The 72,089-nt window shown below is 41.5% G+C and overlaps 2 protein-coding genes across 5 annotated transcripts; one reads left to right on the top strand and one right to left on the bottom strand.

The window, feature by feature from the left end:
* Positions 1 to 15,706: 15,706 nt before the first annotated feature.
* MFSD1 (major facilitator superfamily domain containing 1) lies at positions 15,707 to 69,007 on the bottom strand. Of its 4 annotated transcripts, XR_012469310.1 has the most exons (18): positions 68,907 to 69,006; positions 68,741 to 68,793; positions 65,556 to 65,668; positions 64,576 to 64,618; positions 64,123 to 64,190; positions 60,905 to 61,013; positions 55,240 to 55,342; positions 54,111 to 54,209; positions 53,347 to 53,458; positions 52,245 to 52,301; positions 51,767 to 51,923; positions 49,112 to 49,209; positions 46,186 to 46,298; positions 45,496 to 45,543; positions 43,474 to 43,534; positions 41,600 to 41,715; positions 34,763 to 34,833; positions 15,707 to 18,661 (listed from the first exon to the last, which is right to left on the bottom strand). XR_012469310.1 is itself a non-coding variant. In XM_074190827.1 (16 exons), exons 1-16 carry the CDS (start codon positions 68,923 to 68,925, stop codon positions 41,712 to 41,714), a joined length of 1,257 nt encoding a protein of 418 aa, XP_074046928.1. In that variant the 5' UTR covers positions 68,926 to 69,006; the 3' UTR covers positions 37,612 to 41,711. The 4 variants fall into 4 exon arrangements, 2 of the variants coding, with proteins under 2 accessions (XP_074046928.1, XP_074046929.1); XR_012469311.1 differs by lacking the exons at positions 15,707 to 18,661; positions 34,763 to 34,833 and adding an exon at positions 34,848 to 37,604; XM_074190827.1 differs by lacking the exons at positions 15,707 to 18,661; positions 34,763 to 34,833 and having other exon boundaries at positions 37,612 to 41,715.
* On the top strand, positions 36,701 to 37,657 carry LOC141492089 (P2Y purinoceptor 3-like). The gene has a single exon (XM_074192718.1). It carries the CDS (start codon positions 36,701 to 36,703, stop codon positions 37,655 to 37,657), a length of 957 nt encoding a protein of 318 aa, XP_074048819.1.
* Positions 69,008 to 72,089: the final 3,082 nt, after the last annotated feature.

Raw genomic sequence — 72,089 nt, 5'->3', positions numbered from 1 at the left:
GGGGAAAAAAAGAAAAAAATGATCCTCAATTCTATAACATAACAAGTATTTCATAATCCTATGACATAGTAAAGTTTACTAAGTGATGTCCTCCTGAAAATCCTACATTATACCCATTTTACAGATAGAATAAGAGAGGTTTTGATCTCACAATCCCAAAATGGAAGCACTGGAGCAGAGACTCAAACCTAGCTCTTTTGCCTATAGGTCTTTTGCTCTCTGTACTTCACTATTTCTCAAGAAAAAAAAAGAAATCAAGTTATATCAAGATGCTGATTTCTTTAAATATTATTCTCATTCATTCAACAAATGTTAATCAGTGCTAACCACAGATGAGTCTTTTATTAAAATAGCTGAACATAAACACTATTTAAGAGTTCTTTTTAATTATTAAATAAAAGCGATAATTGAGTAAGGAAGCATACTATTCTCTCCATTAACAACAATTAAGGGAAAAACCTAGCTCTTCAGACCATTAATGGCCATAACCAAGAAACCACCAGTCACCTGGTGGCAGGATCACCTAATTGGAGGCAAAGTACCTATGAGCACAAAACAGCCTCTTAAGTGGTGAGTTTGCAAAATTAGAGCTCTGAAGTCATAATAAATATCAACTACAGCAAAGCCATTATCACCCATTAACAATTTAGCCCAGATTAGTTTTTTAAGCTAGCAGGAAATAGAACATGAAACAAGTTTTGATTGGGGTTGTGGGCAGAAAGGTCCAGAGCATGTGGTGTTTGCTTGAGAGCAGAGAAAATTGCAATGGAGACTCAAGTCAAAGTGAACTCTGAGCACTTGGGAAGATGAGGGAGAGATGCCATCAAAAATGGGGATGAGGGTCAGTCAAGATAATAAAGATCAGAAATAAACTCCATGCATACAGTGTGTTATGCTTCTAAATAACAGAAGACAATCCAACACATGTTATTAAGTTCCAGCCAACTTATATTATTATGCTTATTATATGTCAATGTATTATTCTAGATGCAGAAGTTACTAATACAAAATCCTCAGACAATCCCTGCCCTCAGGGATTTTGCATTCTATCCAGGAGATGATATGTACATATGTAAGCCTATGAAGAATAAGTATGAAAGAAAATGTAGATCATTCAATACAAAAAGTCCCTTCAGTCACTGAAGCCAATAGCAGCAGTAGCAGAAAGTAATGAGGAGTCAAGCTCACTTGACTCATCCCAGTAGTAACACGACCCAGAAGGTTAGACTTCTTGTCCTACAAATATTGCAGCGACTCATCCAGTTGGAAGGATGGAAAAAGATTTGGGAGAGAAGGTGGTTTTTGAGAAGAATTTGAAGGAAAACAGAAATTCTATAAAATAAGAATGAATGAATTTCAACATGCCTGATTACCAAGATGACCCCATACAAAGACTTGAAGATGGGAGATCCAAAGAGAGAAAAATAAAATTTGGCCAGATTGTAGAATTGCTTAATAAAATTGGAGAAGTTCATTGAAAGAAAGTTAAATCTTAGATTTATTGCTAATCTACAACTTGAAAGAAGGCAAACCTCTCAAGGGGACCTCATTGTCCTCCACTGGTTCAAGAGGAAGAACAGAGAGGACTCAAAGCCCTAAGAGTCATGTTGGCTATGAGAAGCGGCCTAAAGCTAATTAGATAATGTACAATCTCCTGATATCTGCAGTTCTAAGATGTCTGACAATTCTCCTGAAGGGAATTGTTTACCACCAAGTAACACCTTTACCAAAGAATAACACTTTTTCTCACTGATCTTTCCAGGGTGGCTCTTAGTTAAAAGAGTTTGCCACTGCTCTATTAACTCAAGAGCAGAAAAGTAATAATAATGCCTTGTGGAAAAGTAATGGGTTCAAGAAGGGTTAAAAGCAGAGAACTGACTTCATATAATGCAGACTATCCCTATAGGGACCAAGAACACCAATGTCTTCAGTTCAGACCAGACACCTGGGTTTCTCCACTTGTGGGTCTCCCTACTAGGTTTCTTTATGAATAAGCCCACTCTAGCCCATGTAAAGACAAGTATTGGTTAAATGATGGAATCCAGTTTTATGCATGGTCTGTGATGCAGAAAAGGAACTGGTCAATAAAGACTCCCATCTTGAAACATGAAAAGAGTACTCTGCCTACTCCCATATACAGATGGAGATTTCATAGCTTGTTTCCAGAAATGTATAATAACATAGAATGAAGGGTCCTTGCCATACTCTCCTCTCAGAATATGTATAGGTATTTTCTGACTTTTTTTTGGCTTGCTACATGGTGATGAAATATCCTTTTAATTGGTTGCTGAGACAGAACTGAACTGGCATGCAAAAGGCTGAACAGAAACCACTCTTTCTCCCCCTCCTCCCTTCTTACCTTCTCCCCATCCATATAGATAACATATGTAATATTCATAGTTAATATGTAATATACATATATCAGTAAAAGCTCTTTAGAAAAATTCATTGATTTCAATTGGTTAGTTGATACTGAGAAGAGATCAATATTTATTGAACAATTGGACACTAAAAAATGGTCAGATGATATTGGAGGGATATTAATATGGTAAATGATATTGGAGAACATAATAGATGGGGCTCAAAAGTAATAGAAATAAAGACTCCCAAGTCTTCAAAGTCACATCTAGAACTTTGAGGTGGAGAATAAGTAGCCTTGGTCTGAATACCTGGTCTGAAAATGGATTGAGGGTTGAAAGAATGAGCCCAGAGCATATTTATGGGCTATAGTGATGCTTTGATTATTTCTGCTTTTGTCTTCTATTAAATAAAGGCTACCATTACTTCTGACTTTGGTTTCTAATGACTAAATGTTATGATTATTCTTACTTTTACTTTATCATTAAGTAAATGTTTCGTGTTTAAGTGTTAGGGATATGTTCTTCCCTGGCAGCTTTCCAGTGAGAAAAAAAAAAGGAATCTAAATACTCTGAGCCTTCGAGTAGAAGGAGAGGCAGGATCAGTAGTAGCAGCAGCAATGACTTGGGGTGACTACTTTTATCCTCCCCCATGCTTCTATATAAGTATGAATGCTTGTCATCTCTGGTTTTTTCAGCTGTTTTATTCTTTTATGTTCTGAGTGAATGAAAATCAGAAACTAAATAGACCAGGTTTTAACTTTATGAGGTTTAAAAGGTTGGAAAAGCCATGAAAGTCCCTTCAGTCACTGAAGCCAGTAGCAGCAGTAGCAGAAACTAATGAGTCAGCTTGCTTGACCCATCCCAGCAGTAATTCGACCTAGAAGGTTAGACCTCCTGCCCTACAAATATTGGAGGGACTCATTCATCTCATACCAAAATCAAAAATGAACTCAGTCTGGGGATAGTTTTATAGCAACCTCTTAATTTTGAGTTCACTCTGCCTGAGGACAAAGTTAGTCTGGAGAAGGGTAAGTATTCCCCACTTTGAGACATGTTTTCATACTTATGCCCTTGCTATACTTTCTCAGTAAATGTCTCTTTTTAAGAGCCTATTTTTTTTAAAAAAAGAGTTAATTGTGCCAGGGTGACTGATTTTCTATAAATAGGAACACACCAATGGGGGCTCAAGAACTACAGTGGCAAGTAGTAGGAATTTATCCCCCAAAATTCATGAAACATGGGTATCACTAAGAATTTGTGCAATAGCTTTGTGGTTCAAGTCACAACTAGGCCCCCCACTCTGGAAAAAAGGGAAAGAAGGAAGAATTAAGGTGAGTGAACCAGCCAGAGAGAAAGAAATGGGCTATAGGTGCCATGTCAAACATCATGCCGGAGGGCCACACTGCTTATATGGGTGAGTAAACAGCCACACTGAGAGCTATACAACTGAGAGAGAAAATCTACCTCCACATTACTCCTTGCTTCTCTACCTGAACAAGCCTTTTTCCAACCAACATCAGCTGAGGGCTCACCCTAAAGTCTCTGAGAAAGCCATGAAGTAGGGCTGCTAGGTGGCGCAGTGGATAGAGTACCAGCTCTGGAGTCAGGGGTACCTAAGCTCAAATCTGACCTCAGACACTTATTACCTGGCTATGTGACCTTGGGCAAGCCACTTAACCCCATTGCCTTGCAAAAAATCTTTAAAAAAGCCATGAAGGAAGTTTTATCCCAAGGGGCAGGTGGTATTCTTGCCCTGACCAGAGATGCCTGGTAGTTTGTATGACCTTGTTCTGAGGCACTCTAACCATACACTAGGTATAGGAAGTCCAGAAGATCAAAGAACATTATGCCCCACATGGGGAGGCCTTTCATATGCAAGCACATGAATCCTACAGTCCCCATGAACTCACTAAACCCTAGAAGCCAGCCAAGGTTTTCTGATACTAGGCTCTTATTTTAATTTGTTTTTCTCTCTCAATTGAATGCTTTGGTAAGCAAAACCAGACCATATTATCCCCTTATTAAAAACATGGTAGAATGATATTTTAAACACAGTTTCAATAAACTTTAGGAGTTGATTCTATAAAGGCTTGGAATATATTGTCTCATTAAAGAAACAAAATGCGGCACTTAGAATACTCTCCAGTGGCCAATCACAAGTTAGGGGCTGCCATAATTTATGATGTTGGTCACCCCGGCCCAGCCATTTAATCTGATAATCAACATCAATCACCAATTTTTATTACAACATTTTGCAAGCTGAGCAGAAAATCTTGCTCTCGAGGACAAATTAGGCACCCCCAAAGTGACTCTTGCAAATAAATATCATTGGCTATAACTTTCCATGCCACATTTCAACCCAACCAATTCAGCCTCTAAGTGCCACAGAAGCTAAAAGCAATTATAGAATTAAAAAGAAAGAAGGAAAGAAAAACCTAAGAAGATTCATGTGGTGTTGACTACCTTCTGACTGAGGAGAGATTTTTTTTTCTTTTGGAGTTCAATGACAATATGTACTTTCATTTATTTCTCCAATGGTTGTCATCCAAGAGATATTAAGTGTGTCCAAATATCCTTCAAGACAGATCATAACTCACCATTAAAATGATGCAAGGCCCTATTACATTGACATGCAGACTCTTCATTGGCTCTAGCTACTCATCCCTGTTCTTGCACTCAATAGTGAAAAAGTAATGGCCAAACATAAGACCTAGTGCAGAGCGGCTAATTGCCAAAAATACCTCCAATAAATCAGATGGACCCCATTAATATGTAATGACGCTCAATTTACTGTTAATTCAGATACTCCCTGCAAACCCAGAGAGCTCTTTAAAAGTAACTGCCGTAATAATTTCCCTTTATGTAAGTCAAATAAAATTAGCATTTAATCCTGGAGTTATATCCTGTGGAAATAATCAATGTGATAAAGTGTTAAAAATGTTTCTTAATGTGGCTTTTAGGATTCCAGAGTTGGATTCTATTCCATCTTGGTTTCCCATTGACTGTGCAACTTGAAGTAGGCAACTTGGCTTTTTCTGATTTTTTTTTATATCAGTCTGTCTTATTGAAAATTAAACTAAATAATGATGTAGCCTGTGGCTCAAAGCCCATTTGCATGAGCCCATCCTGATGGATAGAGATTGATTATTCAGTTCTCTGAGGCTATATAAAGGATGAAGCTGGCAAAAGTTTGGGAGAAGAAGGATCCAAAATGAGCAGTTTAGATAATCATCAGGTCCTGAAGGAAGAAAAAGATTGAGAAGAAACTAACACGTAGTGGACATGGTCCTTGGATCATGTTCTTATCTCCAGTACACCCACCAGAGATTTCAGGAATTTCCCCTAGGAAATTACCCCTAGGATATCTAGGACTCCTCTCCTCTCCCCTCCCCTCCCTTCCCCTCCCTTCCCCTCCTCTTCTCTTCTCTTCTCTTCTCTTCTCTTCTCTTTTCTTCTCTTCTCTTCTCTTTTCTCTTCTCTTCTCTCCTCTCTTCACTCCATCTCTCTCTCTCTCTCTCTCTCCTCTCCTCAGCTAAGTTGAGCTACCTCACTTCTAATAGGGTTGTCATCATTCACTCTGGCAAATCAGTTTATTTGCTATGTGATACATGTGTTCCTGTTAGAACTGGTATTGGAAGAGAAATAAGTCAAACTTGGATATGTAGCTTAAGGCACTCCTTCCCCCATTAGTATATAGTGATGAGGAGTTCAGCTTGACCCTAACAATTATTCCCCTAGACTTAAAGAATAGATGGTTTTATTCTACTACAGCATCCTTCCTCTGAGGAGAGTAAAATGCTTCTAGGGATATCTATATCTATTTCTATCCATGCCTCCCCATGAGCCACATCAAGACAGATTCATGTGGGCACACAACCTACCTGGCCAAAAACAGCACACCAGATCTTCTTCCACAACAGTAGTAGCTAGCATTGGTGTAATGCTTTGAGGTCTGCAAAGCATTTTATTTGATCCTCATAACAACCCTGGGATATAGGTACTATTATTATTATTATTATTCTCATTTTGCATATGAGAAACTGAGACTAAGAAAGATTAAATGACTTACCCAGGGTCACACAGCTGCTAAAGTTGCAAAACAGAATTCAAACTCAGATCTTCCTAACTCCTCTCTTTTCACTATGCCATTTAACTGTTTTTTTTCTTTCTCTAAAGCAATCTTTTCTAATGGAAAAAAGAATAAATCTATATTTATTAACTATAAAGTACAATTCAAAAAGAGCATCATTTTTCTTTAGTTTTATAGGTAATAGTTTTACTTTTATAACAATAACTAATATTCCCATAGAGCTTTAAAGGATATAAAATGCTGTACCTGCATTAACTTATACTTGAGCCTCCTGATAATATTGTGAGTTAAATATAACCCCATTGTCCCCATTTTACAGTTGAGGAAACTGAAGTATAGAAAGATGAAACCCATGGTCATAAAGCTCAGAACCACAGAGGATTAAATTCAAACTCAGGTCTTCCTGATGCCAAATCAGCACTACTGTCTCTACCACACTGCCCTTCAACCAGAGTCCCCAAAACCTTGCCTACTCTGCTCCACTGCAATTGGAGGCCTTAAAACCTTACCCACTCTGCCACACTGCCCTTCCACCAGGGTCCCCAAAACCTTATCCATTCTGCCTTACTGCCCCTTAACTTGGTGCCCCCAAATCTAAATAAATTGTCAATGGTTCATAGTATCATAGAGCTCAAAAAGACGTACTGGGGTCAGTAAGTCCCATTTTCTCTATTTAAAGGGACATCACAGACTTTTGGAGCTTAGAAGGAACTTCAAAAGCTTCAAAGCAGACTCATACCCTAAAGGGTATACCCCCTCCCCAACTACACCTTACCTAATTAAGGGACTTTTGCATATCAACTTCTAATAATCAACTTCTGCCTAAAGGATTCCAGTGAGGGAAAACTCATCTCCTCCCAAGGCAGCACATTCCATGGTAGGGCAGCTCTAATTAGTAATACATATTCCAGAATATCCAAGTTAAATTCTCTTTGCAGCTTCCCTGCTCCCTTCCTGGTTCTGCCGTCTTTGGGCAAATGGATCAAGTCCATCCCTTCCCAATAAAGCCCTTCCTGATGATACATCAGGGTCCCTTGAGCCTGTTCTTCTCTAAACAGACACAGTTCCACTAAGCAATACTCATATGACACAGACTAAAAGATCCTTCACTATCTTGGTCACCCTCCAGCAAATGAACATCCTGCCTAAAATGGTGCCATCCAGCACTGAACATATAACCATAGATGAAGTCTGACTAGAGTAGAATATAACAGACTGTCATCTCCTTATTCCCAGAAATTAGCTTCTCAACACAGTCCCAGATTGCACAGGCATTTTTGGTGCACCACAACATATTACTTATATTGATTTTGCAGTCCACCAAAACTCCTATGTCCTTATAAGATAAATTCAGAGAGGTTGTTGTAATAAGCTCAAATCCACACTTGAGAGCCAAATTTTCAAATCTGCTAAATTTTCAATGTGAGAATTTATAAGGCAGAAGTCATCACATGCTACAAAGTCAAGGCTTGATTTAGTTTTTATTGATTTCTAGATGTAAGAAAATGATGGGGGAAATGGTAAAGGTGGGGATTAAATTTATAAATCTGTCCTAAATGCGTTTTTCCTTGAGAGTCAGTTGTTAAATATTTACCAGCATATATCACCAGATAAATTGCTCTTGCAATGTTCAAGAACGTTTTATATATGTTATTAATTATAAATGTTATACATATTATTAGGTATGTGGTATGCATGTAGTATTGCAACATACTACAATATGGTACAGTACATACACTGTACTCACGTTGTGTTGCCACAATGTGGGACATATGTGTTGTGTGATCTGTGACATGTTATATGTGCTGTAGCCTGCCATTTTGCAGAAATATAAAAGTATGCTACAACATGTAGGACATATCACGGCACACACATGTTCTATGGCATTCTGTATTCATGTTGTGGTAACACAATATGAGGTATATATGTTGTATGTGCCGTGACATGTTCTACATGTTGCAGCATAGCATTTTGTACTTGTGCATCTAGAAGGCCTAATGAAAAGAACAAGATCTGAACTCAAGATTTCTGAATACAAACTTAGAATTCTTTCCACTACTCAATTTCTTTTAAATGCTGCTATCCAGAATCATTAAGTATCTCTCCCTAGCCCTCAAAAAAGGAAAAATACTATTTTAATAAAAGGCAGCTTTTTCAAAATAAAGGGTTCAGATTGGAAGATTCCATTAGAAGGGGAAGCCATATTTTCAAAGAAATAGTTCTGCCCTAATCTATCATTCCCCTGAATAAGTCCCCTTTTTAGAACTAATTATTCCATCCAGGAGCAGAAACTGATGGGACACAGAATACCACTGTTCAACATAAAAGAAAAAACAAGTTGGTCTGCAGACTGCTCAAGTCCTGGGTTCACAACATCTGGGTTTTCTATGGAAGCACATAACAATCACAGTCCATCTAAGCTGAAAGGGACCTAACCTCACAGAGCATGAAGCCTATGCTTGCCCAAGATCACACTGGCAGATGAAAGCAGCAGGTGCCAGATCTGAACCCAGTTCCCCTGAGCCTCATTCTGACCTTCTTTCTTCTATATTCTGCTGCCTCTCCACTCTCTCAAAAGATTGGTAGAAAGTGAGCAGATCTATATCATAAAAATAAACTATAATCAGCCTATGATATGACACCAGGAAAAGATACAAAAATACAAAGCTTTTTTTCTTTTCACATTTTGCTTTACTGCTAATAAAACAAGAGGGGCAGGAATATCAATTCTTACTGCTTTGAATCACAAAAGGAAGAATAAACCAGCATATAAAGATGGATAAATTAGAAATGGGAATTATTAGTAATAACAAGAAAATGACAGAAATAAAGTGACTTTTGTGTTAAGCTTTTGGATATCTTAGTATTTGGGGGCTAACATTTACCTCCTCTCTTTATATGCCTTCATCTCAGTTCTCTCTATTTCTCCCAACCCAGCAAGAAGGCTGGATTATATTAATTCAAGTTAGTAAAAATGACCCTTTGTTATTTAAATTCAATAGAAGAAGGGTAGAAGGCAGGCAAGAAGAGAGGGAAGAAAACAGACAGGCCGAGAAGAAAGCAAGGAGAGAAGATCATGAATAGATATGGGTAAATGTTATTTTTTTTTTAATTTACCACATATCTTTCTCCAAAGAGTCCTTACAGAAACCTTCTCATTAATCTCCCCAGTATCATGGAAACAAGGAAAATATGGTGACAGTACTAAAGGGGACCCAGGTTGTATTTCCTCAAGCCAGTCAAAGGTATATTTTCCAAGCCCTTGTTCCCATACTCCCTAAAAATAGAGGGGAATATCTCTGAGGTCCCATTCAATGCAACCCAACAAGCACTTATCAGTGACCTATTATGTACAAAGTATTGTATTGGAGATTCAAAATGACAAAAAGTGAAGGAGACGCTGCCCTCAAGAAGTTAACATTCTACTGGGAAATGCAACCTGTCCCCAGATAAACTGGGGGCCAGGGGAACCCCAAAAGGCATCACCAAATCTCCTGAGCCCAGCCTTAAGGGAAGCTTGGGATTCCAGGAACTTGGTTGGTTGGTTTTTGTCCTTTGTTATCAAAGAAGACCAAAATGACATCATTATGTTTGAGACAAAATGATGTTCAACTGTGGCTGAACAGACTGCTCTACCACAGGTCGGGCACAAATAGTCCAGGTGACCACCTAGGGTGGGTATTCTAAACTTATGTATGTCTCATTTCCTTTGAGCTGCTTCCATTCTGCCTCCCTTATAGAGTGCAGGCCCCTCTCTGATGAGGGCACGCCAGGCTGGGTGGTCCTATGCCAGTGTCCCCCATGTTGTACAATCAATTCTAAAGTTCTAAACATCAGAAATAATCTATGCAAAGGGAAAGAGATGGAAACATCTACTAAATTTGGGGATCAACTAGTAGACCAATCTGGCAAGGTAGCCAGAAGCCAGACTTTAACTGACAGGCTGAGTGAGGAGTTTGCATTTTAGAAGAGGGATGCTAGGAGCCACTGAAGCCCTTTGAGCAGAAGAGTGACATGGTCAGGCATATATCTTAGAATATCAATGTTGTTATCATACATATCAATATGTATGTTATGGAACACTATTGTACTTGGTTAGAAACCAAGAGGGATGGGATTTCAGAGAAGCCTGGAAAAACTTGCATGAACTGATGCTGAGCAAAATGAGCAGAACCAGAAGAACACTGTACACCATAACAGCAACATGGAGGTGATGATCAACCTTAATGGACTTGCTCGTTCCATCAGTGCAACAATCAGGGACAATTTTAGAGTACCTGCAACAGAGAACACCACTTGTATCCAGAAAAAGAACTGTGAAGTTTAAACAAGGACCAAAGTCTATTGCCTTCAACTCGTTTATCAAAAGTGTCTTATGTACTACATAATTTTGCTATCTCTAATATTTTAGTTTCTCCTCAAGCATATGATTTCTCTCTCATCACACTAGATTTCAATCAATGTATAGCATGAAATAATGTAAAGATTATCAGACTGCCTTCTTTAAAGGGGGTGGGGGAGGGAAGGAAGCATGGGGAAAATTGTAAAATTCAAAACCTTACAAAAATAATAGGTAGAAACTACTATTGTATATAATTGAAAGACAAAATATTAATTTTTAAAAATATCAATTTGACAGCTGTGTGAAGGGATGAATTGGAGAGGGTAGAGACTGAAGTCAGGGAGACTAATTGGGAGGTTATAGGTCAGAGAGTGAGGGTCTCAGATAGATGGTCATGTGAACAGAGAGAAGATGCAGGTAAGGGGTGTTGGGGAGAGACATGTGGGGAAAGGGCGAAGAAAGGGTCAAAAGAACTTCAGAATGACTACTGAAATAATGGTGCCCACAATAGAAACAGCCAAGTCCGGAATGGGGCAGGTTAGAGGAAAAAGAGTGAATTCTGATTGGGAAATGTTCCATCTCCCCTTGATGGAAGTCACGCACTGAAGATCAAGTCTGTGAGTAAGAATGGAATGGAAGCCAGTGATACTTAAACAATTAACCAACCTAAATACATATTATAGGGGCATAAATTAGCTTAACCCAGTGTAAGAAACCCAAAATTAAGTGCATAAAATAAAATCAGTCCATGGGGCAGCTAAGTGTTGCAGTGGATAGAGCACTGGCCCTGGAGTCAGGAGGACCTGAGTTCAAATCCGGTCTCAGACACTTAATAATTACCCAGCTGTGTGGCCTTGGACAAGCCACTTAACCCCACTGCCTTGTAAAAAAACAAACAAACAAACAAACAAATAAATAAATGTTAAAAAATCAGTCCAAACTCCTACAAGTACATACATGCTTTGTAAGACCATTTTCACCCTTAAATTGATCCAACTAACTTCATAGTTTAGATGTTAGATATGCAGGAACATGATACAAAAACATAAAGGTAAGTGTATCCTTCTGAGGCTTTCTGCTCAATCCATCTTCCCATAATAGACAAAAAAAAAAATCCTCCTGAAGCTCAGGTCTGATCATGTCACTCACTTGGTAAAGGATATTACATTGCTCCCTGTTGCCTTCAGGATAAAATACAAACTCCTCAACCTGCATTTAAAGCCCTTTATAAGATGATTCTATTTAGGTCTTTCCCCTTCAGATATCCTCCATTCTGGAGAAACTAGTTTCCTTTCTGTTTCTGGAATTCAGAATTCTATCTCTTGCCTCCAGACCTTTGTATAAGCTGTTCCCCATTCCTAGAATGCCTTCACCCCATCACTTTTGCCACTCAAAATCTTTAGCTTCCTTGAAGGCTCAACAGCCACATCACCCCTTATCAAGATAGAAGGCCTTTCTTGATTTTCCAACTGTAAGTGCTATCTGCCTCTTTAAATTATACTGTTCTATTTAAGTGCTTATCTCTAATGTCTCTCAGGGAGAACATTAGCATTTTTGAATTCAGCTCTTCCTAACTCTAAGAACAGAGCCCTGGTCACTGTACCACTTTTTCCCAAAGATCAAATCTAAATTTAGTTCAAACATTCTTGGTTCTGCACTCTGAGTCAGAGCAGAATAAGGTTAGCCCTGTAGGGGCAGCTGGGTGGCACAGTGGATAGAGCACCAGCCCTGGAGTCAGGAGTACCTGAGTTCAAATCTGACCTCAGATACTTAATAATTACCTAGCTGTGTGACCATAGGACATGAGTCATGTGGTTCAAGCTCATTATTTCACAGATAAGGAAACTGAGATTCAGGGATGAAGTGATTTGCCCACAATCACAAAGCTACTATGCCTCAGACAGGATTTGAATTCAAGTCTTCCTAATGTCAGCTGCTACCTCATGACACTTGTCATGGTCACCAAGGGGTGAATAACAGAGCCAAAACTCAGGCATTTTATTTATGTCTATCACATTCAATTAAATTGATCTGATTAAGGATTTTTCACACACGCACACACATACATATACACACACACACACACAACACACACACACATAGTACTATAATTTTGAAATGAGTACTGTGATTAATAATCCCTATGTAGTCATAACCTCCAGATGTGGGTACAGATCACAGATGTAGATCCAAGGGTCTGTTGTTATTCATGCAAATGGAACTCTGATTCTTATTTAGAAAACAGAATTACCCACAAGACAAGATTTTGAATGATTTGAGCTTTACATAATATAAACCAGTCAGTGGGCCCAGCAGGACCCCACTCCTTATTGAAGGAGTGAGGAGAAGTCTTCCACAAGAATCACAGATCGCCTTTTTGTTCTCCAATCAAACCCCAGGCCTTTTCACAGACATTCTCTTTCTGGGGAGAGTGGGGGAAGGGATGTAGTCACACATTTCATCAACCACTGTTTGTTCAACCCTAAGCCATTATCTTATACATAACCTCAAGAATTTTATATTAACCACAAGGAATAAGAATGAATCAATAATGAAACTGGAAAGGGGTGATGTGGGTTTTTTCATCTTACTTTACCAACATCAGTGAATTAATCCTCACCTGGCTCTTGTGAGTGAGGAAAATCCTGCTGTCCTCTTTTACTGATGGCTAAGGAGGTGGGGCGAGCTGTCAGCAGCTCACCACTCTTAGCTACAGAAGGCCACTGTCAAAGATGGGGCAAGAATTCCAAGTCAAGGGCAATTAGGACTCCATTCACTGACATCAGAATGTTCCTTCCCCTACCTCCTCAACCCATCTCAAGGGGTTAGTCATCTTGAAGCTTGGGCGTCACTCTGTCTGAGACCACCCAGAGAATGTGTTTTCAAGTCAAATATCTATCACTCAACAGACATTGATTTTCTTTAATTATCTCCACAGAGCAGCCTTTACTCTGAAGAGCTGATGTGATTTGAAAAATGTATCACTTCTCTGTCAGGCCTGCATAATTTATGAAGTCACTTTTGTTCATACCTTAGGGCCTGGAGACCTGATGACTTATGATCATGCCTGGGACCATATATGCTCCCATCAAGAACAGCAGACCTTCAGTCATGCGCACAGCATAGGAGAGGTACACAACTAATAAGATTGTGGGATTGTTTCAAACATTTCCTTCATGACCCAGTCATTGCAACTGCCTTACAGGTGAAATGGAGGCATCTCCAAATAAAGAGTTAGGTCTACTCCAATAACCAGTCCCCTGGGTTTAAGACATTTCCTTCTTCTACACCTTTGAAGTCTGGAATGTGCTCCCTCCTTATGTCCACTCCCCAATCCTCCTTAGAATTTCTAGTTTCTTTCAAGGCTCAACTGAAATGACACTTTCTATATGAGGCTTTTCCTGATTCTTGACCTTGTCCCACTCTCATAAAATAACACGGAATTTCCTTTGCATATGATAGATGAGCTTGCTTACCATATGCCTCTAAAAAGGTAGCTCTGACTTAGGAAGACCTGGATTGAATCCAGTTTCTGACTACTGAGTTATTTGACTCCGTGATCTCCAGCAAAGTTGTTCATCTCAGTGCTCTAGGCCAGAGATGTCAAACATAGGATCTTCAAGCAGCTTGAGAAGAGTGGGAAGGATTGCTGCACCACAATATTCAAACCAGATTGAAAAGTAATTGGAAAATATTTAATGAAATCAATAACAATACAATAAAACATAGATAATGTCAATTGGTGGTATTCTGAGACAAGAAGCAAGGATCCTTATGTCCAGTTTTGTGATATAGATGGTTTTCATCATTTGACATCACTGCTCTAGGCTAATCTTTAGTAATATACGTTACAGAGAAGGTGCCCATCTGTGTGGCACCTTCTCTGGGTCCCTCACCCAGAAGTTCTCAGTGTCAGTGACATCATAGTCCAGTCCCTAATCTCCTATTAGTGTTCGTATTGTTTTCCATGATAGAATACATGCTCCTAAGAGGCAGGCATAGGTTTTTCTTATTTTTTCTTTTCTGTCCAAACATCTCAGTGCCATGCCTTCCTGGCACTTGGCACCTTCTGTTTAAATATTCAATAACTCAAAGACTGACAGACACTAAATTCTACCTTATTGCTAAAACTGTGATGATAGACTGATAAAAGATGTCAGAGCAAAAGAACTGGGAAGAAGGAGATGAATCCTAATACTCTCCATTATAAAAATGAAATCACTAAAGGAAAGTAGAGAGCTAACAACTCAGCACAAGTGAAAACAAACAAAGCAAAGAGGAATGCAAACACCACAATGATGAAAGAAATTGATAGTGCACATTTTTATGTCCAAGCTGTCCAGGATAAAAGTTTTTCAATTCAGAAAATAAAATAGATTGCAAAGGAAATCCATTCTATTGAAACAGAATGTCAAAATATTTTTAATATCAAAATAATTTTCATTATTTTATTTGTTTTACTATTATACATGTATTATAGTATTTTATGTTATTTTAAATATCAATGGGGGGGTTGCAAGACAGTAGGGTTAATTGACTTGCCCAAGGTCACACAGCTAGGAAATTATTAAGTATCTGAGACAGGATTTGAACTCAGGTCTTCCTGACTCCAAGGCTGGTGCACTGTGCCACCTAACTGCCCCCTCAAAAAAAATTTTTTAAATAAGTCCCTGGACCCTCAGGATAAGAACTCCTGCACACAGAGTGGCTACATCTGGTAAAATATAAGAAATAATGCAGATGGGAAGAGAAATCTGCTACTACCCACATCATCTTCCATTGCATAGAGGCACATGCAAAGAAATGAAAAAAACTGATAATACAAAGAAAACTCTAAGACTAAATAACGGAAAAAAAACATAAAGAAAATGAAATTAGAAGAGAAAATTTGTGACCCAAAAGTGAGAAAAGGGAGAGGAAAGAATGAAGAAAATGTGGAGAATATAATGGAAAACCTCCAAAAATATATAGAAGCAACAAATAACATATGTGTGGCCATTGGAAGGAAAAATGATCCTGCCTCTGCTTTTCAGGGCAAATACTAAATTGAAAAGAAATTCTGAGATTTTTCAGTTATCCATTTATTGAGCGTTCACCCAGCTTGCAGACACCGTACCACGCACTAACTCCTTGAAGGCGAGGGCTGTCAGCAAGACTTAAAAAATGCTGATTGAGGGAGTGATTTATAGGGTTACAAAAGGAAAAACGAAATAGTCTCTATCCTCAAGGAGCAAAGATCCTATCAGGAGGAAACAAGAATATAGATAAGTAGAAACAAAATATATACAAAATACACGTGTCTAGCCTAACCGTTAAGTAGCTGGGGCGAAGGCCACTTTGTAGCAGCTGCAGGAGCATGGCCGGCCTTAGGAAGGAGATGGCATTCGAGCGAGACCTTGAAGGAGGTGTAGGTATAGATAGGTAGGTCGGTCCTCCAGGTATAGGGATCAGCCTAGTCAAAGGAACTTGTCTCAAAGACAGACAGAATGAATGTTGTATGGGAGAAAGAGCCAGTTTGGCTGGAATAAAGAATGCTTAAAAGGAAGTCTTGTGGAATGAGCCTGGAAATTATAGACTGGAGCCTGAGGTGAGGGATGAGACATTATGTACAAGCAGCAGCCTAGAAGACAGTTTGGCTCAGAGACTGAAGGAGAAGGATATATAAACACCCTGGAAATGCAGGGTGGAGTCACTTTTATCTCAGAAAAGTCCCTAACCCCATGAAATGCTGATGTCCAGACAACTGCCCTTCTTTATCTGGTGGGCTTCCACCTTCCCCAGGGATCTCTTGATCCAGGCCTCCAGACTGGTCTAAGGGCCTCACCCACAGCCAAAGTCAGGAACTTGAGTCAATGGCCAAAAAGCCAACAAGGCCCCAGCACAAAGCATCTCCCCAGGGAGCTTATATTTTTGTCAAAAATGTATAGGAAGGAAAAGTGTGTTCTTCCATCCCCTCTAGGGCATGCCTGAGTGTGACTACTCCAGAAAGAATGACCAAGATATCATATTCTTGAGCATGGGTGCCATTTACTAACAAATTAGTAATTCTTCAGTATTTCCAAAGAGCTCAAATTTCAACAATGTAGGGGCTACTGCCCTAAAGCAGAGGACTTGGCATTGGGAATTTCCATGGCCAACCTTCTGAGGACTGAATGAAAGCCCTTTGAGAACAATTTCTTTGATATCTTTGAGTATGGTGTCTGGCGCAAAGTAAGCATTACAAAAATTCCATTTGTTAGGTTAGATTGCTAGTCAATAGATTGGTTGACTGCTGACAAGGAGCCTCTTCACATTTGTGTAAGATGGTCTGCTGATGACATCCATCACTGGACTTTCCACCAGATCTTTTACAGTTCAAGAGGAGTTGCCAGGCTTTTCACTCCAGAGTCACCTCCATGAAGCCATGAGAGTTAAACGATCACAATAACAATAACTCATGTTCATATAGTGCTTTGAGGTTTACAGTGATCTTTTCTTAAACAGGCTGGTTAGGGTTATTATTTGTTTTAGGCTTTTGTGAGGCAAATGGGGTTAAGTGGCTTGTCCAAGGCCACACAGCTAGGTAATTATTAAGTGTCTGAGACAGGATTTGAACCCAGGTACTCCTAACTCCAAGGCCGGTGCTTTATCCACTATGCCACCTAGCCACCCATGGTTAGTGTTATTATTAATTCTAATTTATAGATGAGGAAATTGGGGCCTAGAGAGGTTAATTGACTTTCCCCTTGTCCCAAAACAAGCTACAGGTCAGAGCTGGAATTTAAACTCACCTCTTTACAGATTCTAAGATCAATGCTCTTGGAATAATTCCATGATGTCAAATAATGAGGGCATCATGATCCCATCAATGTAGGCACTTCCTCCAACAAGCTGATTTTACAGCTTCATCTGCATCCTCCTCTAAGTGCTCTCAGTGTGGCACAGGAGGTCCATCTGTTATCTCTCATTCACCAGCCCACTTTATTTTCTAGTCATATATTTCTATAATGATAGATTATATACTAACCCTTCTTCTGCCCAACTCTGTGTTGGCAATACTGCTGTATATTTACACCCACATTTGGGTAACCAGCAATTTTGATTCTTTGGAGATTATAGTATTCCCTGATTCAAAGCCATGAAGCATACTATTAACATTAATAATATCATAGTCAGTGATGTATTTTTATCCATTTTGTAGAAAGCACCAAAGGAAACCCCCCCAGCAGGTGGGGCTTGTGCCTTATGAAGGAATTATGGAAAGACTAGGAAAAGGATCACCCAGAATGAGAAATGGAAAGAGGACTGAGAATTGCCCCAGTGAAGGGAAAGAAAGTCCCATAGAAGGCTCAAACTCTAATTATTGCCAATTTTTTTTAGTAATGGACGCAGTTATCTCCCTAAGCCCATATCCATTCAAGCATAAGTTTCTTGAGGGAAGGGACCTGGTCACCTTTTTATCTACTTCATGTAATCCAGCCTCATACTAGAAAATAGTGAGCACTCAACACTGAATAAAATGAAGGAAAACAGATAATTTTCTATAGCTTATAAAATTTTATAGGGATATCCTGAACAAATTCCATAAAGAAAGGGTTGGGGAGGAGAGGGGATAATAACAACTCCCTTGCCTCCTTTCCAGGGATGTTACAAGGATTTGACACTCACTAAACATTGATTATATATTGTCTCATCAAAGCTTTGTACTAAACCAAGACAGAAAGGACACCCACTCTGCCTTACCTTCCATCAGGATGCACAGGAAATGTATCTGTTAGTCTGGGCAAGGGGCATCACAACCAAGGGAGAGAGTGGTTGGGAATCAGATGAGTGGTTGGGAATCAGAAAAGTCTTCATGGAAGGTGGTATTTGAGCTGAGTTTGAAAGAAACTGTCAAATGAGATAACAGGTATAGGTTACTTCTTAGTCCTAAGACCAGTATATGAAAGGAAAAAAAGAAAGATTCACTGTATTCCTTATAATTCTAAAAAAGTAACGGGTATTAAATATCTTAAAAATAAGTCCTATGTTTGAACTTTAATTGTATTTTTAGTATTTTCAAAAGTCACCACAAGCTCACAGAATCTCAAAGTTCAAGGGGACCTCAAAGGCCATCTTTGGTTGTTAATTGTTTTTTCAGTCCTGTCCAACTCTTCAAGACCCCATTCAGAGTTTGTTGGCAGAGATACTGGAGTGGTTTGCCAATTCCTTCTCCAGCTCATTTTACAAATGAGAAAACTGAGGCAAAAGGGATGTAGTTATTTGCCAAGAGCCACAGAGCTAGGAAGCATCTGAGGCCGGATTTGAATTCACCTAGATGAGTCTTCCTGACAGCACATCCTGTGCTCTCTCAATGAGCCCCCTAGTCCTTATAGTCCAAGTCAAATCTACAATGTACTCAGGAGGTAAAGAGGCCATTCTACTGTTGCTTGAAGACAGCTACTTTTGGTTAGTGCTAATGATTCAGAAATGTCTCCTCCTATCAAGTCTAAATCTGTTTCCCAGTTTCTACCCATCACTCCTCATTCTGCCTCTAGGTCCAGACAGGACAAGTAGAATCCCTTCTCCAAATGAAGCCCCTCAGACTACTGTGTCCCACGTCAGTCTTCTTTTCACAGGTTAAATCCCCTCATTCCCTTTACAATCCTCATTTCAAGATGTAGACATTTGTGACCATTCAGCTTTCCCTCTTCTGGAAGTTCTCTAATTTAGCAGTGTTTTTCCTAGAATGTGCTACAAAGAACTAAAGGCACGTCTCCTGACACGCTCTGATCAGGCAGCACGCAGTATGAGTCCTTCACCTCTCCCAACCTGAGCCATGTGCTTCTCCATACAGTCTGTGATCTCCTCCTGCCCTTGGCGACTGAACTTGAATTGGCTAAAATCTCCAGATATTTTCCAGATAAACTTCTGTCAAGCCACTAATTCCTCAATTTGAATGGGTGACATTATTGTTTTTAAGTCTGGCATTATGGTGTTACATTTATCATTATTGATTTATATTCCTATTTGAATGCAAGTCTCTCAAGGGCAGGAAACATTTCATTTTTGTCTTTAAAACTTCCCTATCTTACAATGTCTGGCAAAGGTTAAGTGTTTAATAAATACATATTGATCGATTGACTGACCTAAGTAAGATGAGATTGTTCTTTTAGATCCCCCCCATTAAGAATTTAGAATGTAAACTTCATTTGAGTAAGGATTTTCTCACTTTTCTAAGAAGAAAAGTGTGTTTTACTCATACCTAGCATTATGCCTGCAACTTAGGAGACATGCTTTCAATCTTGTTATCTAATGCATTAGCTATTCCTCTGAGATGTCTACTGGACCCCAATATGAGCACTTTCCATGCTCCCACCTCAAGAGATGAATTTCATACTAATATTTATCCAAGCTTTATCAAAACTCTCTGACACTTAAGATCATAGATACAGATCTAGAAGGGACCTCAGGGGTGGTCTATTTCAATTTTATAGATGAATAAAGTGAAACCCTAAAAAGTGAAGCCTCTTTGATCAAGATAAGACACATAACAAGTGGCAAAGCCAGAAACAGAACATAAACCTTAGGATTCCAGTTGCAGGGCCCTTCCCCAGCATCCAGTTACCTAAAAATCAGAAATTGTTTTAAAGTCTTGGATTCATACCCATCAAAATCATCACTATCATCATCATCATCATCATCATCATCATCATCATCATCATCATCATCATCATTATTATTATAGTTAGAATTTATAAAGTGTTTTAAGTTCCTTACAGCACTTTATATATGTCAACTCATTTGACATCATAAGGACCTTATTAGGTAAGTGCTATTATTATCCGAATTCAACAGATAAAGAAACTGAGACACAGAAAAGTTTACTTGCCCAGTATCACATAGGTAATAAATGTCTGAGGCAGGATCTAAGTTCAGATCATTCTGACTCTAAGTGATGTATTCTAACCACTGTAGCACCATACTACCTGCTATTATAGTATTATAATATAATAATAATAAAATATAATATAGTATATAATATAGCATATAATAATATAATATATAATGATATTGTAACATATTACAGTGTCATAATAGCAATAATATTAAACTATATCAATATATTTATTGTTCTATAGTAAATTATATCATGTTAGATATATATGTTTATTTTAATTATTACAAGTAATATTATCATTAAATAGTATTAATGTTACCAATTGCCATAGATTAGATTAATATTTGGTGAATTTTTTATTTTGCAATTATTTCAGACCACTTATTAGATTAATATCATCAATGATGATAATAATGACCTTTATAACAAAGTTTTATAGATATAGAAGTCAGCCAGCTGAATTCTATCATATTATATGTGATTCTCCTATGACCAATGGAAATCACAAGCCAAATTGTGGTGAAAATTACCTGACTGAAAAAATCACAAGCAATTCCAGTCCATATTACATGGCAGGTAGATTAATTTTGTATGAGCAAGACCTTGGAAGGTTAAGGTCAGCATCTAATTGAACAACCTTCACCCTCCCATCCCCCAGAATATCACTAGGGCTATTCCCCTATAGAATTGGCAGCTGTAAGTGGCTGAGAAAGAGCTGATCAGAAAACTTAGTGTTTACAATTATAATTTGAAAGATGTTCTATACAAATTACAATTTAAAAGAGATCCAAATCTTTACTCTTACAAACAATCCAATATCAGAGTTTTAATTATGTATTTTTAATTTTTTTAAATCACCTAATTGTTGTCTTCCCAAATGTAACACTATATTCAGGGTTACAGAAGGAATGTCTAACATACTATGGAATTATATCATTATTTTAGCTCATTCACTGAGAAAATCTGACTATAGAAAGGTAATTTCAATTGTTTGTGGAGAGTTAGCAGTTGCAGCTTGATGATTAGAGGAGACTCTGGCTGTGACCTCTTTTAGCTGACATATATTAAAATATTATTCTGCATTGTTTTTACACTGATAATTATTTATCCAATAACATAGGTGTTTATTTAAGCATAGGAGACCAAGGTTTGCTACAAAAAAAAAGTGGTTTCTTTAGTTTCTTTGAAAATTGGAGAAGGGGCTCAAAATGGTTTGAGTAATTAATGAGAGACTGTATATTTCTACTTACAAGGAAATATTAGACTACATTCTTTGATTACCTTAGAATCCAGGTAGCAAATTAATAGGGATCGTGGATTTTGATGTGGAAGGGAACCTGAGAGTCCAGCAAGTCTGATATTCTCATTTTGCAGAATAGCAAAATGAGGCCCCAGATGATAAATGATTTTCCCAGGATCACATGACTACTGAGATAATTGGAACCCAGTCTTACAAATTCCAAATCCATATCTCTCTACTAATCCAATAGCATGGAGAGAAGGGTGAAGTTTGGTGTGATTGTCAACTATTACATAAGTCTACTCCCCCACATATGTTCTAGAGATCCCCTCCTTACCGAGACCCCAAAAGCAAACTACACCAATAGACTATTGCTTAAAATCAGCTTACTTGGTTATCAGCAGAGAGGTGGATTAAACTGTTTAACAGAAAATCATAAATAAGTCAAAAATTTCATATTCCTAAAAGGTAAAATTTTGGGATGGGGACACAAGCCTTGGAGATTATTACTGATAACTCTTTAGGATGGAATTCAAGCTATTGATTCAATATCAGCACTGAGTTACATACATCTCATCTTTCTCACCCTCCTAATTCATCAAAAACCACATACATAGAATGTCCATTTTGGTTAAAAGTGTGGATAAAGAAGAAAAATTCTCCTAAAGCTAATAGTAATTTCACATCAGTGACCAACAGGGCCCAAAAAAATAAGACAATGGACACAAGTTCATCCTTTGTACCAAAGTATGAATTTCCTTGATCTTGTGTTTTGCATCATGGTAACTGTAAAAATAATGTGAGTAGAGAGAGAAGAGTAAGGGGGACCAAGGACAGAGTCCTATGGAATACACATAGGTAGGGGATGTAATATGGATGATAAGCCAACCCAGGGGAAAGCAGTGTCACAAAAATTCAGAGAAGGAAAATATCCAAGATGAGAGGGTGAGCAACAGTGTCAGACACAGCGGAAAAAGACCATCAAATATGGCCATATTTCGACCACCACCTTGGCTCCCATTCTCAGACAAGATGCACCCAGAATCGGCAAACACTAAGATTCCCCTATCTTCTATAGATGAACCTTTTCTGATGGGTCACTCCTCCAAGCCTCCCTCAATAAAAGTCATCTCCATCTCTATTTCTGCCCCTATTTCCTGTTTGTCTGTCTGTCTGTCTCTATTCCTCTCTTTTTCCCCTTCTCGCTCACTCTCCTTTGTTCTTTCTCAGAGCCACTGAATGTTGAACTTGTTGGCACCTACTCAGACCATGTTGTCTTCTTGAGGGAGAAGGCTGTGACTGACTAGCTGTCTGTCTTTAATCAGAACTTGGGGAGCACTTTGAGTACCCATCATCCCTCATAGCAGGCCCAGGGCAGGACTTGAGAGAGCCGAACTCAGGAATGATGATGGAAACAAAACCTGCCCACAAGGTCCATTCACAGCTCTGCCAGAAGATTCCTTTTAGTACAAGATGATGTAGACAAAGTGAGGCAAATATGTCAACATCCTAGAGTATACATATAATGTGTGTATAAACATATTTGCATCTACATTAAACATTATGTGTATCTAAACATATGATACTCTGTATAAGTCAAGATACACACACACACATTATATATATATATGTATATATTTATGTACCTACTATAGTCTAGCCTGTGTATATACACAAATATATGAATACATTTTATGTGATTATATCCATATCCATATATAGATATGTGCATATAAATACATGGAGAAAAATAATATAGAGGGCAGCTAGGTGAGGCAGTAGTCAGAGCACTGACTTTGGAGCCAGGAGGACAGGAGTTCAAATCCAACCACAGACATTTATAGTAAAGTGACCTTGGGCAACTCACTTAACCCTGATTGCCTCGCTTACATCCAGGGCCATCTTCAGTCATTCTAATTTATGTCTGGTCACTGGATCCATTTGACTCTGGAGGAGAAAGTGAGGTTGGGAACTTAGCCCAGCCCACCTCACTCAAATTCAATTCACTTATTATCATGGCATCACCTCCCTGATGTCTTGTTCTTCTAGAACAAAGGACAAATATCATCATTATCACATATATTTATGTGTGTGTATGTCTATATCTATCTATATCTATATCTATATCTATATATATATGTTTATATATCCATGTTTCTCAACCTTAACAACAAGGATTTTTTTCCCTGAGTCAGCTTAAAAAAATGTTGACTTTTCCAGTCGATGCATTATAGATCACTGTATTTATGTCAGAACTTATTGGCAAAAAAATAAATCAGTGAGAATATTCAGGCTTGAGCCTTGTATTTAAATGAAAACTTCTTGCAGTTCCACACCTTCATATTTCATCACCCTCCTCTTAGAGACATTACTTCTGACACATTTTACTATACATGAAACCTTTTATCCTCTAAGATAATGTTTCTGTGGGACTCTTGTTTTCATTTTTTTAAATATCAGTTTTGGATATGATAAAATATCACCCCCTTACTCCAATCCACTTTGCTGTCTTGGGGCAAAGATAAATTGAAAACCTGGGACTGGTTAGCAGGGAGAAAAAAGACTCAAGAGGTCATCATTGTTTCAAATATCCAAGAGCTTTGCTGATCTTAAAGCATAATACAAATATAAGATATTATCAGGGGATTCTTTTGGAATCTGGAATAGAACCAACAGCCTCCACAAGGTCCTCGAACTTTGATATTTCCTGATTAGGTGAATATCAAAAGACCCAGAATGAAGAAAATCCACCCAAAACTCCCTTTGCCAAGAAAGAACACAGCCCATGTATAATTAGGCTCCTGAGTGCTGGGGGGCTGACTGAGAGTTCAGTGATATGCTCAGGGTGCAGCACATTCAAGTACAGTGTTATCCACTCTACCATTCTGTCCCAAAATGCATATGGCACTCCACCATTAAGAAGACCAATGAGCTTCATGAGTTTTTTAAGAACAAATTATTTCAGGATCAAAATGTTCACTAATATACTATAAATGAATTCACTCTCCAACTCAAGCTCCAAGTAAGAATATTATATTTGCTATCTCCATCTGTTAGTCAAAAATTTTAGAGACCAAACTGAACATCTCTCCAGTCCACTGTCATAAAATCAGACATCAATACTGCACTATGGAAGGGAAGAATGGAAACTGGCACATTCTCTTAAAGTAGAAGAGGGGGAAGCTAGGTGGCACAGTGGATAGAGTGCCAGCCCTGGAGTCAGGAAGACCTGAGATCAAATCCTGCCTCAGACACTTAATAATTACCTAGCGGTGTGACCTTGAGCAAATCACTTAACCCCATTGCCTTAAATAAATAAAAATTTAGAAAAATATTTAAACAAAGAAAGTAGAAGGGGGAGGCAGGGGACCCCATCCCACTGCACAGACATAGGGGAAGTTTTGAAAGGAAGTATATTCAGGATAACTGTCCCCTTCTCCAAAGATTCTCCCAACAACTTTAATAGCCAAGACAGGAACCCCATGCTCTGGCAGCACATTTTCTTGCTGATTTCTTTTGTTCTCCAAAAACTGTCAGCGATTATAAGGTCAGAGATTTGGAAATAGAAGGGACCTCAGAGGTCATCCAACCCAATCCCCTTATTTTACAGGTGAAGAAACTGAGATCAAGAATTCTAGGTAAAATGACTTGTCCACAAGGATTACAGAACTGAGATTCCAACCCAATTTCAGAGTTCTCTCTACTATACCATCTTGCCTAAATTACATGCTTTAATGCAAAAATAGTCCTCTCTGACAAAAAGAAACACTCCTCTCTGAAAAATTTGGAGCTAGCTATCTCATTCAAGACTCTAAATGAATAAAAGTAGAGATCTTGTTTTTAAACTGCTTCGATTTGGAATTTGGGTGCCTCCTGAGCTATTAGATATCTGCAAATAACATTAATGATATAGCATTTGAAGGATTTCATTGGTTGAGGTGTATGGACCACCATCCAATTCAATTAGCAGGTCTATATACATAGCAGGCACTGTTTGACACACTGGAGAGGGCAACAGGGTTCAGTGAAAAGGGCTGAGTTTGAGATGCCCCCTGGCTATCCAGCTTGAATTGGTCAAAATATAGAACAGATAAACTATGTGGGACTAGAATTCATGTTAGAAACTAGGGTTGGACAGAGTTAATGAAATCAGAGGTTAAAGAAACAGAAACAGAGTCAGAGAAATGCAGGGAGAGGAAAACAGAAAGAGGAGAGTGGAAAGGCAAAGGAAGAAGAGGGGAGGGAGATGGAAAGATGGAGAGAGACAGAGAGAAACAGAGAGTCTCCTTAGGGGTAACAGAACAGAGTGGGGATAATCAGACCACCCAAGGCTCCCAGGATAGAAGGGATAAGTAGAAGGAAGCTTGCTCTCCCCCAGTGATACCACCCATTGGGAGAAAAGAAGAAAGACTAGAATCTCTTCAGTTAATGAATAATGACAACAGACATTTACACAGAACTTCAGGGGCTGCTAGTTGGCACCATAATGCAGAGTGCTGGGCCTGGAGTCAGGAAGACTTATCTTCCCGAGTTCAAATCCAGCCTCAGACATTTCATGGATGCGTGACCCTAGGCAAATCATTTAACCCTATTTTACCTTGGTTTTTCTCATCTGTAAAATGAGCTGAAGGAAATGACAAATCCCTTCAGTATCTTTGCCAAGAAAACCCCAAATAGGGTCATGGAGATCAGACACACCTGAAAAAATAACTCAATAACAACAAACATAGAGAACTTTATGGTTTCAAAACAGTTTTACATAAATGACTTCATTTGATCCTCATAAAAATCTTGACAAATAGAAATTAGAGATACTATCATCCCCACTTTACAGATGAGAAAAATGAGGTTCAGAGAGTTAAGTGATCCTCCCATGGCCACAAGAGATAGTAAGGGTCAGAGACCAGAACTAAATATGAAGGACTCTTTCCATTGCAATATCTCTCTTCTCTTTTTTTTTAAAGACAGATTTTATTTATTTTGAGTTTTACAATTTTTCCCCCTCTTCTTGCTTCCCTCCTCCCACCCCCCACAGAAGGCAGTCTATTTGTCATTACATTACTTCCATGGTATACATTTATCTCAGTTAAATATGATGAGAGAGAAATAATATCCCTAAGGAAGAAAAATAAAATGCAAGAGATAGCAAAATTACATAATAAGATAATGGGTTTTTAATTAAAGGTAATAGTCTTTGGTGTCTGTTCAAACTCCATAATTCTTTCTCTGGATACAGTTGATATTCTCCATGGCAGATATCCAAAAATTGTACCTGATTGTTGCACTGATGGAATGGGCAAGTCCATCAAAGTTGATCATCACCCCATGTTGCTATTAGGGTGTACAAATGTTTTTCTGGTTCTGCTCATCTTGCTCAGTATCAGTTTATGCAAATCCCTCCAGGCTTTCCTGAATTCCCATCCCTTCTGGTTTCTAATAGAACAATAGTGTTCCATTACATACATATACCAGTTTGTTAAGCCATTCCCCAATTGAAGGACATTCACTTGATTTCCAATTCTTTGCCCCCACAAACAGAGCTGCTATAAATATTTTTGTACGAGTGATGTTTTTTATCCTTTTTCATGATCTTTTCATGGTATAGACCCAGTAGTGGTATTGCTGGATCAACAGGTATGCACATTTTTGCTGCCCTTTGGGCATAATTCCAAATTGCTCTCCAGAAAGGATGGATGAGTTCACAGCTCCACCAACAATGTAATAGTGTTCCAGATTTCCCGCATCCCTTCCAACATTGATCATTGTCCTTTCTGGTCATATCGGCCAGTATGAGAAGTGTGAGGTGGTACCTCAGAGATGTTTTAATTTGCATTTCTCTAATAAGTAGTGATTTAGAGCAATTTTTCATATGACTATGGATCACTTTGATTTCCTCAGCTGTAAATTGCCTTTGCATATCTTTTGACCATTTTTCAATTAGGGAATGGTGTGCTCTTTTGAAAATTTGACTCAGTTCTCTGTATATTTTAGAAATGAGTCCTCTGTCAGAAATATTAGTTGCAAAAATTGTTTCCCAGTTTACTACATTTCTTTTGATCTTGGTTACAGTGGTTTTGTCTGTGCAAAAGCTTTTTAATTTAATGTAACCAAAATTATTTAGTTTGTTTTTAATGACATTCTCCATCTCTTCCTTGGTCATAAACTGCTTCCCTTTCCATAGATCTGACAGGTAAACTATTCTTTGATCTCATAATTTGCTTATAATATTGTCTTTTATGTCTAAATCCTATATCCATTTTGATCTTATTTTGGTATAAAGTGTGAGGTGTTGGCCTAATCCGAGTTTCTGCCTTACTAACTTCCAATTTTCCCAACAGTTTTTATTGAAGAGAGTTTTTATCCCAATAGCTGGACTCTGGGTTTATCAAACAGCAGATTACTATAATCATTTCCTGCTATTGCACCTAATCTATTCCACTGGTCCACCACTCTATTTCTTAGCCAATACCAGACAGTTTTGATGATTGATGCTTTATAATATAATTTTAGATCTAGTAAGGCTAAGCCTCCTTCTTTTGCACGTTTTGTTTCTTCTCTTTTACAAAGCATTCACATCTCAGTAACTCTGGTAGTAAAAAGCATAGTTGTCTCCATTATACTAATGGAAAAAACAGGCTTAGGAAGGGGAAGCTTCCTCCCAAGGTTATAGCTCAACAATGACAAAATGGGGCTTCTGGCATTGTTAACAGCATACTCTCAAATCAACAAGCCTGAAAATGGTTATTTTCCCTCCAAGTCCTACCAGCTTTCCCTTCGAGAAATTAAGAATAAAAATTCTCATTTCAAAGTCAATTTATGGACGGTAAGAGAAAAGTGCCATAAAACAGTTGTATGACTTATTTTAAAAGGGATTGAATGATATTTTTTTTCCTTAGACTAATATACCTCCAGTCACCTGATCTGTTGTGACAATGTGATCTTTTCCCATCATTTACCATGTTTGCACTAATTTGAAGCTGCCAATTAAATCAGATCCTTTTCAACAAAAAAACAATTCAACAATTTCTTTGGCAAATTGTTCCATATATTAATCCCTGAAGCTATCTTTTTTTATATCTCCAGAAGAATCTCTGAAATTATTTCAATAATTCAATTTCTTATAAGACTACACACCCGAGTCACATTTAATAGGACAAATCAAACTTAGAACTGGGATCTGGACCCACTGGAACACTGACCTGCATGAAAAATGCTCTACAAAGCAAGTTAAAAGGGAAACCAATGTCTCGTAAGGGCCAACTCATGCTATCCCCATAGCATAGGGGTTCTAATGCTAGACTTCAAGTCAGGAAATGTTGGACTTGAATCCCATTTCGGATACTTCCTACATGTCCCCAGAGGAGTTATTTAAACTCATTGAGTCTTAGTTTTTACACCGGTAAAAGGAACTAAAAGCACCTTTAGCACCTGCCTCACAGGATCACTGTAAAGTTCTAATGAAATAATATATGTAAAGTGATATAATAATAATAATAACTCACATTTCTAAAGTGCTTTATATATTACCTTGATTGAGTATCACTATAGCCCTGGAATTTACAAATCAAGAAACTGTGGCTGAGAGAAGGTAGGGAACTTTCCCAGAGTCATATTGCTAATAAAAATTTGGGGCAAGATTCAAATTCAGGTCTTGCCACTTCCCAGACATGTACTCTCAGCTACAACTTCTGTATCCATTCAGCACAATGTTTAGTAAGTACCTACTGTGTCAGACATTGTGCTGACAACTGAGGATACAAGACAAAAAACAAAGAGGCCTCTGGAAGCAAAGAATTAGAGGCTAGACTATACATGTTTTGTAAACAAAATCTCTAAGAAATAGATTAAAAAGGAACTCAGGGAGAGGACATTAGCAATAGCACCTGAAGGATGAGGATATGCTACATCTCAGGAAATGACCCCTGATGAGAGAATTGAAGGAAGACTGAAATTCTATCCAACAGTGATGAAAGTACTTCAGAACCACGGGCAGAGACAGGGATAGGTCATGCACATGAGATTGCGGTGTAATGAGCCAAGAAAACTGGGCTAAGTTCGAGCCAGAAGGCCAAGGCAAGATGACCCTAAAGGTAAGAAGGAACCATTGGAGCTTCCTGAAGCAGGGGAGTGTCTGGGTTTTAGTAATATAAGTGGAAGTGGCATGAAAGGTGGACTAGAAAGAGAAGGAAAAAAGGAAACAGCTAGACTAATTTGTAGGCTGTTACATTCATTCAGTTAAGAGATGATGGAGTAGCACTATGATCACATACTTTGTGGCAAGAAAGAAATGATTGCCAAATATATTATGGCAAAGATATTGAAAGCTGATTGGATATGATGGGTAAGAGAAAGGATGTGTACTGGACAATTCAGCTTATGAACCTGGTGATTAATGTCCTCATCCCTAGACCATAACACATTTTGAGGATGAGAGTATTGGAACATCAGAGAATTCAAGAAACCACTGGACCAGGGTCAGCCAGACCAGGAGGCAGAACAAAGCCTATAGACTATATCTACCCACTCCAAATTTTCCATTACAACAATGTCCTTATGTCCCAGACTTCTCTATGTTAATCCTATCAAAATTCACCTCTTCCCTCCCATCCCTGAAGGACTTGATTCTCACTATAGTAGAAGCTTAGACATTAAAAATGTAATAGATTAATTCACTCTAAGATTTTAGTGATGAGACAAAACAGTACAAAAGAAAGGCTGTTGGATCAGGACTTGGAAGATTCACTGCCTAGGTGACCTTGGGAAATAATTCCCTTTCTCTGGGCCTCAGTTTTCTCATCTGAAAAATGAGGGTCTTCAATTCAATGATCAGTAAAATCATTCCCAATTCCATGTCTTTAATCCTAGCTAAATAGTTTAATCTTTGGTACAGGAAAGTATCTTAGGGTAGAATCTGTAAACTTGCTTTTAGAGTTAGATAAAATGGAGGCTAGATGGATGGATGGATAGAGATAGAGATAGAGGGGTAGGTAGATGGATGGATGGATGGATGGATGGATGGATGGATGGATGGATGGATGGATGGATGGACAGAGGTAGACAGATACCCAGATTTCAAAATATCTGATTTCCTTTATAATCTCTAAGTATTTTATTTTGTTCATTTAAAAATATTATTTGAAGAAGAAGTTCATAAGTTCCACTTGACTGACAAGGGGGTCTATTAAATGAAAAAGGTCAAGAAGCCCTGGTTTAATGTGTGTTCCTTCTGGATTATTTTGCATTTTAATAAGGAATGCTTGGACTTACAATGTTTTAACCAATGGAGTAAAATAACCAACCAAAGTAATGAAAAGATAGCTGGTCTCGGAGACTAAAGAATCAGGTAACAATCCAGCTGTACTCCTTATGATCTATGTAACCTTGATCAAGTCTATGGCTCAGTTTTCTCAACTGTAAAATGCAAGTAAAAATGTTTACATTCCTAACTCACAGGGCTGTTGTGAGGATCAAATGAAGTCATGCATGTCTAAAGCCCTTTGGAGATACAAAGTGGTAAATAGGTTGTGGCTGTTGTTTAATCATTTACAGTTGTGTTGAAATTTTTGTGATCCCATTTGAGGTTTTCTTGACAAAGATACAGGAGGGGCTTACCATTTCCATCTCCAAGTGAGAAACTGAGGCAAACAGACTTGCCCAGGATCACACAGCTATTAAGTGCCAGGTTAGTCTTCCTGACTCCAGGTCTGGCACTCTATCCACTGTGCCATCTAGCTACCCATATAAATGGAGTCACTATTCATTTTAATACTGTAAGGGAAACTTTCCATCACCCTTTACACTCTACACAGTACATAAGTACCTGAAGGCAATTTATGGTGCAGAGTGGGCAGAGGGTTTGACTCAGAATCAGGAAGACACAGGTTTAAATCCTGCCTCTGCAGCCTACTAGCAGAGTGGTCCTGCACAAGTCATCCAAGCTCACTCATGTTCTTGCATTCCTGTGTATTCTCTGTCTCTCTCTCTCTCTCACTCTCTGTATGTGTGTGTGTGTGTGTGTGTGTATAAACTTAACTGAAGGGCTTGATTTTTACTAGAATAGCAACTTAGATATTAACAGTCTGACAAATTAATTCATTCTAAGATCTCAGCGAGGGGGCAGCAGAGTACAAGACAAAGACTATTGGATCAGGACTTGGAGGTTTCAGATAGATATAGATAGATGGATAGATAAATGATAGATAGATAGATAGACAGACAGACAGATATAAAGCTATTGCTATAGCTATAGATCTATAGCTACAGATATATCATGAAACTCCCTTGGATTTTCCATGAAGTCATATACAGAATGCCCATGATGGGGAAGGGTCACAGAGCCTTATTTTCATTTTAAAATAAAAGCACTTTTAAAACTGTAAGGCAGTGAAAAAATGTTCAGGTATTATCATTTGATGTATTTGAGTCAACACAAATCCAACAGGGACCTTCATCTCCAGCAGGAAAAAAATCAATAAGTTGTGTGGGTCTTCATTGCCATCCAGTGGCTGATTGGGCATATGACATCAACATTTCCTAGATCTTTTCAGACATGCCATTTTTAAAAGGTGATGCAGAATACACACCAGTCACCTACCCAAAACTTAAAATAAAATCAGGGCACTCAAACTTGTAGAATGTGGATTAATCACTGTGGTCCTTAAGACTCCAGACCAGAACAACTCAGGACAGAGGAAACTCACTGGTTGGTCCCATGTTGCCATTTCAGAAGCCAGAACAGATCCCAATCAATCTGAATCTAATTATCCATTGCCCTCATGATGGTAGGTGAACATTCTTTCCACATTTCTTTAGCAATTGGAAAAGGTTTCTCCAAATAAACTTCATTTGCGACAAATGGTTTAAAGAAGAATGTTCAGTTGAAGGGGCACAAGAATGTGGCTCTACATTTTATAAAAGGGAGTCAGAAAAAACAAACTTCACTCTTCTTTTATTTACTACTTAGATGGATGTTGATAGCCCCCCTACAATAATGTTGAAGAATAAAATTTTTAACAGTGGGCATCTCAAGATCACTGAAAGATCTGCTCAATTCCCTAAAAAATATCCTAACTCATTTCCTTCTCTTTTGCTCAGTTCTTGGCCCACTTCTTTGTTCTAGCTCACATTAGTAGTCATTCTGGACTAACTCATTGAGTGCCCATCTAGCTATTTGGCCAAAGTCTATAAACAACATTTTCTTCCAGTGACTTTATTTTTCCGGAGGAAAAAAAAACATGGAGTGTTCCAACTTGGAATGAGAAATGATGGGTAGATAGTCTTCAATTATGGATTTCACCAAGAGAGGCCAATAGATCAAGGGGGCATAAAGTTACACTGAGGATGACATGTGGTGTTGGTGATAGAAGCAGAAAAAGAGAGAAGGGAAGAAAATGGCAACTGACCCTCAAGTTTCAGCATTTTATGATTTCCAGAGTCTAAAGAGCTACCTGTGGCTTTAGTGTTTGTTCTTATGCATAGATAGACCCCTAAAGCTGCAAAAAAAAAAAAAAAACCTCTACTTGTAACTAATGTCTACCATCTTTCCCCTTAGAGAGAAAAAATTGCCAACTCAAAGCAGAGATTCTCAAAAATAATGAGCCCTGAGAAGTGCTCCCATGTATTCTAATTCACATTTGAAGTCATAATTTTATGAAGTGCTATCATTGGTTCCAACCCACTGGAAACATGTGGTGTGAATTTGAAGGATGTGGCTACTAAAGGGGTTCATTGTTTGCACTAATTGGGACTTGGTTAATAATTGAGAGTTGCTGTGATGGTGAGGAATGTGGAGTTGTACCTCTATGCAACAGATCTTGGCTAGACCAGGGTTACAAAGGAAATTTGGGGCTGGGGGGGGGGGGGCACCAGGGTAATGCCTGCCTGCCTGGAGCTTCCATTCTATTAGTCACCAAATGAACTGGAACCCTAACCCTGAAGTGTGTTTAAGATGTCTTCACACTGTTTTCTATGCCTTAGAAGCCTTATCATGTAGATGGTTAACAAATCAACTCACAACAATATCATACTAAAATGTAAATTAATGATATCATCATGTCATCATTATATCCACCTTAATAGGTCAGTGATCTTGTATCTAAATTCCTTTCTTCAGCCATTTATTTGCCCTTTTGAAGAAAAAAGTATTTGAACTACATGTTTTCACCTGGATTTGGAAGGTGTGGGTTCAAATTCTAGTACTGACTCCCATTGGTTGCATGACCATGGGAAAATGACTACTTTTCTGAACTAGTATTAGGGCCTTGATTCAAACTCAGATTCCCCAAACTTGCATTGCATTGCACTCCACCACCCTCATTTAATCAAGGTATGTCTTATCTTGTCCTGTGGGAGCAGTTCAGTAAAAAAGCCCTGGCCTGCCCCAAGAAAGACCTGAATTCAAGGTCTTATTTCAATACTTACCAGGTAGCTGGCCCTCTTTGCCCTCAGCCATTAGTCCTAGACAGGCTGAGCTCTGCGCTGACTAAAGGAGCCCCCCTTGTGATGGCACCCCAGAACCTTTGCTCCTCCATTATTTCCCATGTGTCACCTAACTGGTCTTTCGATTGATGCTGTGCAGAATGGGAGGTTCTCTTCACTGTGTGACCTGGAACAGGTCACTTATCCTACTCCCAACCTGTTTTTTCATCTGCAAAGAGTATAATTGTCTTCTTCATGGGTTGTTGTGAAGAAAGCTCTTTGTAAACTCATCCACACTATAGAAGTTTGAACAGTTATTCCCCCCACCTCCACCCGCCATCCAGTCATGATCGGCTTATGGGTAAGAACCCAATATTCCCTATTCCCCACAGACTGCATGTCTGATTTTCCTTCTGAAAGGTGCCAACTTTGTCTTGAGTTTCTATTTGCTTACCTGCACTGTTGGTGCTAAGGCTGCAATGAGACTCAGGGGAGATCCTTGGTTCTTTGTCTCGGTTTCCTGATCTGTAAAAAGGGGGTAACAATAGCACCACCCTTCCAGAGTAATTTTTGGTTTCAAATGATGAACCATAAAACAACGTGCAGACTTTAGACAATGACATAAATAGGTATGATCATCAGTATTAATTCTTAAAAGGATCAAATGGGATATTTACAAAGTGGTTAGGGTGGTACCTGGCAGAGGGGTACTTGATACTTTCCCTAAAACACAATGGAAGATCCTGGGGAGCAGGGACATGTTCAGAGAAGGGCTTGCATAGGCTAGAAATATGGTACAGGGTGGACGTGCTTTAATTCATGCTTTCTCCCCATTTGAATCTGTTTAGTCTGCACCTGGCCTCCTGCTCAGATTTGTTTCCTTTCATGCTCCAGATGTTGATAAGGCCAACAAGCAAATGCTCTTCATCATTCAAATGAGGCCTTCATAAAGATACAGCAGACCCTGGCTTGAGGGGCAGGCTGTGTGCAGAACAGAAGTGGTTTTCGGTGGCCCTGAGCTCGGGTTCAGCCCTTGGGTCACCGAAGGATGCAGAAGGCCTCCACACCCATCTTTCCCTGCGAATGATGCCCTCCTGTCTCAGCACAAAGGATTCTAGCCACCCCACATCTCAAGGAGCTGGGAATCCATTAGGCCATCCTGAAAGCATTAAAACTGGCAAGAGCCTGGTCCCTGACCTGAGAACTTCTGTCCACCCTGAAACAAAGAGCAAACAAGTTAGCAGAGGAAGATCCCTCGTCCCAGCAATCTCTGCAGTCTGGATGTGAGGACTCCTTTGCTCAATAGCAGATTTCCTTTCATTACAGAGTGTTGTTAGATTGGAGTCAGAGGTCCTGCGTTTCAATCTTTGTTCTGCCATTTAGAACCTAAGGGACTTCTAGCTAATCACAACATCTCTGAGCCTCTGCTCTCCTCATAAAGATGAGGGGACTGGATTAGACCAGTTCTCAAATCCCTCCCAGTTCTAAATCTATGGACCTATGGCCCTAGGCAGGGGCCCCAGCAACCAAGTCCATACTCAGTGGAAAATGAGCCAAGCTGCTTTGGGAGAAGAAGCTATCCCTACGAGGAGTTGCCTACAGTGACAAAAACTCAGGTCTGGTATAAAAATAATTTGTTGTTATTGTTCAGTTGTTTCAGTCTGACTCTTGGAGACCCCATTTGAGGTTTTCTTGGTAAAGATTTTAAGAGTAGTTTCCATTTCCTTCTTCAGCTCATTTTAAAGATGAGGAAACTGAGGTAAACAGGATGAAGTGACTTGCCCAGGGTCACACAGCCAATAATTGCCCAAGGCTGGATTTGAACTCAGATGAGTCTTCCTGATTCCAAAGCCAACACTATCTAGTGTGCCACCTAATTGCCTCTCCCCAAAAAAATAATTATTTACATTAATAAACACTTGGCTTACTATTTCATTTCTCAAAGGGGAGCTGAAATAAGGAGTGAAGAAATAGCCATTAGGAGTTATATGGATTTAATGGCCACCAAGCCACCAGTTGTGTATTCTCTATAGAGTTCGTCACTTTTTAAATTGCACACTTAAATAGTCTATGCTATTAAACAAAAGAAAAATGTTAATTTAAATAAGCAATACCATATAGCTCAAAATCTCAAAGCTACCAAAAAACAGTTTAGGAGGTAACTCAGATTCAGACTGGCTGGGTGGGTTCTGATTGATGGGAAGGGTCACCTTCTTCCTTTATCGCCATGACTTTCTGATCCCCTCTAGACTGTGACTGTAATGTCATACTATGCTTGTTAACAATGAGCTACTTTGCAGGATACCCTTGAGCAGGGGATGGTGGTCAATAAGATGGAAACCCTCCATTTCCATTTTGCTTTCCCACAAAGGTAGAAGCAGAAAGGATTACCATGGAGGACAATGGAGAACTAGAGGCCAATGTCTCCTTGAAAAACCAGTGCCCTATTGTAGAGGACTACAAGAAGGTCTACCTGTCCATGACCTACAGCATCGTCTTTGTGCTGGGGCTGCCCCTCAACGGCATTGTTCTCTGGCTCTCCTGGTGCCGCACCAAGCGCTGGACATGTACCACCATCTATCTCTCAAACCTGATGGTGGCGGACCTGCTCTACATCGCAACGCTGCCCTTCCTGATCATCAACTACTCCCTGGGGGACCAGTGGCCCTTCGGTGAGGCCTTATGCCGGCTGGTGCGCTTCCTGTTCTATGCCAACCTCTATGGCAGCATCCTGCTGCTGACATGCATCAGCGTGCACCGCTTCCTGGGCATCTGCTACCCCATCCAGTCCTTGGCCTACCGGACTCAGAGACTGGCCTGCATCGGAACAGGCACCACGTGGGCCCTGGTCATCCTGCAGGTGCTGCCCACATTGGTCTTCTCTGAAACGGGGTTTAGTGACAACAAGACAGTCTGTTATGATCTGAGTCGTCCTGACAACTTCAGCCACTTCTTCGTCTATGGGATGGTTCTGTCTTTCTCAGGCTTCGTTGTGCCTTTTCTGATCATCCTCATCTGCTACTCGCTAATGATCAAGAGCCTGGTGAAGCCCTCAGAGGCCCAGACAGGGCTGGGTACAGCTGCTCGAACCAAGTCCATCCGCACTATCTTGGTGGTGTGCGGCCTCTTCACGCTCTGCTTTGGGCCTTTCCACGTCACTCGCTCTGCCTACCTCTTTGTCCGGCTTCATGCCACAAAGTACTGTCCTCTGCTCTCAAGGGTCAGCCTGGCTTATAAGGTGTGGCGGCCTCTGGTCAGCCTCAACAGCTGCTTAAACCCAGTGCTCTTCTTCCTGTCTGGGGACAGCAACAGAAGCAGACTGGTCCAGGAACTGTGGCATAACAGATGAGTTAAAGGTCAACCAAGAAGACCCAGCCACAGGCGAGAAGGTCAGCCGGGTAGACTTCGGATGCAAATCTGTCACTAGGAATTCTCATAACCAGAGCAAAGTCATTTAGTCAGAAAGGGAGGGAAAGGGAAGAACAGTCCACCCTGGTACAATCACACCAGAAGGGAGAAGGGCAATTCACTGCTAACAGTCCAGTCTATCCCCATTCACCCCTTTGCATGCCATTGATTTTTGACTGTTCAAAGGAAACTGGCATCAGGCAACAGAATACAGCAATGGGGAAAGTGTCACAAAAGGTGACAGGGGTCCAGGGTTAAGTTTGGGAGATGAGTTGTCAGTTAAAGGGACCAGAGGCTACCACAACTAAGAGCACATCCTTGCAGTCTGCACCCTGGGACAAACCCCTGACTGCCCTACCTGTGTTTTGTCTCTGCTCTGATGACTTGACTTCAATAAATGTCTTAATGGAGAAGTGACTGAAACATTCTAGAAGACCAGTGATGATGCTAAGCAAACAAAAAAGATCCTATCCAAAAAACAGTGAGGAACAGGGCACATTTATTTCTTGTTTTTCTAAAAGCCCAGTGAAATACCACACACTTGGTTCAACTGAAACCCATCAACCCAAAAGTATTTCAGGACTGGTAAGTCTAAAAGGTGGCTGTTGTCCAGAATCAAGGATAATAGAAGGAGAGAAAAGTTGACAACATTCCAGTCAAAACCTTGGAATTCAATAGGCAACCTAAATTCAAATGAATAGCATGAGTTATTGTAGGAAATAATTTGGAACACCAAATCCTGAAATTCATGAAGCTGTTTCTCAAATGTCCCCTTAAACAACAAATTACAGATGAATCAAACTGCCTTTGTGGAGAGAGGAGACAAGGATGGGGGAGGGGAGACAGCAGTAGAGAGGAAGAGGAAAGAGGGAAGGAGGGGGAGAGAAAGGAGCAAAGAGGAAGAGAAGGGAGGGAAAGGAAGAAGAAAGGGAAGAAGAGGGGGAAAGAAGAAAAGGGAAAGGAGGAAGAGGGAAGGAGGGAAGGAAAGAAGAGGGAGAGAAGCAATGAGAAGGGGGAGGGGAAGGAGAAAGAATGACTTGAAGAATATCAAATATAGTTTTATTGCTCTTAAAATGCTCATAGCTTGAAAAGTAAATCTCAGATGGAGTTCTTTATAGTTCCTTCTAATGAAAAAATGTTACCTCAAAAAACATTTCAAGACTCTTAAGGTGCAGGGCTAGTACTGATGGATATTAGTAACATATAGCTTTTTAAAGAAATCCTAGTTTATTAATATGACAAAAAAGGAAAATGATAGATGTTGGAGGGGATGTGGGAAAACTAAGTCAAGAATGTACTGTGGGAGCTGTCAACTGATACAACCATCCTGGAGAGCAATTTGGAACGATGCCCAAAGGGCTCTAAAATTGTGCAGACCTTCTGATCCAGCCATACCACTGCTAGGCCTTTGCTCCAAAGAGAGCAAAGAAAAAGAAAAGGATCTCTATGTACAAAAACCATTTTCACAGCTCTTTTCATGGTAGCAAAGAATTGGAAATTAAAGGGGTGTCCATCAGTTGGGAAATGGCTAGTGGTGGTATGATTATCATGGAATGTTAGAGTTCTAGAAGAAATGACAAGCAGGATGATTTCTGAAAAAAACTGCAAAGCCTTCTGTGAACTGATACAAAGTGAAGCAAACAGAACCATGAGGACATCAGACACGAACAACAATTGTGTACAAAGAACTGTAGCTGACTTAGCTTTGCTCAGCAAGACAATGAGCCAAGACAGTCCTAAAAGACTCATGATGAAAAATGCTATCCAGCTCTAGAAAGCACTGATGTTGTCTGAATACAGACCAAGACATACTAGCTTTCTTTTTTTCTTCTTTCCCTCTTTTGAGATCTCTTGCAAAAAAAGACTAACAAGGGAATGTTAAACATAATTGCATATGTATAACCTATTTCAGATTGCTTATTATCTCAGGGAGGATAATAATCTCAGGGAAGGATTGGAGAGGGAGGGATAAGTCAACACTTAAAAAACTGAATGTTAAAAATTGTTTTTAATATGTAAATGGAGAAAAATATTAGAAGTTAAAAAAAAAGGTGGAACAAAATGCTAGCTACTTCAGACAAATAGCAGGGAGGGGGAGAGGAGTCCAGGATAAGACAGGGAAGGCAATATGAGACATCAAGGATCCTGAAGAACTGGTGTGTTCAGGGAACCAAGAGGAACAGAACTTTCAGGACTGGAGGGGGGGAAACTGGCCTACTGTCTTCTGCTCTCTGTAGAACTTATCTACAGAAAAGGAAACCAGTCTCAGAAGGGCATGAACAACCTGGACAATGTCCAGAAGAGTCACCCAGATGATGAAGGGCCTGAGTCCACGACATCAGAAGATATCAGCTTAACCAGGTTTAAATAATACTCAGACTGTTTTCAGGAAAAAGTGAAGGACTATCTCACAGAGAAAGGAACTCGACTTGTCCTGGGTTACCCCAAAGAGTGGGACCAGGAGAAAATAGATAAAGTTCACCTCTGACATTAAGAAAAACAATCAAACAATTAGGGACTGTCTCATTCCTGGAGTTTGGCTTCAAAGTTCTGGGGCTGGGAATAATTATTTAAATTGTAAGGGGGCAGCTAGCTGGCATAGTGGATAGAGTACTGTTGTCAGGAAGACCTAAGTTCAAATTTAGCCTCAGACATTTAAAAATTATCTAGTTATGAGACCTTGGGCAAGTCACTTAATCCCATTGCCTTGCAAAAATCCAAAAATAAAATTGTGACAGGATATTATTATAAAGTACGGTTAATAGCAGATTAGGAAAAGGTAAGTCAAGTGACCAGGTACAGTTAAACCATACTACAACTATTTAAAATACGGGTTCCACCCCCATCCTTTTCTTTTTAGAGAATGGCTTTATATTTTGCTTCTCCAGAAGATAAAAAAATATTATTAGTTAAAATTAATTCAGTGGTTACAGAGTCCTCTTCTTCTCTACCCATCTCCCCTCCCCCCCACATTTTCTTTGTTCTAATTCACTTAATAATTTTTTTTAGGTTTTTTTGCAAGGCAAATGGGGTTAAGTGGTTTACCCAAGGCCACACAGCTAGGTAATTATTAAGTGTCTGAGACCAGATTTGAACCCAGGTACTCCTGACTCCAAGGCCAATGCTTTATCCACTACACCACCTAGCCGTCCCCTCACTTAATAATTCTAATTAAGACTGGAGAGGCTGTTCATGACAGAAAGATAAAAATAAATGCTTCCTTATACATTTATTGAAATAAAAATAAAAAGATTTTTCCTTGGGTAACTTTTTATCTATTTGTGTAAAGGCATACAATTGTCATCTTAATATTTAGAACATATTTTACTCATTACAAGAAATGTAAAATATATTTTGCCAAAAGGACTATTCCAAGATTCCAAGATTAAAGAGAGGTTAAGAATTCAAAAATAGTTCTAAGGAGATCTAGTCATGATTAGTAGTGAATTTTCCATAAATAAAAAGTTTGTACCTGCATAGTCCCCATTACAAAAATAGAAGCAAATATCAGATTACACTTCATTTTATTTGATATAAAACTTGAGCATTCTTTTGGCTGATTGGGACTGTTGGGTTCTTTTTGGTTTAAAAAAAGGTAACCTACAAAATTTCCAGATTTGGAAAATACATAAATGAGATGAACAAATGAAAAGTCCCTCAGCAGAGACCATCTTTCTCCCCTTTTATTCACTGCCACTGGTAAAGTGGAACAAGGCTTTCCAGAGCATTTTGCTGGGCTTGGACACTGAATAAATTATTAGCAAGAAGTTAAGGAGAACTCCTTTGCAGAAAACCTTAAAAAATTCATGATCTAAGATAATGTATACTCTTATAGAAATAAACTTGGAGAAAAGCACTTTGGAAATAGGCTGTTAAAACACACCGTAAAAGTTACTTCCAGAAGGCCACTTTCCCCCTTCTAGCCCATCACTCTTTCCCAAAAGTCCAGCTTTCCGGAGTCCAGTGCACAGCTGCCTTTCTGCTGATGACTCAAATTATCTGCAAAAATACATTAAAATGAGTGATTAGAGAAAAGAAGGGTCCTACTAAGCCCTAGTGAATTGGGCCAAAACCCAAATGCACATAAAGACAGGATCACTCACTGGGCAAGTGGAAGAGTCTAGAACAACTTGCTATTGGGCCTCCAGACTGTGAGCAAGATGATCCCCAGACAGCAATTGCTCCTCTCAGAGGCACTGCTATAAACACTGCTACATAAACTTTTCTCCTGTCATAACACCTCCCCAGCATCAGCCTGCCTGAAAATTTTCTGAAGAGACAGTTCCCATGCCCACCCCCATGGCTGCCCCATTCCTTCTTTTGGGCACCTCTCCGTATTATTGAGCATCTTACTGATCGATAAGAATTCATCAATCTAGCTTCCTTTCCTTTCTCCAAACCAGTCAGTCTGAACCCATAGAAGGAAAAGTAGAGGTGCTTCCATCAGAACTGCCTAGAAATGACCCTAGGATCCAGCATGTTGCTCTAGCTGCCAGAGAGGCTTCATTCAGGCCTGGTACCATGTAAGGGAGCAACACTACAAAAAGTGAAATCCATTCTCTCTCAGGGGAGATGAAAAGTTACTGAGATGTCAGGATACAATCATAGGTACTAAGCATCCAAATTAAGAGTAAGATCACGGGATCTCAGAAATCTTGCAGTCTATCCCTCTCATATAATAGTATCAGGACCCAAGAGACACAGTGACTTACCAGAGGTCACCGGGGGAGCCCCTGACCAGCAGCCAGGAGGCAAAACAAAAGCCAAATGCAGTGTTAAATATACTTTAAAAGGAACTATGATCCTTTTCCTGTGATGCAAAGTGAAGCCAGAAAAGTACTGGCCAGAATGGATGGCAACAAAGCATCTGCTCCTTGAAGCAGCATGTGGGCAGTGACCATGGCCATTTCCAAGGGCTGAAGTCAGGCTTTGAGAAACATGTTTTCCAATTCAATTTCCGTGACAAAGATGGTCTTGTCCTTTGTCTCTCATGTGTGTGCAGTTGTACATGTTCACATTCACATACATGTACACGTACACGTACACACACACACACACACACACACACACACGGCACGCACAGCCCTATAATCCTGAAGCCCTCCATTTCCACTAATTTTAAGTCACCTGAGTGATTTTTGGTCTGGCAGGGGACAGACCAGAAAGAGAACAGCTCAGGAAGAATGGAAAGGTCATTCACTGGTCCTCTACTGTTTGTTAGCATTTCTTAAGTCTTTTCCAAGTATTGGGCCTTCCTTAAATATGATGCTGAAGGCTGACAAGGGTTCTTTTTACAGAATATGACCAGCTTAGCAGACAAGTACAGTCCTGAGGGGACTCAGTATCCTAAGCTTATTGGACGTCTTGTTTGCTGAGGCACTATGACCCAAAGATGCTGCTGCTGGGGCAGGATTACCCAACTGCAGCCTCCTTCAGGAGGGTCATCTCTACCAACCTTCACTTCTGGATCAGCACATAGCAGTGGGGAAAAAAGCTTCCTTCCCTCCCTTCTTTTCAACACTGAAATCTGAGACAGCATCCAAAATGTCGCCTTACCTCCCTCCAATGCACATGGTCAGGGGCTCCTTGTTACTTTAGCTGCTCTAAATTAAAACATTTCAAGACTCATTCTATTCATGACAACAGGTAAGAGGGTCTTCACTGAGTTAGCATGAAAGGGAATCGGCCATGCAGCCCATTGTTAATAGGTTACCAAGTTAAGGACACACTCTTGTCTTCTTGCCTTCAAACACTTACTCAGTATGAGTCGGCTTTGGCAGCTCTCCCCTTTGTCTGGCAGTATAATTAAGGTTGCCTCCTACAACAAAAGAAAGGAGAAGATTCTGGGTCAGGCAAATGTTTGCACCCTAGGAACAACAGAGAGCTCCTGTCAGGCCAGGGCGTCCTCTCAGGAGCTGGCATTCTCATTACAGTTGAAGAAACAGAAGCCGGGGATGACTGAGCTGGAGCAAGGCAGGCCAGGTTTGGACCCCAGGGTTCACCCCCAAATTCAGTATTCTCTGCATTATATCAAACACACACACACACACACACACACACACACACACACACACACACGGGTATGTGTCTATGTACATAGACACATGTAGATTTATATTTTCAATTCAATCCTACACAAGATTATTTTTGTATGTGTGAGTGTATCTATATGAGTGAGTGTGTAAGAATCAAGTTGGTCTATGGTTGGGATAAAAAGGAGCCTCCTCAATGGTATCACTTCTCAGTGTTAGAAAGGATGTAAGAAAACTGGGACATTAACACATTGCCGGTGAAGTTGTGAACTGATCCAACCATTCTGAAGGGTCATTTGAAACTGTGCCTAAAGGACAATAAAACTGTGCTCAGTCTTTGATCCAGCTGTGTCCCAAAGAGATCGTTAAAAAAGGGAGAAATGACCCACAAGTACAAAAATATTTTTATCAACTTTTTGTGGTGGCAAAGAATTGGAAATTGAAGGGATGCCATGAATTAAGGAATGGCTGACTGGAAAGATTTGCATGAATTGATCTTGAGTGAGCTGAATAGAACCAGAAGAACATTATAAAAGCTAACAACATCAAGGGGTAATGATCAACCTTGATGGACTTGCTCACCCCTCATCAGTGCAATAATGAGGGACAAATTTAGGGGATCTGTGATGCAGAATACCATCTGTATCCAGAGAAAGAACTATAGAGTTTAAATGAGGTCTAAAGCAGATTATCTTCAATTTCTAAAAGCTCTCTTATGTAATATGTCATTTTGCTATCTCTAATGTTTTCTTTCTTCCTTTTGGATCTGATTTCTCTCTCACAACAAATTCAATTTTGATCTATACATATCATAGATCCAAATGTTAGACCTATATCAGATTGCTTTCTGTTGGGGGGAGGAAGGGAAGTCTAGAGAAAAATTGTAAAACTCAAATACTTACAAAAAAAATGACTGGTAAAACCTACCATTGTATGGTATTGGAAGACAAATAAAATACTTATATAATGATATTTTTTTAAAAAGGGAATGGCTGAAAAATCTATGTACATGAATGTGATGAAGTACTACTGCTATTAGAAATCATAAACAGGCAGATTTCAGAAAAGCATGGAAAGACTCCCATGAATTGATGCTGAGTGAACAGAACCAGGAGAACATTGTACACTTTAACAGTAAAAGTGGGTGATGATCAACCATGATCATCATTGTGATTCATTTTTTTTTTCATTTAAAAATTTGTTTTATGCTTTCTGGTTTATTTCTCCCCTCTCATGAGTTTTTTTTTTTAGTTCCAAATACTCGTTCACTACATAACTAATATAGAAATGTTTAACATAATTATACATGTATAATCAGATTACTTATTATCAAGGGGAGGAAGAAGGAAAGAGAGGGAGAAAAATGTGTAATTCAAAATCTTATTTAAAAAATGAATGTTTTAAACTATCTTTGCAATGTAATTGGAATAATGAATTAATTAATTTTTAAAAAACCGGTGATATCATTTCAAATTATCTGAAACAGCACCAGAGCTTAAACTGCCCTATTATTTAAATGTCACATGTTTCTATATCACTATCATTAGAATGACAGTTAAAATTTGCAAAACAATTAGTGAGACAAATTATGAAAACCATTTAACAGATTTATAAACCAAGACTGAAATCAGTGTAGTTTGGCCACTGTGATATGAAATACAAAAGAAGCAACAAAGAAAGCCCCCTTATTCCACACACTAATTTTACCCAGAATTGAGAGAGAAACTTAATTCCACAGAAACATTACCTCGAGTACAATCCACCAAGTACAGCAAAACCACTGCTAAAAAGGATACTATGAGAAAAACAAAAGAGAAACGTCTTTTTTAAGAAATATTTCTGCATTTATACCTATAATCACAAAGCAAGTCTGGTGATCCCTAACCATTCTTGGGGACTCATCGGCAGAGCTTATGGCTTTCTTCCCAAGGAGCCAAGGCAAGCTTGGAGCTCATTCACTATGGTTAGAGATGACAAAGTCGAGTGTCCTTTCCACAAAGAAAGAGCATGGCACCCCAAGATTTCCCTCTGCCAACACTTGCACTCTTTCTCTAAAACTGTATCTTTCTTGATATTTCCCCAAGACTTGCTGCTAACCCACACTAAGGATTACTTGTTCTAGGGCATGCTAATTGGAAATTTAGGAATATGGTGGCTGGGTCTGAAAACTAATTATCATCTTTTTAAAACTAAAGAAAGTCCCTACAACCCTACCCAAATCACAGAGGGAAAATCCTCAATGGCATCTCCACTCCTTGAAGCCAAATCTTCTAACCTCACCCCAAAAAGTACATTTTCCACCACCCTCCACTGGAGCATATATATCTCAATACATCTACTAAATAATTTCCTAAGGTTTGGCCTCAAGAACAAAAAAATTCATGCCTTACTTATCAGGAGACAAGAAAGATTCCAAAAAGATTTCTTAAGTACTTACCAGAAACACAAGCAATGAAGAAGATTTCCAAAAGAAAATACCCTGAATTATCCAATATTTCACCAGCAACAATGGCTATAATGGCCAGACCAAGATTCTGGATGGACTGCATGCTAAGAAGGAAAAATTCAAATATGTAAGTTTTTCACCTAGATGTTGCAAAAATATTACTAATATGAACATCTGCAAGTACAATAAATGAAACTGGTATGAAATGAAGGAGCTTGATGATCCACAATAAATTTTTTCTGAGTATCTCATCAGCATGGGTCCTCTGACTCTCAGGACAGAACCCACCTTGCCCAGGTCTTCTTCCTCAGGAGGCTTCCTATTCACATCCTTCTCTAGTTAGGCATTTAGTCCAGTGTATTGTCAGCCCAAGCTACGATGATCTTGGCACTAGTCCCATAGGCCAGTTGGGCTAACATGGGCTATCCCTTACATCTGGGAGTCTTTCCAGTTACCTTTGGGCCACCCATGATTTGGATCCTTCTTCTGGTGTCCTGATGGACAGTCATACAGTATCAGTGGAAGAAGGCTCAAGTTACCAGAGTTTTCTGAGATTCCTCCATGCAAGACAAGAGAGTGGCACTGATTAAAGTGGAAAGCAGAACGAGCTTAGATGTCACTACACCATGTCTTCTAGTCCCATGATTGATCCTGGAGAGTTTACTGTTTGTGGATGACAAGTATTCCACTTGTAATCCTTCATGCAACTATTAAGCTCCAGGTCGCTTCCCTGAGAGACACAGCCAGAATAGAGAGGGTCGCTTTCAAGGATCACAAGTAACCAAAGAGCAAAGGACTCAAGATCTCCTGCAGCTGGGGAGAGGAGCCAGGAGCCCAGAAAACCTCCAGCTCATCCAACAGATCCAAGACACTCACTCCCCACAGCGAAAATGAGCAACGGAGAGCATGTTCATGGGGCGAGGCCCTTGGGAACTCGCCAGGCAAATATGTTCAAGGCAACTGGACTCAGGCTGGAAGAGGTCAAGGAGCGTCTCCATCATATCCCTGCAGTCTGTTCCTCCTGCAGGTGTGGAATCCACACCTGGGAAAGAACCATTCTATCTATCAGAAGCCTGTCATTCTTTCCTCCCTTTCCCTGGGCTGCTCACAAAACATCTCTGGCATGCAGTGGAATGCTTCCTTTTCTAGGCTGCTGCCCCACCAAGATGTAAGGTCCATGAGGGCAGGGGCTATGCAGATGTATATGGTCGCCACATCATTCCCAGACTTGGCACATTGGCTGGCCCCCAGAATGAGCTCAATAAATGCCACTCCCTAACTGGATGACATCTGAGAAAGACCATGCAGCATTTTCAACCATCTACAGCTGCAACATCCTCTTCTGTATTGCTAATTTTTTGAAGGAAAGGTCTGTGAAAAGTCCACTTGGATTGTCTACTTCATTCTCTCCTTAAACGTCTGAAGACTCTGGTGCTGGCAGTGCCAAAAACTGACAGCAACACAGAAGTTTAAGTGAACCACCCTGAACAACACACACACCAAGAAAATAGGTGCCCATTGACCACTGAGCCCCAAGGCCCCAGCTGTGCACCAGCCTGTCTGGCCTCTAATAGTTACCAGTCCGTTCATCTCTCTGGGAAGCCTGGCATGATGGCTTTGGCAAGGAAGATGGCCTTTGGGTGTGGAAGGGAGAGTGGTCTAGGTCTTCCCCCAGCACTCCTTAGGTAAGTGTCAGGCCACACAGGATGCGACTCAGACAACACGTCAAAGCCAGGTTGCCTCATAACTCCTTAAAGTCAGCATTGGAACACACATTGAAAGAAATGGATGCTTTTTAAAAATGCCTTTTGAACTGACCCCTTTTCTCAAACTTCACAACCCAGCAAACCCTGGGAAGCCAGGTTTATGAAGGCTCTAAGGAGAGCTGAGGGGTAGTGAGGGGTAGCTCGATGGGGCTTGAAACAGGGAGACCCGAGTTCAAAATTGACCTCAGACACTTATCTGTGTGACCCTATACATGTCATGGTAACCCCTACTTGACTCAATTCCTCATCTGCAAAACAGGGTCCCCCCGGAGAAGAAAACCATTCCAGTAGTTTTGCCAAGAAAAGTATGGACAAGTTCATGGTGTCACAAAGAATCAAGGACCATGAGACCTGAACACCCTCTGCCTGAGGACAGATGGGGATGCAGAGAGAAGGAGCCTGCTCTAGGGGGATGACAGACATCAACAACAGGCCAGGCCCTGCTATTCTCCAATTTGGCATGAATCAGAGCTACTTGTCCATCTGCTCATTTCCTTAAAACAGGTCAATCTGGATACTCTTAAAAACTCCATGATGCCTAAAATGTTCATACTCATTTAGCTTCTCTTTTATAAGAGCCCACAGCACCACAACGTAAGCCTGTGAAATTTCTAATTAACTAGGGAGGGAGGTAAGGGGAAAGGAGGAAAAAGGGGAGAGCATATTCAAAACTGCTAATGCTTTACCCAACTGGCCTCATCCCATCAGTTCCACAAAAATGGCAGGGAAACAGTCAGGGAACAGAGGGGGTTTTAGGGAAGAGTCCCAGGTGCTGCTGCTGAGACGCCTTCCTTTTGGAAGTTCTTCCATCAGCATACGTTATCTTTTGCTCTCAAACACAACATCTCATTAGAAAAGGGCCAAGCTCCCCCTCTAAAAGCACGTGGGGGGAACCTGACTGGTGTCCCTGGTTTAGAGTTCGTCATCTGGATGTGCTGGGGCTCCCCTACCAGTCTCCAGCATGTCCCTGCCATGGCCATGTGTGGTTGGGGAGTTGAGGACAGGGACCACGGGGCAAGAAATGGCTTTCTTCCCTATAACAATATGTCTAAGCCATGAGTCATGCAAGGAACCCAATAAAGTCTGGCTTCTCAATCACAAACTGAGGGCCCCCAAGAACCCCTAAGAGGCTCCATGTTGTAGATACTTACAAGCCATATGCAGTCCCCAGCTGATGATCAGGAACAACAAAGGCCACCATTGGCCACAATGCACAGGCAAGAAGAGAATAGGAGACTCCAAGGAGACACTGTGCAAAACAGCAACAGAAAAAGAAACTTTTAAAACCAGATGTTCATAAAAAGGCATTTATTTCTAAACACTGACTGAAGTTTTAAAAATTTCGTAATAAAGAAACCCAAATATGTGTTAAAAATCAAGTGAAACTACATCTTCCAGACCTGCTGCCCCCTGGACCCCAGAGGTGGAGGCTCAGCTCACTGTGACTCACTGGACCAGACCTGTGACTTCCTACCAGCAGGCTGGGTTGGCCCAGAACTCCCCATAGCTCCACCCTTCTGACCTGGCATCTAAAAACACCACTGAAAAGGGGCTGGAGGAGGTCCAAGTGAGGTTTGTCACTAAGCAATTGAGTTGATCAAACTAGATCTAACCAGAAACCAAAGCTATGCATGTGAAGGGTCAGCAACAGGTTCTAACCAGCTGACAACTCCCAATATAACTAAGAGAAGCCAGATAAGTAGGGCAGTTCTGATTCATAAGCACAAAAATAGAAGGGGGAAAAAATGGAGTTTTTTTTCATTTAAATAAGAAACTCAAAAGAAAACAAAACTACTTTTCAACCTAACTTCAAAGAGCAATTTAAAATAGCTTTAAGATTACACTGCCCCACTCTCTTAGCACTTCAGTCTTCTCATTCTCAGAACACAGGGATCCACAGAAAAGTCAGAGCTAAAAGTCCAAGATTCTCATTTGGATGACTGAGGGGGAAAAAAAGTCAGAAAAATCCATTTAAATGCTCTCTGAAATGCATGTCATAACTTCTACCAGCTTCTTACAAGGCAAAGATTAAGGTCTACAATAGGCTACAAGATTCTCTCTCTCTACACTTCACTACAGCTAATAATGATGATGATGATGATGATGACGATGGATGGTAGCTGACACCAATGTAGTGCTTCTTGTGGGTCAGGGTCCTGTGTGCTAATGGTTTAACAATTATTGTCTCATTTGATCTTCACAGGGGAGAGAGGTGCTATTATTATTTCCATTTTTGCAGATAAGAGAACAGAGAATAGTTAAATGACGCATCCAAGGTGACAGAGCCAGTAAGTGACCAGATCGCAACTCCAGTCTTTCTGACTCCAGGGCCTGTGCTCTGTCCATGGGGTCATCTGGCTGGTGAGAGATTATTCTTTGGGTCAACAAAGAATATTTCATATTTCAATATCCTAAGTTTTACATGGAAGCAGAAAGTACCAAATGAACATTTATGAAAAGCCTCTGCCTGTGCCAGACAGACACTAGGAATGGGGTGTCAGGCAGAAAAGGGGAAAAGGATACTGTGCTCTGAGACTGGAAAGGTACATTGGTGCCAGAAGCCTACATGTGGTCAAGTTTTTATCTGCCTCTAGAGGCAACAGGAAGCCAGCTCTGGAGGTGGAGGAGGGAGAAGTGATGTCTCAAAGAGGATGTACCAGAGAGGGGACCTGAGGAAGGAGGTCAATCAAAAAGCTCCTGTGACTGTTGGGGCACGAGGTAACAGGCTAAACCGAGGTGGAAAATACAAAGAAGGGACAGACTTGAGAGAAGTTACACATCTGGCAATGACAAAAGTGTCAGGGATGAGGATCCAGTTGCCTGGAAGAAGGATGGGTTGAGGGAGAGAGAAAGTCCACTCTGGAAGCACCGAGGCAGAGTAGGCAACAGGACGGTCGATAGTCATTCTAAGAGAGCAGGGCTGTCCACCTGCACATACACTCCCAGTGGATGAGACCACAAATACACCCATTGGAGTTGATGAGATCCACAAGTGAGCGTGGCAACAGAGAAGGGAGGCCTCCAGAAACACCCACTGACAGAGCCAGGTTATGCATGAGGAGCCACAGGTGCAGAAGCAAGAAATGAATCAAGAGAAAGCCATGTCAAACTGGGTCAAAGAAGAGAGTCCTGGCTCCAAAGTATCACAGGCTACAGGATCAAAAGGGAGAAAACGATGGGATTTAGAAAAGGCCATCATAGTCAATAATTCACAAGTCCTAACTCTGGTTAAAACAGTGTCATTCTAGTGAGCAACCAGGGACCAGACTGGGAACACTGGAAATGTGAATGAGAGAAAAGTAAAGACACCAGCAATAAATGATTGTTCTGAGAGCTCGGCTGTGAAAGGAAGTGATACCGGGCAAGAGCACTAGGTGGGCAGGTGTCACAGTGAGAGGCTGAGCCCACTCCTAAATAATGACGGGGGGGTGGAAGGAAGGAGTAAACATTCTCCTGGGGACAAGGTAGCCCAAGATACAGAAAAAAGAAAGTGGGAAGGAAGGAAGGAGCAGCTCATGGCAAACGAGTTCAAGTTTCTCAATTTAGTACAAGGTGACACCCTCAGCTGACAGGGAAAAACCCATGTGAGAGATGTGGGGGGATGTGAGAAGACATGGGGAGTCTGATCCTCAACCAAGAAGAGAAGGGCTGTTTGCTGGGGTGAAACCTCAGCAGAGATCAGATAACACATATGGAAAACCAGATGAAATCCCTCCTTACTGCTAAGAGGCTCATCTCAAGCTGGCCCAGAGCTCTCAGGGTCCTTACAGAAATCAGAAAGTGTCCTCCCAGGGCAGCCCCCTTACCATGGCAATCCATGGATTCCAAAAGGTAAACGCCAGCAGCATGTGGGAAGCCACTGTGGTCACAACGGAGCACAGAACCCAGAAGATGTTTCGGCCAACTTTGTCCACCATCAACCCAAAGATGGGGGAGAGAGGAGCTGAGATGACATACACGATACTAACAGAAACAGGAGGGAGAGGGGAAGAAAATACAGTATAGCAAATGAAGCAAAGGAATCAAAGACTTCTTGCTCCAGGTCCCCCAAAGACACACACATACAGACACACACAGACACATACACACACACACACACACACACACACACACACACACACACACACATGCACACACAGACCCTGCTCCCAAGGCCACAAGGTTCTGCAGTCTGGTTCCCCTCAGTCCTCACCACCACTGGGGGTCACATACTATTTAGTCTTAACTTATCCCCCAAAACCACCAATATTAGTAATGGATAACTATGTTTGACTGAGTCAATACCTGTTAATTGCACTTGCTTCTTGTGAGGATAATTTAAATTTTGCCATAAAAAAGACCCTAAAATGGAAAGGAGTTGGTTAGAAGAAAGGAAAGAAAAACAGCTTTTTTTGGAAAAAAAAAAACCTTCATTTGTCAAAAGATAAATTACAGCAACCACAAGTATTATGTGCAATGACGGGGAAGGGGAAGGCTGAGGGGCACCAGGCACCAATGGCAGGACTTCCCTTTTCCCTACTCATGTGGCTTCAAGTCAACAAGTCACACACCCTCCCTCAAGGTCTTCACAGCTCTGCCCATCTCAAACTCCTAAACTAACCAACCATGAGGCTGCCTTTGGAGCCTGCTGGATATTCATTTTGGTCACACAACTTAATTATCAAAATTAAAACAAACTCCTTTCAATTCCCCCACTTCTGAAACATTAGTTATAAATTTTCAGAAATCCAGACTTTAACATTCAGCTGGGTAAAGAATCTCCCTCTGCACCAATTCAAGGTGACAACAACCTTTGGAGGAAACTATTTTAAACTTAAACGCAAGAGCCACAAGGCCAAAGGCTGTTCTCTTCACAAAAATGAGGATGTGAGAGAAACTCAAGGAAGACCAAAGTGAAGTCCCAGAAAATGCAGTTCTGGTCAAATGAATGTCCAGCCAGGCCGGCCCATTTTCCCTGCTCCTTGCCTAGTTGAACCTGCTGTCAACTTCGGAGTTCTCAAAGTATTTTCTCTGTGATTCACTTTGGAAATCGCCCCATTCTGTGCCACTGAATCATCTTGGTGACTAGACAAAGGGAAAGACTGGAGAAAGTAGGCTGCTGACAACAATGTGTTTAATCTAATTAATGCTGAATATGGCAGTCTTTCTAGCTATATAAGTCAAAAATTAAGATTTAAATGGAATCAATTATGCCAGTCACTATTACAAAGGGTTTCTCAAAATTAATTAACCCGTGGCTAAGAAAATCACTTCAGTCAAGCAGGTGCTTCCATTTTTTAATCTTCCCCTTTCTCTGCAATCTAAGTGTAAAATCACCATCTAAGAAGGTAAGATTTACTACTAAGCACAGTGTGATGCGATTCCACGATGAGGGTGAGCTGCTTACTTGCCAAGTCCAATAAAAGGAAACACGGCCACATAATAACAGGCACAAATCATAAAGATGAGCCACAGGGCTAACGAGAAGTCCTTCACATCTGACAATTTGATGACTTCACCTAGAAGAAAAGAGCAAATATAAGAATAGAGCAAGTTGGCAAGTATTGTGTATTTTCTTCTACCATGAGGATTTCACTTCTTTCATAATTTAACTGAGTTTCACACAAAATTAAATAATCTCTAAGCTAAGTTAACTAACAGAATATTGGAGAGTGATCCGAGTGCATGTAAGCAGCCTGAGAAGCTAAATTGTTCAAGTGGGGTTATCACCCTTTGTAATAATTGTTTTTTTGCAAATATTTTACTCCCAAGAAACTCAAGACTTAATAATTGTTTCCAATCAGATCTGAAAGAAAAATAAAAATGTACAAATTTAAACAAAAGGGAATAGATTTTACAAATGAAAACCAAAAAAAAAAACTATATTATTTATTAAGCCTCCAATTTGGGTAGCTAGAGCAGCTAGGCGGTGCAGTGGATAGAACACTGGCCCTGGAGTCAAGAGGACCTGAGTTCAAATCAAATCCCAGACACTGAATAATTATCTTACTGTGTGACTTTGGGCAAGTCACTTAATCCCATTACCTTGCCAAAAAAAAAAAAAAAAAAGAGAGGGAATGAAGGACAAAGCACAATTTGGATAGTATACAAAGCAACCTTTCCCAAAGAATCTTCATTTATAATCCCCACATACTGTGTTGAAAGACTTACCAGTTTTTCCTTGTTCTTTATGAAGGATTCGTTCTGCTCTCCAGTCCAAGTAGCCAAGAACCAATGCACAGATCAATGAAAAGACACATGTTACACCCCCTGAAATATAAACCAAGAAAGAATGAAAATCTGCACTCCAGATTGTGAAGTGACTAAAGGCAACCCTGGGCTTTGAGGACATCACCCCTATCCTTGCTTCCAATAGGAAGATTCTCAACATTCTGGAAGGATCTGAATAGACAAACTGAAGGAGCCAGGGAAGCCCAACAGGACCCAGGGCTGGGGGCTGCTCCAGACTACTAGGCTTCACCAGGGAGGTCTCAGGCTGAAAGGGGACCCCTCCCCAGTCCATAACCTTTAGTGATGATTTAGTGATGACTGGAGAAAAGGCAAAGCCAGTCAAGTCTGCTGTGATTCCCTTTCTCTCTAGCCCAGCTGCTCCACAAGGAGCCCTCACAACTCAACAGAAACATATCCCAATCCAGACCTACCTTCTACTTCCGCTTCCTGGGCTACATAAAGTGATTATAGTAAAGAAGTGAATGAGGGTCAACTGTCTCCAGGAGCTTTGCTTTGGAAAGAGCTGCTAGACTCTACCTGGTAATCTACATGGAGAGAGATGGTTTTCAGAGGCTGAATGTCAGAACAACATCCTTAAGATAGTCTCTCTAAGTAGATCTTTTAGGAGATTTAATATAAAGAATCAGCATTGGGGATCCCCCCCAATATCTCCATTCTCAGTCCAAAATTCAACATTTGGAGCTGGACAACACAGCTATTATCTGGGGAGAGAGCACGGTCTGCTGTATCAACCTATCAGAAACTGAAAATGCTGATCCCCAAAGAAAGTCCTTTCCCTTCTACTCCCCCTCCCCCCATGCTATGACCCTAACTAAGAAGATACTGAAAATGCTGCTCTCTCACTTCTTGAACCCCCTTCTAAAGAGTGCAACAAAGCCAGGACATCTAGATTCACTTTACAAATGAGGAAATGAAGACCAGAGAGCTAGTCTGACTTCTCTCTGACCAGCCAGTGAGGAAGCTACAGGGGAAGGTGTTGGCCTGGTGTCTTCTGATGGCCCAAACAGCACCCTTCTATATGTTCTTTAAGATACAAAGATTCACTAACCAATCATAAGTGTGACGCCAAGTGTTGTGTGACCAGAGAAACCAGAGTAACCTTCTATCTTGGAATATAGCCATCCCATAATGTTCAGGTTTACTGTACTCCCCTGAAAAAAAGATGAAAAGAAGTAAATTGGAGTCTTTAGTCATACTAACTTTTAAAAATACAAAAAAAGATACAAATTAAGCTTCTGTCAAACCATAAAAGGAGTGATCGATATTTTCAATTTCTTTTCCAAGTACATTTTATAAGGGTGAGTTTGAGGAGGATTAAAAACAAAAGAAACATGCTTTATTCTAGGTCTTTTTAAAGGTTATTGAGGAAAACTCTCCCCTGCTCTGCACTGATATCCAAACTACCAAATGACAAATGTTTGCATTTCATCAAAGCGGAAACATTTACACAAGGGATTTCATTTGTTTAAACCTCTTGAAGTCAACAAACAGCAAATGATCAATGATTCTGTTTCTGAAGCTAAAACTCAATGTGATTACTGAACAAAGAGTGTGTTACAAGTCAGCCTCCTCTTAGAAAAGAAAGACCTAAACCCAAGGAAGTCGAACTTTTACTTTTATAATTGTTGAAGCTGCAAAATGGGTTGGGTGAGAAAGGCAGCACTAATCCTTCCCCTTCAGGCTAAAAGGGGTTTCAGGGATATCAGGTGACTGGCATTCTGTCTGCATCCCTTGGAGAAGCCACATTAAAATGGGATGTTGGGCGGCTAAGTAGTGCAGTGGATAAAGCATTGGCCCTGGAGTCAGGAGGCCCTGAGTTCAAATCCGACCTCAGACAGTTCATAATTACCTAGCTGTGTGACCTTGGGCAAGCCACTTAACCCCATTACCTAAAAACCTAAAAAAAAAAAAAAGGGATGTTGCTGGTTTATATTTACCAAATAACAATGATCGAAAACTATAATATTTCTTGGGCCATTGTTTCTGACCAAAAGAAATGCATCACAAAAGAAGCAACCCTATTAAAAAGCTTAATATCATTTACTCACTAAAATTAAATTAAATTTAAATCTAACATCACTGAGGTCACTGAAAAATCATCAAAGTCATCAATGCCCTTGTGATCCACGTGCCCTATCATTCATTGTATCTTTCCCTTATAAAAATCCTCATTAAATAAAGCTGGCTGAACTTGGAAGCTCCCAAGGACAAGAATAAAGCCATTCTCCCTCAATTTCAACCTCACACCATTAATTCCACTAACTGCTCTCACTCCCAATGAAAGAATGCATTCAAGAAGTCCCCAATGACAGTCAGCCCACCTGGCTCAAAACAAGCTTTGAATATATTAACAAACCCCATGCTTGCCATCTCTTGTTGAGGTGGGAATGACTCACAGGCCACCCTTTCTGAGCTGGGCTAAGCCACCCTCACCCAGGGTCCTTACACACAGACACCCTATTGGCTTACCCTGTTCCACCTAAGAAAGCCCAAGTGGAGCAATCCCCTGTCACCACCACCACAGCTGAACACAAGATCTCTCTCTTCCCCTCTGTCCATATATTGTACTCCAGTTCAACCAGTAAAATAACTAGCTCTTCAGACACACCTGAAATCATTAGGAGGCCTGGCCAGGGCGCCTACATAGCAGACACTCTTCTCCAGAGACTCCAAATAACCAGCAGCCCAACAAGAGGTATGTTTGACGAGGGGGGGCAAGGAGATTCCTTGAGTTTTCTGAAGGTGTAATCTACAGAGGGACCTCAGAGGCAAAGGCACTGAGGAAACTGCTGCCCTGTTTTAGGGATACTCACTTTACCTGTATTTCTGCCCAAGGCAGCTATCAAACGCACCTGTTAGAAACACAAGATGATCCTCTGGGAGGAGAGAAAACAGAAGAGTACCCCTGCCTCGACTCTGGAGAGGATGGAGTAGTCACCCCAAAAGAGGCAAGTAAAAGGATTCAGAAGAAAGAGAAGATCCCTAAGTCCTTACAACTAGAGGGCAGAATGACCCTAATGCAGAGCAGCCAGGAGCATCCACTCCAAGGAGGGGAAGAGGGGATGCCAAACCACCCAAGGACCCTGGCCAGGCTGCAGGTCACAGAGTCTTAAAAGCTAAATTGATCTCTCTTCTTTCTTTTACCAAATATTAGCAAATTTTAGCACAGGATTTGGCAGAATCACTTGTTCTGTCCTGGTAGATGAGATAAAAAGTTCTGGGTTGGATGACAGACATTAGGCGTGTCTAGAACTGATTGAATGGCGATGCCCAAAGGGTCCAGCATACAGATTACTTCTTTTACTAAATATTTTAGGCAGATGTGAGTCACCCTGGACAATCAGAGTTGAACAAATGTTCTTTATGGAGAGGAAGTACTGCAACCCCCCAGGAATTTACCTCCCTCCCAAAAAGCATGTACCAACCAACACGCACCCATACACCTGCATGCACATGTACACATACACCCACATGCAAACACCACGTTGTTCTTAACCACTGCTAATCAAGACACCGGTTGGAGGGCCCCTGTTATTCAGCCATGTCAATCATGTCCCCATTTGGGGTCTTCTTGGCAAAAATACTAGAATGGTTGGCCACTTTCTTCTCCAGTTCATTTTACAGATGAAGAAACTGAGGCAAGCAGGGTTAAGAGACAGGTCCAGGATCACAGAGCTACTAAGTATCTGAGGTCAAATTTGAATTCAGGACCCCCTGCCTTCTACAGAGGCGACATATCCAGGGAGTGCCCTCTTCCAAGTGGGCACCAAAAAAGGTGTGACAGAAGTCTACCAAGACTTTGCAAAGCCAATACCCATTTGTACTGAAGTAAGGAGATTAAGGCAAAAAGGCCCTTTCAGGAAGTCAGAAAAGACATGGCCAGAAAAATACCTGCACTGAGGGTATAACCCTCAGTGGCTCCTCCCTAGGGCTTCAAATGCCCAGCATTTTCTCATGGGCCTGGGCCTCACCTCATACATTATGTCTAAGGTCCCTAGTGAGTCTTTGATTTCCTCCATGGTCTGGAAGCCAGAATTTCCTAAGAACAAAGGCTTGGAGAAGGAGACTGAAGGCTGTGCAGTGGCTTCTGAGACTGTTCATGGTACAAGAAGGAACCTGCTTTAGTTTGTGCTTCTTCTCGAAGTATCAGCCTAAACAAGGAAGCCTTGAACTAAACCTTAAGGAAAAGCAGAAAAGGTCCAGATAAATGACAAAACTATGGAGAAAGAAAAGGGTAATGTAAAAGGTACCAGTGATTAAAAAGAAAACAACCTGCTTTCAAGCTTGCCACTAATGGCAGGTGTGAGCTGGGAATCAGGACTGAAATGGGAGGTAGGGAGAGGTAGGTAAGAGCAGGTTCTGGAGGCACATCCCAATCTGCAGGCCGTGGTTGTCACATTCAAAGGAGCAGGAGGCAGGGCCGGAGGGGCCTCCCATGTCCTGTCAGCTCCCCCCAAAGGGTCCTAGGGAACAATTTCTCTGAGAGCAGAAGAGGAAACTTCACTTTCAGAAGGATGGATCCCCTCCAAAGCACTCCAGTCATCTGGTGAGAGGGAATCCAAAGCACAAACATCAACCTTCAGTCAGATTCAGTCAATAGGACCTGTAGCTCTGGTCCTCTTCCAGGGGACAAGCCTTCTCATACCTGCAGGTAGGAGGCAGGGCCTCAAGTCCTTTTTCTTCCAGGCTACCCCTTACTAGGATCTATTAAGTAATTCCCCTATGGCATTGTCTCGAGATCATCCTTTTTATCCTGCTGCCTCCTTGGATACCAGTGACTTATCCAAGTTCTTCCTAAGCTGTGACCCCCAGAATTGCACCCAGTAACCAGGGCACCTAGTAAGCTACAGGATGGTCACCTCCCTAGGTCTGGACATAAGGCTGCTCATGAGACCATCGATTACAAAAATCTCTTGGCTGGAAGTTCTTCCAATCACAAGTCAACACCAAACTAAAAAACTCTTCTTATCTGGGTACCTGGGTACCTGGCAACCTGGGTAGATCTTTCTATCTCATCCAAAGGACAGAACAAAGCGATTCTGCCAAATCCTTTTCCTCTAAGATCTTGGTAAACTTCAATTGTAGTTACCCTGATCTTCTCACCTAATAACCCCATGAAAAACACTATCTTTCAGCAATTCCCAACTGTGGTTCAGCAATCACATCCAGTTTCCATGATAGGGGGACCTCTATAGGTCTCTTCTCCACATCTTACTTATCTTGAATCTAGTTATTTCTCTTTTCTTCTAACTGAGGACCATCCTCCTGGGCAAAGCAAACATGAAAAAAAAGCGAATGGTTCTCTTTTCCACAACATCTACTCTCAAACTCCCATGGCAATGGTCTGAGCCCTGAGGCAGCTAATCAGTGCAGTTTAGTCAGGGTTTTCCTGGCTTGTTCAAGCTTGGAGAACAGCAACGACCTTCATGAAACGTGTCCTCCATCACCTGCCCTCACTTTCATCTTCCATCGTTGACTTTTTCAAAGTGGAGTAGACAAAGTCCCCAGCCACCCACAAGGAGGTTCAGTCATTCTATTCTTTTTGAGCTTCGAGATCATCTTTTTTCTTCTATTACTATAATTAAAGATGGTTCAACATTGACATGTTCTAATTCAATTCCAAAAGCACATGGTGGGGAATCCTGTCTGATATGAATGTAAGGCTTTGAGGTTCTGAGTGACTAAAAGCACAATATCATGAAGGAAAAGAGCAGTTCAGCTGCCCAGACAGTCTACAGGGCTTCCAGAGGGCCTTCCAAATCTTGTCCAGGCCAAGGAAGGGACTAGTGCCCCTAGAAGCTGAGTTGGCCAGAGACAGCTGAGGGGAATCAGTTCTGAGTTCTTCCATGCAAAGAAATAATGAGATTAAAGCAAAGACTGAAGGATTCAAAGATCTGGAAATGATCACATCTCAGGAACAATTCAAAGAAATGAGGCCTTGAAAAAAGACTTACAGGGATTATCCAATATTTGACACCCCTGAAGCTATTTGAAGTCAGGTAGAAGATGAGGTTGCAAAGATAAAAACTGCAAGGAGAAGCACTCAGGTTCTAGAGAACAAATAACTTTCTCTAATAATAGTTGTTAAAAAAAAAAAAAGAAAACAGAAATTACCTCATCCAAAGATGAGAGGATCAGAAATATCAGAAGGAAAATTCCTGTACCAAACAGGATGATCTGGAAGGTTTCTCTAACACTCATCTGGCTCACTGTATAGTTTGATAATATACAATGTTTTATATATTTGGAAAATGGTGAAAACATTTATAGCAAGCAACTATAGAAATACTGCAGAATTTCTACAGAAACTTCTCATCAATCAAATAGTAAAAGCTTCATGCACATGTTTATGTATATAATAATAAATATAAACAAAAAATGTTTAATGTTTCACTAGCTTTACTTATTAGAACAAATACACACTCTCTGTGTCTCTCCCCGCTCTGTCTCTCTCTCCTCTCTCTCTCCTCTCTCTCTCTCTCTCTCTCTCTCTCTCTCTCTCTCTCTCTCTCTCTCTCTCTCCTCTCTCTCTCTCTCTCTCTCTCTCTCTCTCACACACACACACACACACACACACACACACACACAGCTGTCTATAAAATCCTAAATAAGGATTCAAGATACTAGTCTATTTGAGCAACACAGGCTAGTCAGCAAAGTATGAAATACTGTTTGAAACATTCAAGAGATGGAAAGCATAGCGTCCTACTCACAAGTCTAGCCATGCTAAGTTGGAGTCCAAATACCAGGTTTAATTCTTTGCCCTTAAACCAACTGACAGCATAGGTATTTTGTGCAACTGCTAAGGACTCCCCACCAATCCTAAAAAAGAAAAGGCAAGTCAATCATTCAATTCAACATTTCTTCATGTGCCAACTTTGGGCAAAGCATCTTGGTAAAGCATGAGTGAGGAATAACAAGATGAATGGGGCAGGATGAAAAGGGAACCGTCTACTTACACTGGCCACAAAACACAACCTAACTGCATCAGAAACATTCTGACATGTGTAGGAGTGATCTGAGGAGGAAAAGGGAATAAGCTTAATCTCAAAAAAGAATTCATAGAAGAGAAAGACTTCAAAAAGGGAGAATTATGATAGAAGATGATTCTGAGAAGGGCTGACATTTCTCAATGACCCTTTCATCTAGTTCTGCCCTTAGGAGTTTTGCTTGGCCCAGTTCTATCCCTCTGTTGGAAAGAATCCTTAATAAAAGTCAAGCTGAAGAATACATATGTGACTTCTGATAAGCAATAGGGTCCTAATGACAATTCTGTAGCAGAAAAGGGAAGAGACTAGTTTAGTAGGAAGATTAATTTGGCAGATGTGTGAAAGATGAATTGGAGGAAAAAGTGGAAAGTGGAAACTTAGAAACCCACGAGGACAGTCTAGGAATAAGAATAACAAAAAGCACTGACCAAGAAGGATAGACAGGTCTTGGAAACTGATGGGAAACAACCTTGCAGGACAATCAAAGAGTTCACCCTGATATTCAGGATTATTCTCCTATCTTGGTTTCTTGCCACTCTAACGCCTAAATAAACCCTTAATTTATCCTGGGCCTTCTCAAATCTCCTTCCCCTCTGCAACCTCTCATTTCTGTACTTTTACCCTTTGGGTAAAGCATCTTGTAAAGCGTGAGTGAGGAATAACAAGATGAATGGGGCAAATGGTAAGCTGTCTTCAAATCCTGCTCCACCAAAGCCTTTCTCCTATGACTTATCATGGCTCTTAAGGTCAAATTCATGAGCCTGTCCATCTGTTTCCCCAAAGACCAACAACAAGAAAGGATCATTAACAGAGAGTTGGCCACAGCAACATGCAGAGTGTTTACTAATGACAAGAAATTCTGTCCTTGCCACCCTCAAGTGTTCTTGGTATTCTACAACTGGTACTTACTTTGAATTTTCACAATGCACATAGTCCATATCAGCCAATTCATCTCCCTAAAGCCCAAACCTATCCACCTCACCCTTCAGCTCCATCACTTTCCCTGGTCTTTGCTCTGACCATCCCCTTGAAGGTTCTTCTCTTCCTTTCTCTCCACTCTTCCCTTTGGTTTCCTTTTTTTTTTTGTTCTTGGGCTTCTATGGGCACTTTTTGGTCTCTCTTAATGAAATGCTCATTCCTGAATCTCTACAAGTCAGTCTAAGAAATCATACATGGCCAGGCTGACAGACACTGTTATTCTGGATACAAACAGTCAGCAACATTCCTAGTGATCTATTTATGTTAGCAATATAACATGGTAGATGATAGATCTCCTCTTGCCCTATCCTACATTATACCTCTTCAGTATCTGAGATGCTAGTAAAAATATCACCCCAAACTACATACATCTCTACCCCAAGGGTTCATCCCACAAGCCTTTCATGTCAGTGAATCTGCTCTCTTTCTCCAAATCCTAAAACTTCAGGGAAGAAAAGATCCACTCCTCATCACACAAAAAAAAAATAGGGGACTCTTAATGTGACATTTCCTAACATTTCTGAAACCAATTCAACATAGTACCTTAAGCAGGTCACTTCTCATCAATGGGACTCATTTTCTTCATCTGTGAAATGAGGTTGGACTTAATGACTTCAGAACTCTCATTCAATTAGATGCAATGACCTCAAAAAACCTCTTCCTAACTTCCTGGCATTTACTTTAAATTTCTCCTCCCCACACATTCCTTACATTATTCTCTCCCTCCCTCACTAAATATCAGAATTGTTCTTTGGTCACTTACTGTCAGTCTCATTTGTACATCTGGTCTAGCAAAGTCAGAGAAAGGTCACAGGCTGCCCTGCCCCTCACTAACCTCATCAACTCCACCTTCATCCCCATTAAATAGTCTGGTTCAGTGGACTGCTGATCCACTCACTGTCTCTGAACTCAGTGCTTGGGCTCAAGCTTCCTCCTTATGGGAAGCCTTTCCTAATGCTCCCTCCATGGGGAACTTAAAGCTTTGTCCAATCTTTTTGTATTCTCTTATCTGTCCTCGTGTTGCAGAAAAGCAGCCGAGCACATCAAGAGTGGGGAAGGCCCGAGTCCAAATCCTATTCCTCACCCACTAGCTCTGGGGTCCTGGGCTGGTCCCTCTCTGCACAGCAGTAACTCTCTTTGAAGCCACAGAGAAGATGGTGCATCAATGATGAGAATTCCCACAGGGCATTTCCTATGTTGGCAAAATTCTCTCCTTTACATAAGAGTACATGGCAAATCTGCAGCAAAATAGAAGCTCCTTGTGGGTCGGTCCTACTTGGGTTTTTATCTGTGAACTCCAACACCAAGAACAGGGTACAATAATCGGTACTGTGTGTCCCCAACTCTATGTCAATTAACTGATGGTCTGGGACTTTCAGTCCCTCAGTTCTTTAACAAACATCCACGTGTGTGAAATGAGATCCCAGAGAGTGACCAGGCTATAATCAAATGGCTGGTAAATGAGACTCAATAGTGTTCAGCCTTGTGACAGTACAACAACTCTAGCAGGAAAATACCAAGGTAGAGGGAAAAACTGCAAAGATTTTCTTTATGTTCACACTCCATACAATGAGCAGACATATCAATACTCCACCTAATTTTTTTTGTTTTCACAAGGCAATGGGGTTAAGTGACTTGCCTAAAGCCACATAGCTAGGCAATTATTAAGTGTCTGAGGCCAGATTTGAACTCAGGTCTTCTTGCCTTCAGGGCCGGTGCTCTACCCACTGTGCTACCTAGCTGCCCCACTCCACCTATTCTCAAAGAAAAAAGGGGGGAAGTGAAATTTATAGGTGCTGTGTTTCCTTCTTGGTCTTCAGTAAGGGTGGGTAGGTTTTAGATGTCTTACATAATTCTATTAAAGGAAAAAACTGACAAATGTAAAAAGGGAAAATTTGCAATAAACTGACAACAGAAAATTATAATTAGCCACTAAGGAGTAAATGAAATTAGCTCTAACTTACCCAAATACAAATCTGCCCAATTGCATCAGCCAAAAAGCATTAACTATTGCACCCATAGCAAAAATGACCTGTAAGACAAAAATTCTTTAGTGATCCATGAACAAGTAAAGCATAGGTGCCCACACAGAATGAATGCCCCAACAATTAGACGATCAAAGTCTATCACCACCATCTCTGCAGGCAGATCATAGGGAATTGCTGGAGGCCAGGTATGGAGGTGACCTTCAAACAGCGAAGGCTAACTTTCCTCAGTCAGGCCCTGCTGACCCAAGGAAAGTGACTATGAAAATTTAAATACCAAAATATCAGAGGGACTCTCCTCAAACTGAAGGCAGATTTGATGTACACATAACTTCAATCAACTATCTCCAGGTCTGTATCCAGAGCTCAGTTCTCTCTGGTTATATATTCATATTTTCAAAATTCAGGCAAGAATTCCAGAATCCTACTTACCTGCCCAATACAAACAATGAAGCTAAATATAATGGAGCCCCACCTAGAAAGAAAGAATTAAAAATAAATTACTATAATCCAATAATCAAGACATCTGTAAAATTCAGTTCAATTTTCACTACCGACCATCTCTCCACTCTCTCAAAGAAACACCACTTGTTTTAACATAGAGGCAGATTATTCCACAGGAGTCAAAATTTCTCCAAAAAATTCTGAAGAATTCAAGATAATTTAATTTAATTCATTCTAACTTCTAAAACAAAATTATGGGATGAAACTTCAAAAAGTTTCCCCTGCAAAGGAGCTTACTGCAAAGACTGTGTAGTAGACTTATTACATAATCTCAAACTTTCCAATAGTCAAAACCACCATCATTGACATGGAAATGGTACATTATGCTGGTCTGTGGCACTAATCTACAGCAGTGCTAGTTTATCTAGCTTCTTCATCAGTGCAAATAAAATGAAAAATTACAGGTTAAGAGAAATTCAGGGAAGTAGAATCAACCTTCCCCCACAAATTTTGGCCAGATCTAAAAATTGGCAAAGCTGGATGATTGAAATTTCAAGTTCTCTCCTTCCCTTTAAAGCTTCTGGTAGAAGTGTAATGATGCTTATGCAGTAAAAAGCAAATATATATATATATATATATATATATATATATATATATATATATGGAAAAGACAGCCATCTCCCTAGGAAAAGCACAAATTGCAAAATCTGGTCACTAAATGAGATGAATTCCTCAGCAGCAAAGTCTTCTGCAAAAAAAGAAAACTGAGCATTAACTTGCCTTAAACTACTTTAGGAAATAAGCAGTAAAGACTCAACAATCTACTCCAGAGAAACACAATGAAACCATAAACCAGTCAGTTCTGAGGAGAGCCCTGAGGACTTTTAACAAAGCCAGAATCACAACAATCCCCACTGTTCCAGTGTATTTAACCCCTTCAAACAAGTGTGCTAGCACTGAGGACTTACCGGATGCCAAACACTCTATCTATCAAAAAGCCACCAAAGAAACAGAGGATCACATTGGGCCAAGAGTACCAGGAGTAGAGAAGCATGAAGGAAGCTGTGTCGACCTGCATATCCTAGAAGGAAAAGACGCAAAATATTGCCATCAGTTATACTTTATTTTACTTTAGTATATTTAGTAGACAGCTTGGCAACAACAGGGCCTGGCCATTTAGCTCTGGGGAGGAGAAACCCTATTTCTCTTCTGTGGAGAGAAACCCTTCCCTTGGTCACTGCCATAGTCCAGTCTGTGAATATTTCCCTATGCAAAAATCAAATTTTCACCAAAAAAAAATATCTAAGGAAAACCAGAAAAACAATCATTTTTTTTACTCCATTTAAACTTGCTGGAGACAAATAGCAAATGAAGTATTAAAATGTGTCACAAAAATTACAAATGGGGCAGCTAGGTGGCACAGTGCATAGAGCGCTAGCCCTGGAGTCAGAAGTACCTGAGTTCAAATCCGGTCTCAGACACTTTACCTAGCTGTGTGGCCTTGAGCAACCCACTTAACCCCATTGCCTTGCAAAAACCTAAAAAAAAAAAAAAAAAAAAAGTTGCAAATGAACAGCAAAATTATGGATGGGAATATAAATACAGGGTGGGAAATGAAGCGGAAACAGTGGTCAAAGCATCAAGTCTGGGGTCAGTAAGACCTGAGTTCAAATCCTGCCACAGATACTGACTAGTTGAATAACCCTGAGCAAGCCACTTATTTTCTCAGCCTCAATTTCCTGATCTATAAAATGAGTTGTTGTGAAAATTAAATCAGACATTATAACACAAATGTACACACACACACACACACACACACACACACACACACAAGTATATGTATATACAATTATCCCTTCCACATCATGGGAGTTAGGGGTAGAGTATCCCCACAATATGGAGAATCCATGTAAACTTCTTGGCCCTCCCTTTTTACCAGAGAAGAAGTCTCAATTATTCTGATATTTGAAGATAAAATATGTTGATGATACAATACTTTTATGCCTTTCTGAGTTTCTAAACTTTTTCTGTGTCATCTGTTGGCCTTCATGTGTAGTCTGTAACTTTTGCAAAACTCCCCAAAAATTTCCATTAAATTTTTCTTATGCCAACTTGTGCATTGAAACTGCAATGAGTAAAGTCATGCAGTAGAAGGGACAACAGTATCTATTAAATATACACACACACACACACATACACACACACACACACACACACACCTTAAAGCCTAAGTAAATGTCAACAATTATTACATAAACAGACCAAAAGAGGCTCTGACATAGTGTATTCAATCTGAATTTCATAATCTGCCACATTTCTGTTCCAATACCACTTCTAACCTCAAAATGATCATCTATCAAAAACCTCTGGCACAGGGATACGTAAGAAACGCCACCATGCCACCATGCTTCCTCCCCACCTGCTTGCTAAGGAAAAGCTCCAAAAGATTTTCCACTCTCCAAGGAGGACACTATCCCCACTCTTATTTGCCAAAGATTCTTCAGATCAAAGGCAGTCAAGTGAAAAGAAGACTTGATTGAGAGTCCCACTGTCTGGCTTCAAATTCCAGCTTGGCCATTAAATTCTCTGGGCCCGTGTCTCCTCATCTTGAAATCTGAGTCTCTGGTAAAATGGTCCAGACCCATCCAATGACAGATTTTATGCTCCTAAATAGGGCCTAAGAAATCTCACCTGGAGAGGGAAGAACAGTCCCTTGATGCGGCCAATGCATCCATCACCCCTGGATTATTTTAATATGTTGATAAACACGGGCACGGGCACTGGCACCCATTATCACTCAGACATCAGCAGATGCTGTTATATGAGCTGTGTGGTGGTGTGTTCCAGCTTGACTCTCCTCCTCTAACCCCAGCCTCTTCTTTCACTCTCTGTCTGTCTTACACACACATGGACATGGACACGGACATGGACACGGACACGGACACGGACACGGACACGGACACACACACACACACACACACACACACACAAAATGGGGCAGAGCCAACAAAGAGATGACTCTGGAGACCTCCTTTGCTCACCTACCAAAGTCTCACCTTTAATACAAAAGAAAGATTTTATTCTACCCCCCCACCCCAGATAGGCTAAGTTGCTTTTTTTTTTAGTTTTTGCAAGGCAGTGGGGTTAAGTGACTTGCCCAAGGCCACACAGCTGGGTCATTATGAAGTGTCTGAAGCTGGATTTGAACCCAGGTCCTCCTGACTCCAGGGCCGGGCTCTAGCCACCCCTACTAAACAGCTTTTAGGTCAAATCAGGAGAGCCCGAGGCTTCAGCAGGACAAGTCCGACAAGCTGAAGCCCTTCAACCCTTCGCACGGCTACTCAGGAGATCCGAGACCCGGGCTTCTCAGGAGATCCGAGATCCGGGCTTCTCTAGGACAGGCTGGAACCAGGCAAGGCCAAGCCCAACCAGTGCCTCGGCCCTGGCCCCCCTCGGGACCCCCGCGCATCCCAACAGGAAAGCTGGCCTCCGGGGGTGCTTCTGGGGACCACGGAGGTCCTGGGATCTGCGGGGGCTCAGGATCAGTAGGGAGGAGGTTTGGGGGAGCCGGGGGAGCCTGGGGAGGCCTGGGGAGGCCGGGGAGCCTGGGGAGCCTGGGGAGCCTGGGGAGGCCGGGGAGCCTGGGGAGGCCGGGGAGCCTGGGGAGCCTGGGGAGCCTGGGGAGGCCGGGGAGCCTGGGGAGGCCGGGGAGCCTGGGGAGCCTGGGGAGGCCGGGGAGCCTGGGGAGCCTGGGGAGCCTGGGGAGGCCGGGGAGCCTGGGGAGGCCGGGGAGCCTGGGGAGCCTGGGGAGCCTGGGGAGGCCGGGGAGCCTGGGGAGCCTGGGGAGCCTGGGGAGCCTGGGGAGGCCGGGGAGCCTGGGGAGGCCGGGGGAGCCTGGGGAGGCCGGGGAGCCTGGGGAGGCCGGGGAGCCTGGGGAGCCTGGGGAGCCTGGGGAGGCCGGGGAGCCTGGGGAGCCTGGGGAGCCTGGGGAGGCCGGGGAGCCTGGGGAGGCCGGGGGAGCCTGGGGAGGCCGGGGAGCCTGGGGAGCCTGGGGAGGCCGGGGAGCCTGGGGAGGCCGGGGGAGGCCGGGGAGCCTGGGGAGGCCGGGGGCGGCCGGGGGAGGCCGGGGGAGGCCGGGGCGGCCGGGGCTCACCTCTTGGATCTGCGTCTGCAGGGCCGCCGGGTTGTCGTAGCAGAAATAGCTGCCTGGAAGGACAGAGCGTGGCTGAGCCCCTGGCCGCCGCCCCCCGCCCGCCCCGCGCCCCCAGGCCGGGCCCCTGCACCCCCAGGCGGGCCCCGGGCCGGGCCGCGCCGCTCACCGAAGCCCAGGAAGCACATGAGCGCCAGCGCCAGCAGCCGGTGCGCCAGGCGGGCCGGGTCGCAGAGCGCCCGCAGCGGGGAGGCGCCGGCCCCGGGCTCCGGGGGCTCCGGGGGCCCCGGCCCGGCCAGCAGCGGCGCGCGGTCCCCGTCCCCGTCCTCCGCCATGGCCCCGCCGCTGTCACCGCCCGTCACATGACTCGCGGCGCCGGCGGTCAGGTGCCGGGCCGGTCACGTGGGCGCCGGGGGCGGGGCCAGCCAGGGCCCGGGCTTCCGTGTCCCCCGCCCCAGCCCCGCGTCCCGGCCCCACCGGAGCACCGCGCCTGCGCAGATGCAGCGCGGGAGGCCCGGAGCCGAGGCGGCCGGGAGCCGGGCCGGAAAAGAGGCCGAGAAGCGTGTGCACAGGGAGGGAGGGGAGGGGAGGAGAGGAAAAAGGAGAGGAAAGGAGAGGAAAAAGGACAGGAAAAAGGAGAGGAAAAAGGAGAGGAAAAAGGAAAGGAAAGGAAAGGAAAGAAGAGGAAGAAGACAGGGAGACAGACAAGGAAGAAAGAGAAAGACAGAAAGGACAGATAAAGAGAGAAAGAAAGACAGAAAGACAGAAAGACAGAAAGACAGAAAGACAGAAAGAAAGAAAGAAAGAAAGAAAGAAAGAAAGAAAGAAAGAAAGAAAGAAAGAAAGAAAGACAGAAAGAAAGAACCAGGGACGACTAGGTGGCATAGTGGATAAAGCACCGGCCCCGGAGTCAGGAGTCCCTGAGTTCAAATCCAGCCTCAGACACTTAATAATGACCTAGCCGTGTGGCCTTGGGCAAGCCACTTAACCCCATTTGCCTTAAATCTCAAAATATTAAAAATTAAAAAGAAAAGAGTCTGGCAAGGAGGCAGAAGAAAGTGGATGGGAGATGGGGGAAGGCCAACAGGCCAAGCAGAGGCCCCCCACCTGTGCTGATCCCCAGGGCACCGGGGTCAGTAGTGGCACCAAAGGCCGGACCGGCCTGGGCCCCCTTGGGCTGCTGGCCCTCTTCCTCTTCTGTCTCTTTCGCTACTTTAAGTGAATCTCCCACCCGTGAGGGTCTGTTTTCAGAGGCCGTGGGGACCGGAGTCCTGACTGGGTGTTGTGGTGGCGGCTTCTGGGGCAGCGAGGAGATCACCTCCCCCCCAGCTTCCTTTAGATCGCTCTATTAAGCAGATGCTGACCCCTGGCAAGGCTATATCCTAAATAGGGTAGGACTAGGGGCAGCACAGTTCTTCCTTCTCCTCCTCCCCTCCTCCTCCTCCTCCTCCTCTCCTCCTCCTCCCCTCCTCCCCTCCTCCTCCTCCTCCTCCCCTCCTCCCCTCCTCCTCCTCCTCCTCCCCTCCTCCTCTCCTCCTCTCCTCCTCCTCCCCTCCTCCCCTCCTCCTCTCTTCCTCCTCCCCTCCTCCCCTCCTCCCCTCCTCCTCCTCCTCCTCCCCCCTCCTCCTCCTCCTCCCCCCTCCTCCTCCTCCTCCTCCTCCTCCTCCTCCCCCCTCCTCCTCCTATTGTTGAAAGAACACAACTTTGCATTTGCCCTTCAGACATTCCATCAGCCTCCCAGCAGTCCCACACAGTAAGGGAGAGAAGGGGGCACTAAGACGCAAGGATGATGCTTCCAGAAGATTGTGGGCTACCATCCTGCCAAAGAGACCTACAGTGATGAAATCAAGGCTGAAGCTCAAAGCTCTGAGCCATGGAGAAATCCAGACCTCCTCTGGAGGCAGAGCCCAGAGATTGGCCCACCCCGGCAGAGGTCTGGGCTCTGGGAGACGACTCTCTGCCTCGTGTTCTTTCTTTAGTCACTCTTGAAGAGACCTTCAAAAATTTAGCTTTGCTTTTGTTGAAAGCAGATTATAAAGAGCAGACCTTCAAAGTGAGGCTGAAGAATGTGCCGAGAAGCCCGTGTGTGGTCTTGGCTAGACTCCATGCTCAGATAGGCAGGCGGCTTCTCCTGGCTCCAGTGTGAACTTGAAAGTAAGAAGTTTTGATCTTGGGTTTGAAAACAGAAGTTTCCCATCTTTATTGGGGTTAAAACATCTTAGCTCTCCAACTGTGTTTAAATTTATAGAAGATACTGTCACCTCCCAGGCTGTGCGGTTTTTCCCACATTTTTTCTGTGATGGCTGCACCCCTTATGGGACCTCAGACAACTCCTTGAACCTTTCTGGGTCTCATGCAAAAGGAGAGGGTTAGGCTGGCTAACCTAAAGCTCCCACATCCTCTGATTCCAGACACTGAACCAAACTCTAAAAACACCAGAGACATTCTACAGTTAGGAAAAAAAGGGGGGATTTACAGCAATCAATTACTTTCTTGCTATGGAAACACAGAGCACTCATCTAAAGAAGGCCTCTTTCCCCTTTCTCATTGGAAGATCAGCAAAAGCAAACAGAAGCCAGAATCACTGAGGTGGTTTTGCCAGAGGATGTCACTCTAGCCCCACTCAGTCTCAGAGACACTGATGGAAACCTTTTATTAATTTTGCCTTTCTGTTCCCAGAGTTGAAGACAACAGTTTCCCTTGAAGACCACCTCCCAAATTTCCACAAGCTTGGCCTCTCTGAAAACCTCAATAATGATATGTGTAATGGAAAAGGGCAATTTGTAAGGACAAAGGAAATCATTCCCGTGTGTCCAATATGAACCTAAGTGAGCTTTTTGTTTTGATCTGGTAAGATCAGTTAAATTAAGAACAAGATTTACGAGCAATGTGAACTAAAACATAACCACATGGTGCCTGATTTATAGAAATGTTAAAGGTTTATCCTTTTTCCCCCTTTTAATGAAACTTCCTACAGCTGTCAGAAGAGCACTGTTGAGGACTCCCATATACCTAAGGGAGAGGAGGGCAGGGAGCAATTACTTTAGGACTTAGTGGCATCTCCTAACATGAAGGGGACAGGGGCTGCTCCTGGTTTAAACCTCACTAGCCCACTCTTTTTTTTTTTAGATTTTTGCAAGGCAAATGGAGTTAAGTGGCTTGCCCAAGGCCACACAGCTAGGCAGTTACTAAGTGTCTGAGACTGGATTTGAACCCAGGTACTCCTGACTCCAAGGCCAGTACTTTATCCACTACGCCACCTAGCCTAGCTGCCCCTACTAGCCCACTCTTAATGTGCTCTTGAAAATGTTCTTTTAAATTGATTCCCTTTGGAAGAAAAACATTCAGAATT

This window comes from Macrotis lagotis, chromosome 6, assembly GCF_037893015.1.
Source record: "Macrotis lagotis isolate mMagLag1 chromosome 6, bilby.v1.9.chrom.fasta, whole genome shotgun sequence".
NCBI lineage: Eukaryota > Metazoa > Chordata > Mammalia > Peramelemorphia > Peramelidae > Macrotis > Macrotis lagotis.
This window is presented reverse-complemented; position numbering and strand designations above follow the sequence as displayed.

What these genes read in the sequence shown, in the direction of transcription:
- LOC141492089 (XM_074192718.1), top strand. Translation starts at nt 36,701, where the DNA reads ATGGAGGACAATGGAGAACTAGAGGCCAATGTCTCCTTGAAAAACCAG.
- MFSD1 (XM_074190828.1), bottom strand. An exon ending in GATAGAGTGTTTGGCATCCG is followed by an intron (nt 64,619 to 65,555) that starts GTAAGTCCTCAG and finishes CTTTCTTTCTAG; the next exon opens with GTGGGGCTCCATTATATTTA. An exon ending in GGAATCCATGGATTGCCATG is followed by an intron (nt 49,210 to 51,766) that starts GTAAGGGGGCTG and finishes TGTTTTGCACAG; the next exon opens with TGTCTCCTTGGAGTCTCCTA.